This window comes from Hakea prostrata, chromosome 3 (genome assembly GCF_041222555.1).
Source record: "Hakea prostrata isolate BN-2017 chromosome 3, UWA_Hpros_2, whole genome shotgun sequence".
Classification (NCBI taxonomy): Eukaryota; Viridiplantae; Streptophyta; class Magnoliopsida; order Proteales; family Proteaceae; genus Hakea; species Hakea prostrata.
The window spans coordinates 32,650,394-32,719,922 of NC_142602.1; the positions used below are offsets into that span (position 1 = coordinate 32,650,394).

At 37.3% G+C, this 69,529-nt stretch overlaps 3 protein-coding genes across 3 annotated transcripts; all 3 read right to left on the reverse strand.

The window, feature by feature from the left end:
- Window positions 1-10,638: 10,638 nt before the first annotated feature.
- On the reverse strand, window positions 10,639-13,774 carry LOC149022117 (NAD(P)-binding Rossmann-fold superfamily protein). Its single transcript, XM_089147239.1, has 4 exons — window positions 13,633-13,774; window positions 13,276-13,537; window positions 11,228-11,410; window positions 10,639-11,140 (listed from the first exon to the last, which is right to left on the reverse strand). Exons 1-4 carry the CDS (start codon window positions 13,698-13,700, stop codon window positions 10,745-10,747), a joined length of 909 nt encoding a protein of 302 aa, XP_089003365.1. The 5' UTR covers window positions 13,701-13,774; the 3' UTR covers window positions 10,639-10,744.
- Window positions 13,775-30,948: 17,174 nt separating this feature from the next.
- Window positions 30,949-32,699, reverse strand: LOC149022118 (uncharacterized). The gene is made up of 2 exons (XM_089147549.1): window positions 32,589-32,699; window positions 30,949-32,016 (listed from the first exon to the last, which is right to left on the reverse strand). Exons 1-2 carry the CDS (start codon window positions 32,697-32,699, stop codon window positions 30,949-30,951), a joined length of 1,179 nt encoding a protein of 392 aa, XP_089003675.1.
- Window positions 32,700-35,599: 2,900 nt separating this feature from the next.
- On the reverse strand, window positions 35,600-63,023 carry LOC149022119 (cysteine synthase-like). Its single transcript, XM_089150292.1, has 10 exons — window positions 62,700-63,023; window positions 58,455-58,564; window positions 58,184-58,241; window positions 56,356-56,619; window positions 55,758-55,895; window positions 54,971-55,022; window positions 54,795-54,874; window positions 40,657-40,716; window positions 36,459-36,539; window positions 35,600-35,857 (listed from the first exon to the last, which is right to left on the reverse strand). The coding sequence occupies exons 1-10, from the start codon at window positions 62,907-62,909 to the stop codon at window positions 35,765-35,767; spliced, it is 1,146 nt and encodes a 381-aa protein (XP_089006418.1). The 5' UTR covers window positions 62,910-63,023; the 3' UTR covers window positions 35,600-35,764.
- Between the last annotated feature and the right edge of the window lie 6,506 nt (window positions 63,024-69,529).

Here is a 69,529-nt window from a genome sequence, read left to right on the forward strand (position 1 = left end):
CTTTCCTTCTAGGTTTCTTTCCTAATATGTATATATCTTGTTTAGGACCTTCTTGCCAAGTTTAGGAAGATTCTCCTTGATCCTTGGAGATTCTCTTCAGTTATATAGGTAAGGATGGTTACTTCTATAATGCATAGATTGTGTGATTTTAGTTTCTATATTAGAATCTTTCGGATTTGTTACCATAATTAGATTCTTTTATGAATATGTTATCTGTATTTACTTCAATTACGTAGCATTATTTAATTGCTTTCTTTAGTTTATGAAAGTCTTTATTTGTCAACTGTATATGAGATGAATCTTATTATGGTATATTTTCTATATCTGTAAATGTGTATGATATGATTGATTTGTGATTGTGATTGATTAAGTATGGTTCGGGAAGGAGAGGTGTCCTTTTGACACTTCGTCCTTGGACAACTACGGGAATATTATGGGATGTTTCGGAGATGCCCTCTGGACACCTTCTAACCGTTGGATGACATATTTAGGCTGTATAGTAGTGTTTGGCTAGGATGTCCCGTTATGTCGGACCCTAATCGGAGGGGTATTGAGACTGAACGACCCGTGGTAGCAATGGGGATTTGTGGGCGTTCAAGACCGGTAACCAACCCGTGAGGGGACGTGAGAGCTTCTCGTTTACCATATGTGGATAACCAGTAGGGTTGATGAGTCCGTAGTCAGGGACTATGAGGACTCTAGTGTGAAGGATACCGGAAAGGATCGCCGGGGGCGAGGAATGGACGTATCTGGATCCGACTTGATATAACTAAGTAGAAGACTTGCATTTGGCTAGGCTTTACCCTGACATGCGCCGGTACTTAGACCAATGGTGATGTGAGAGAGCGGTGACCTATACCCCCAGCCATGGAATGTCCCGAGGGATGCCGGACCCACTACCAAAAGGCGTTGTGTGATGAGACCTTCCCAAAGAAGTATGGTGCTATGACTTAAAGCATGTCTGCCAATAGAGACCAGCATACATAGAGTTAGATTCATACATTCATTGTTTGTCTCATACCATATTGCATTTATGTTTGCTTTGTAATCCTGCCATTTATGTTATTGTGGATTTAACCTGCCTTCTTGGGTTTCTTTCGAAACTCACTCCTTTTGTACCATATCTTTTGTTAGATTTCTCTACAGGTTTGAAATATGATAACGGTCCATATAAGGAAAGGCAAGGTGAAGAAGATGAAGACTGAAGATGAAGACTGAAGATGAAGAAGAGCAGAATGAAGATGTGGATTAGATTTCTCTTGTTTCTTCTAGACTTATCTTTTACTTTACTTGTATTAGCTTAGAGCTTTACTTAGATTTCAATCTACCTTCCGCATATGTTGTGGAGTATATTTCCGCTATACTCTATAGTTGTCTTTTGATTTGGTATCATGTTTTCGCACTCTGATATTCTTAGTGATTCTTTTGAGATCTTTTCTTGAATTTTATTATTAACTTATTAGAATACAATGATTTGTTCTTGCTTTTGATTTGTTATTGTGCTAAATGGATATGATCGTTCCTAAACTTGATCTTTTGGGCTGTGGATCACACTCTCGGGTATGCCAGTTAGGGTACCGGCTGGGAGGATGTGCCAGATGGATATCCCATACTATGCGCTAGATAACCAATGGGGGAAGTTTGTTCCTATCATGAACAAGGAGAAAAAGATTCATGCAGTCCACTTCAAAGATAGCTTCATGAAATGCTTCATCCAATGTGTGGAGGAGAGTTGTCCTGAGAGCTTGAGCTTTGACCATGAGAGGGGAAGAGGCTATACTAGGCACTCAAATTGCTAGTGTAGGGGCTCCTCAGTGGTTTCAAATTACAAAACACAAGCCACCATTCCCAGAGGCAAGATCAAAAGTAGTGTCCACACTCACCTTAGCCCAAAAGCTAGGGGGTGGGCTACTCTGATGCATTGCATCGAGAGCCTAACATGAGATGTTGAGTTTTTGTGAATTCTTTTGCCGCCTTCCAAGCATGCTAACCCACTTCTTCTGGAGTCCAACTCCTTTTCTTAAAAATATAATCACTCTGATCCTTCCAAAAAAACCAACACAAGTAAAAACAACATGCTTGATGGGCCTTCTTCTTCGTCTTTGAGCCCAAATCCTTATTGTAATATGTTCTAGCCAACCATCCAATTGTGTTTCTGAATTATTTTAAACCTTTGAAGCCCAATGGGCTACTGAACCAAGCACCTGAGCAATGTCACAATTGAAAAGTATATGGTTGATTGATTCAATGGTGACCTCACACCTTCTGTAAGTTGGGTCTGTAACAACCCTCGTATTTCTAACCCGAGATATGTAATGCAGGTCCGAGTACCCGAACGTCCATCAGGAATAAGTTGTGGAATATTTGAATCGAAGTCCATGATCCATACCTTGAGCCCATGGATTTGGATTCCACCGATGAAGAACTTGCCTTACTGGGAATCCGAAGAAGAAACCGTAGAAAGGAAAGTGGATCACCAGTCAGAGTCAAGATGTGATGAAGATGTTCGGAATCAAGGTAAGAACTCCCCCACATGTTATTTTGGGTTTGGTGAGAGTTGGGGATCAACTGCTTGAGCAAAGCACCCAAGTACTGAAAAGTACTAGGGGGCGGTTGCTTAAGGCAATTGGTTGACCAATCAACCGCCCCAAGCGACTAACAAGTCTGCTTGTGCGGTTTAAACCTTATTTTTACGAGTCTCCTATATATAGCGAATCTCGACTTTTTTACTCATTATTTTATTCATGATTGCTGTTGTGGACGATTAGGAGGCAGAGAACACGTGCTGGAAAATGAGAGAAGCGCGGTTTGCAAAGTAGATCCAATCCTTCTTCAGTTTTTTGAATCTAGTGGAGGTAAGTTGATCTCGCAACCTCTCTATTATTTCCTCAACTCTTTGAGTGATGTAGATCCATCCTCCTTAGATTGGTTGTGAGTTTTTATTTGATGGTTTTATTCCCCATTAATGATCTTGATTAGATCATGTCCGAAAATGGATTCTTACATATGAATGAAGGACATATCTAATTGAAGGAGATCATGAGAATATTGAATCATTAGAATTCTTGGGTCTAGGTTGGTGCTTATGTAGTAGGCTTCTTAAGGATGAAATTCCGATCTAGATCATCCAAAAATTGGATTAAAATTCGAATATCAAAAGTCGGAATTTCGGACTTGGAAGTAGTCTAGAATAGTGGAGGTTGCTTAAGGTGGTCGCTTGGCCAACCAACTGCCCCAAGCAACCGGCTAGTCCACAGTTGCTAGATCAGTCCAGTTGATGCCTTGTTTTGACCCCTGCATTTAATGTATTTTTACAACTCTATTCCGGGTAATCTTTGAGGCTCTCTAGACTTTCTAATTGTGAGGTTCGATTGTATTTATAGTAGTTTCTACGCTACAGGTAATAACACATTTTTATATACATTGCGATGATATGATCTATGATGAACTATTTAATTTTTACATGCATCATTGTTCTTATAACTTGTTGTAATGGTATGATTCAATGATTAGTAGTTGAATAAATATTGTGATTAATGTTTACACATATTTCCATTACTTTATGGTGTAGAGTGACTGGTTATGTAATAATGATTGATGATGTGATGTAACTATGGTGGAGGGTATCCATATTGGGTATCTGTTGCTTGGGATATTAGGGGCTGTGGTATGGGACACTGCTTACTGATGGCCCCAACACTATCATGGTTGTTGGATGACATATCTAGGAGTCTAGATTGCATGGCTAGGTACCCTCACATGCTACTACCCTTTCGGTAGGGGAATTGAAGCCGAATGACTAGTGATAATAGTGACCTGACTCTATTTTATCCTACAGCGGTAGCCAGTCTGTGCAGAGATTTAGTGGGCCACTATTGATCATGCATTGGTAGGGTTGCATATGTTAGGGTTTGGACTCATGGACATCCAAAGAGTGGCCGATAGTCATAAGGGTCATGAGAGCATTCGCCTCAACAATATGGGGATGGACATAGGGTTAGGGAATAGATTCCAACAACGGTAGCCAGTCCGTGAGGATTCTCATTTCTAGGTGGAGAAGGATACTGAACCGATTTGGTTGGTGACATAGGGGGAGTATCTAGACTACATGTAGTATGTTGTTGTATGACCTTGCATTGGAATTAGAAACCCTGACATTCGCCAGTAATCATGCCAATGGTCGTGGTGAGAGAGTGTGGACCTAAACCCCAGCCATGGTTGATTGACTAGACTGAACCCCTTGCTCGGGATCCCAACAGAGGTAACCAGTCCGTGAGAGATCAGAGTGATTAAACCTACCTAGAGGAGGGCTGGGTTATATCTTAAAGCATGTCCACCAGACTTGCATAGTTAGATTCATAGCTGCATCCATATATTTGCATATCATTCTTTATATATGTGCTTACCCTGGTAAACTCCAATATGTATATGAGATGTGTTTCCTTACTGAGTTCGTTAGAACTCATTCATTTTTGTGTGTTAATATTATACATATGAGTATACTAGATCAGGAGAAGTTCCGTATGATTGGAGCAACTATTGTGAAGAAGTCTTGGAGACGTTAGTGGGAGACCAAGATGTATGTCATGAAGCCACCTGCAGATGCTTGGAGTGCGCTTATAACACTGATAAATCTATGAAATAGAGTTAATTATAGTAATTTTATACTTGAGATAGCTTGATTCAAGAGTATTTTTATCTTTGTTTTAGTGTTAATTGCAATTAAATTTCGTTTTAACGAGTCTTAGTGTTTTAAATTTTGTAAAGGTCTTTTATGTCATTCATGCATGAATTTATCTTGAATTAATGGAAGGAATTGATCAGCCCTCTTTCTCTTGGTTTTTTTGGAAAAGAATAATAAGGATGAATATATGACATGAGACATAGAAGAGGAACAAAGAACATGTCTTCTCACTTTGCTGTAAAGATGCTACAGCATTACGGAGCAAAATATTCCCAGATTAAACTCACGTACTACCACTTATTGAAATGACTAAAAAGGGCTAACTAATTGGACTTTCTTCTTGTCAATACATGAAGGATTTCAGCCCTTGATATCAGAAGGGAATGTTCTAATCCTACAGCCCATTTTTCTACCCTATCACTTAAGGAAAATTAGGGGGAAATGAGAAGGGAGGCACATGAGCTAAAGAGGACAGCAAAGAAGAGAACCAGAGGATGGGAAGACTTAAGAAGTTGAGCTCGTGCAAGAAGCATACCTTTTGGAGATAGGAAGCTGGAGCAGTGTGGAAGCATCTCCTAGTTTTCTAATTTTAGTTTTATAATTCTTAAATCTTCATACTCTAGTTGAACTATGTTAAGGATTGTATATATTTCTTTGCTTTTGAACTTTGATATGAGCTAAGCTCTTATTGTGTTGGGATGATAAGAGTACCTGAACCTATGTTTTGAGCTATAATTATTTAGTTTTATTTAGCTTTACTATGGCACGATCTATTATCAATGAATTCAACATGTTAGTTTATGAGTAATTTCATTGACTGATCATCCATAAATGAATGCTATGATTTTAGTTAACTAGAAAGTTAATTAAGTTCTAGATAAATGCTGAATGTTGTGAGTTAGCTTAATCCTTATTTGAGTTTAGCTATTTAGTGGATAGGGTAGGAATACTCATCTTCCTCATGTAGCCATGGTTGGAACTTGGCATAATTTGCATTCTCAGTTCACTTCTCCATAGGAATATGAGGATTTTGAATTAGGATGTTAGTGCATATGTGGATTGGAAGATACCTATATGTAATTTTGTTCCAGGTTCTTTGATATACTTTGTGTTGCAGTGTTACTCTAGTATCCACAGTATAAATTCAGGGGAGGGGAAATTGATTCCCAACACTCATACCACTTACTATAGTTCCTTCTATTGCATATTTTTCATTTAATATCTTTTGTGTACTTCACCTTTCTGTCATTCATTTAGTTTATTAATCACAAAGTCATTTTGTCATTCTTGTTTAAATTAGTCTTCCTTTTACATTGATATTTGAAGATAAAATTCCCCGTGGGATCGATACTCTACTTACTAATTACTACTTGATTGCGACACGTGCACTTGCGTAGCATTTTTAGACACAAGCAACATGTTTTTGTGTTGGTAGAAGGAGATAGATAGCTTGGCATTTTGAGAAGTCTTTTGGAGCAAAGCTGGATAGCTCTTTACATTGCTATATTTGAAAAAAAGACGATAGCCCTCGAGAGATCTAAAAGAATTAAAATATACTAGTTTAGCTTTTGCTTCCGCTGAACTTGATACATTTTGGATATGATTACTTTATTTCTTCTTTGATTTATCCTTTGGAGTATTTGGACTCCTGTAATCCTTTTTATTTAATTAGTTGAATTTACTCTTACTCTTGATTATTATTACTTGCATTTATTATTATTGATGGAAAATCGTGGATCCTGTGACGGATAGCATCCATGGGTTGTCGGGCGGGACCGATACCGGCGGGTAGGTTGTGACAAGGTCGATATTGAATTCCTCCTTTGCATGGCTTCCCCCTTAGCTAGACCAGATGCAAGGGCCCTTCACATAAATAATTTAATTTTTGGGGCCACTAAACTCTTCCAAATGGACATCCAAGTAGTTGTAGCTATTGATTTCCAATAAGGGGAGTGTGAAAGATGAAGTTCGATGGGTGATGGCAATTTCCTGATCAACAATGAGTGCCATATAAACCTCTTTAATTGTGATTTTTCCATCCTTTGCACCGACCCAAGTGAGGGCATCATCCCATGGAAAGAGCCTTAGTTGGATTTGTTGGATCCTTCTGATGTCCTTTGGTTGAAAAAGAGCCTGAAGAATGTCCAATTTCTAGGTACTATTGGTATGATATAAGTTGAGAAACATATTAGGTAGTGCAACCATGAGGATGAGGGCTTCATACCTTAAAGTCATGGGCTGAGGGAATCAATTTATGCTCCCAAATTAGGATTGAATCTCCTCTTTCAACTCTCCGAACCAGCTACTTGCTCAACTTATGAAGCCCTAACTACCAAGATTTTCTAGGCCCACAAGTGTGATGCTTTACTTTTCACCTTGAACAAGAATTTCTTTGGGAAGTACACAACTCGAACAAAATTGCTCCATAAGGAATTTGGTTCATTCCAAAGTCTTGATGCCATTTTGGTTAATAGGGTTATGTTCTAAAACCTTGATTGTTTAAACACAAGACCCCTTTGCATTTAGGGCTGCATATCTGTTCCCAAGAGATCCATTGTGTTTTGCTCTTCTTCCTGACAATACCCCAAAAAAATTTGGCCGAAGCTTTCCTAATGTGCTCATGGAGTGATTGTGGTAATTTAAAGTGAGAACTTGCCTATTGAGGAAGTGCAAAAGCCATTGATCTTAGTAGAACATCCTTGCCTGCATAAGATAAGAGTTTGGATCTAATTCTCTAACCTTTGTGTCACCCTTTCATAGACTTCCTTGAATGTTTGTCTCTTCGAAGTCCAATCTTTGAAGGTATACCCAAGTATTTTGTAGGTCCTTTTGTGTATGATACTTTCAGTTCTCTTGAAACCCACCTTTGGGACTAAATAAAATGTTTGACTTCTTTAGGTTCACCACTTGTCCACTGACTTCACAATATAGATGGAGGCATCCTTTCAATTACACATTGTGTCCAACTTGAGGAAGACCACTGTGTTTACACCAAGAGATCCGATGGTAATTATGTCATTTTGACACTGTATGTAGATGACATACTCATGGCTAGCAATAGCAAGGAGCTATTAGAAACTATTAAGAAATAATTGTCCTCCATATTTGATATGAAGGACATGGGTGAAGCAAGCTATGTGCTTGGTGTCAAAATTGTCAGAAATAGACAAAAGATATTACTGGGTTTATCTCAAGAGACCTATATTGACAATGTCTTGAAGAGATACCAAATGCACAACTGCAAACCAATAGATAATCCAATGGAGAAAGGTTTGCATTTGAGCATTGACATGGGTCCTAAGACTCTAGAGGAGAAAACCAAGATGGAAAGAGTTCTATATTCCAGTGCTATGGGTAGCCTTATGTACGCTATGATATGTACTAAGCTGAATATTTGTTATGCAGTGGATATGGTTAGTTGGTACCAATCAAACCCAGACATAGAGCATTGGAAAACAGTCAAGAAGATATTGAGATATCTCAGAGGAACGAGTAACTACATGTTGTGTTACCACATATCAAATTTGCGATTAGTTGGCCATAGCGATGCCGAATAGGTTGGAGACATTGATGAGTGCAAATCAACCTCTAGATATGCTTTCCTGCTGAATGGCGGAGCCATTTCATGGTTTAGCAAGAAGAAGACTTGTATATCACTCTCAACCATGGAAGCAGAGTATGTGGCATGCTTAGCTGCCGTACAAGAGGCTGTTTGGTTGAGGAGGTTCCTAAGATATATTGGATTTGTGTTGACACCCAAAGAGCTTGCCGTTGTCTTGTATGATAGTACGACAACTCTTAGTTGTGTCAAGGACCCCAAGAATCATGGAAAAACCAAACATATACAAGTGAGATGTCATTTTGTTAGAGACACTATAGCAAGGATGAAAGTTGTACTTAAGCACATATCTACCAGTTAGATGGTAGCTAACCTTCTTACCAAACCTATAGTCAATGATGTTTTTATTTCTCATGTAAAATCCTTGGGCTTGCATAGATTGTGACTTATTTTTGTATTTAAAATTTCTTATTATTGACTAATATGAGTTCATTCCAACATTTGTTTTTCACTTTCTGTGTGGTTGTGTTCTTTTAGCATAAAACATGATATGTCAATAGGCATAAGAATGGCTCATTCACATGAGCATTCGCCTCTGGCATTTTGGAAGCGAGCAGAGATGAGACGGATTGTGAATGACCTTGTGCAGGTCGATTCATAATCATATTATCGCCTTGATTTTCTAATCAATATGAGTTTCTCTATTGTGAAGAGAATCGACATGAATGTTCCCACCATTCATGTTACCTATAGAAGCCACGTGCGAGTACTTTATGTGGTGTTGAGTAGTGACAATAAAGAAACCCGGGTTAGGCACAAGAGCTGCAACTAGGCTAATACATGTATGGTGTTGGGAGAGACATACGTTCTATTGTGTATAAAATGCTCCACCATAGCACATATATCATACTATGTGTGCTTAGCGATCATTGGAAATGAGAGGATGGATCCCTACTCCTTTCATTGTGTGAGTCTTGGACTTTATCGTCCATTAGTGTCCTTAGTAACTTTTGACGACGTCATGAAACGAGGGGTTGATGTGGCTACTTTGGCATGTAACTTATGATCATGATTGATTCGACCTAAAGGGGCATTATCGGGAAAGGAGTCAATGCCAAGTGTAGTGATGGTCTGGGGTGAAAGGAAAGGTTTGATTCAACTGTACCTTAAGAGTGTTTGCTGGCGCCAACTATAGTAGTTATAGTAGTACACATTCTAAGGACAAGAAGGTGATCTCTCAGAGGGATTGAAATACCTTTTGTCTGGTGAGTTTGAATAAACCTAAGACACTATAGTATACTAATGCTTATTTGATGTGTTTCTTTGAGTGATGCTTTTATTCTGGCCTTCTGGGAAGGTTTCTAGTTTGGGGCTCACGAGTGCAAGTATATCACCGGTCGCATGACCCATTTTCCAGTATGACTTGTGGATGTTGGTGTCTAGGACACAAGTGGTCTATGTATCTGTGATACATAGTCGAGAGATCAAAATGTATATATTTGGAATATACATGTATGTTTGGGACACATTGGGACAAAGAGATTGACACTTGCCCTTGTGCAAGTGGGAGATGTTGGCATTTATTAATATGCCCAAGGGCAAAAATGAAAGTTCACTTGTTGGGCAGTTACAAAATATAGGGATATATTTTGGTAACCGCCACAACACTACACGAACAATTGCATTATGGATTCAATTTTTGGAAATAGCTCGCTCTCTCTCTCTCTCTCTCTCTCTCCAAGAAACGTAGAACCCAGGTAGGCTTTCGGAAGTTCTTCTTCTCCTTGGTTTGATCTCAAATCTTCAATCATCCATCCACAACGGCATTTGGGTTGTGGAGTTTCTTCCCTTTTTGTGTGATTGTGGAGGATTTGGGGGTGACAATTTCGTGGAGGTATGAGGATGTGGATTCTCAATTTCTTCCACTGCGATCTTTCTATATTGAGAAAAGAGAATCTAGGTAAGGATATATCTCCCATCTATTTATAGAATAGAAAGATAACTGACAAATATATTCAGATGGCAACGGAAATTACTTGTTTTATGAGATCTATGAGGGAGGGTTTGGATCGATAATATTCTAACGGGTAAATCCGTTTACCTTATTAAAACCTTACAAATATGTACTTCATGTTCACTCATAGAGTCATTTCAGACTTGGGGACTTTCACATTAGGGTTTTGGGTAAAAGTTTTTCTAACACCGTTTTAGCGATAGGTTGAGAGATCTATGTTGTTTATTTATATTGCATAATGAAAATTCTTCTTCTTTGGTATGTGAACTATATTAAATCTCTATGATTTATTTTTATTTTTATTTGTGATTGCTTAGTGTTTGTTCTAACATAATAAAAGATATAATAGTATATCTTTCTTTAAAGGGAGAGAGAGAGAGAGAGAGAGAGAGAGAGAGAGAGCATGAGCATGTGAATGGATACATAGATTGTCCCCAATCAAAACAAACATACAGCTTTTAATTTCATCAAGATGTTTATTACTCTATTATAACTTGGAATCCAGAAAAGAGTCAACCTCACAAAAAAATTTCCCAGTTGGGAGCTGATGAGGAGGGAGGAGGAGTAATGCAGTTCCCCTATCAGCTGCAGTATCAGCTGTGTGGGTACCCTTATCACGAGTCATGGATGTCCTAGTGAAGCCTGGACAATAGCAGTTTATCATTAAGCCATGTTCCTTGCATCTCTTTGCCAGAAGCTTAGAATAAGCATTTAGTGCAAGCTTAGATATAGAGTAATCTGTCCAGACACTTGGCCACCCTTCTTCCTTCCATGTTCCCTTGCTTACACTCTCCAGAAACCTCCTCACTATGCCATCAATCCCTTCCTCTGAGAGCATCTCTTCATCTTCTAGTTCTTTTCTTATATTTCGATTCCTGACCCTCTACATGCATTCATGAATAAACAGTTTAATTAAGATTCTGATGACTGAAATTAAGCAGTAAGAGATTAATTTAATTAATTTACTTACACTGAGTTGGCCAAGTTGAGAGCTGATATTTAGAATCCGGCTTAGAGAAGAAGAATGGCGAAACAATGGTAGAAGGGCTTCCGTCAAGGATTTGGTTCCATAGTAGTTGGTCTTGATAACAGTCTCAGCATGTTCCACAGAGTTTTCACCAATCTCATTAAATGAAACTCCAGCATTGTTCACCTAATCAAGTTAATGAGATTACCAGCTTAATTGCTCATTGTAATGGTGGGGTTGTGGTACCTTAAGTATAATCCCACATATACACGAATTCAGCTTTTCAATAAGAAACCATTTCTCATTCTTCTGGATCATTACATCTTAGATTTTTCAGGAAAGATCAGAAAACGAAGGAAAAAAAAAGTTTCTAAGAGGTTGACTCAGTTGGCAAAAGATGAACGCCTCATGGTGTGAATTTAAGAATTCGAAACTCCGAAACCAAGGCAACAAAACTTACTCAGCGGAAAAACCCCCGGACACCTGCGGGATGGAGGATTAACCTGTCTCATCCTTTGGCTTCTTTAGCTATCTCACCCCAACAAATGAAAAACCTCTCTAACTCTCCTTAATTAAATTTTGAGAAAAGTATGGTTTGATCTGGAAGATAAATGTGTTATGTAATGTTGTACAAGCATAATGTGCTAAGAAATTAACACTCATCAGTTGCTTTTGTTATAAGAGAATGCTAGATATGCTCCTAAAGGTTATCTATATTATAATTATTATTTTACTCTAGTAGATCTAGAGAATTTTCCTTTATTGTAGATGGACTTTCCTTTTAATTCAATTAAAATTAATAAATGTAAATAAAATAAAATTGGGCAATTAACCAAATGTGGTTGGGAGAAGACATCCCATGTGGAATGTTTCCATTGGGAGAAGAGACTCTTGCATTAAATTCATTAAAAAATGCAATCAATGATATTGGCCAACCAACCTACATCATCCATCAAAGTTTTATTTATTTATTTATTTGAAATTGATGTTTATTCACGTCAGTTTATGCGCACCTCGATTATATCATCACGAGATAGTTCTATATCTATTTAAATTATGATAGAGCTTCATCCCTAACTCCAAGAAAATTCAACCTCTTAACTTCAAGCTATGAGGTGTTGATTTGTTCAACTAAACCAACAACACCTTGAAATTCAATTAGAACTTTATCAAAATGGATAGAACAAATTACTTGGAAAACTCAATAAGCATTAAATTTATTTCTAAAAAGTGTAAACGAAGTACCATTTGGTGGTATTTAGTATTTTATAAAAAGAAAAGGAAAATTGGTATAAGAATAAGATAGATAATCAAGGATTACTAAAATCAAGGACTATAAAGAATAGAATATAGATTTGGTGAATTGGCTGATTCTTCTTATTACTATCCATGAAATGTTTTTATTGTTTTATTAATAAATGTATTAAGATGAAGATTATGTATCATTTTTGTAACTCATAAAATAAGAATAAGATCTCATGAGTTGATACATACATAAATCTATCTATGGATATAGTACGATTTATATTTCTACTTTAAAAATATATATATGTAATATATATATATATATATATATATATATATAAAAGATCTCATGAATTGATTGCCTCTACCATCCACCCACACCCACACCACCCAAAAAAAAAAAAACGAAGAAGAAAGAAGGAGAAGAAAGAAGAAAAGAAAAGAAAAAGAAAGAAAGAAAGATAGAGAAGAAGAAGATTGACTCTATCGATTTCAGATTTTCTACCCATATCCATGTAGGTAGCTGATCCTGGATCCAACTTGAAATCTTCTTGTAATGTTTGTATTAGCTCATGATGTTAACTTCTTTTCTTTTTTGTTGGTAGTGCTTCAGATTTTCTACCCATATCCAATATAGGTAGCTGATTCTGGATCCAACTAGAAATTTTCTAGTAATGTTTGTATTAGCTCATGATGTAACTTCTTTTCTTGTTTTGTTGTTAGTGCTTGTCTTTGTTTCTTATCCAAAATAAAAGATCAAAAAAATTAAACCATATTTCAGATGAGATGAGACAGTGAGTAGTTACCAGGATATCCAGCCCACCAAACTCCTCTCTGAGCCATGAAACAAAAGCATTGATCAAAGAATTTTCTGTTACATCAAGGCGAAAGAAGTGAACATTGAAGAGTCCTTGAGATCTAAGTGTTTGAATAGCTTTCTGGCCCCTCAACTCATCTCTACAAGTTAGAATCACAGTTAGACCCAACTCTGCCAACCTGTTTACAAATGCATAACCAATTCCCTTGTTTGCTCCTGTCACCACTGCAACTGTGTCCTTTGTCCACCATCTGCAATATTTCCATTACTTAACCATCTGACTAACATTCACAGAGAGAGAGAGAGAGAGAGAGAGAGAGAGAGAGAGAGAGAGAGAGAGAATTACCTTGATGAGAAGGAAGATAGCGAGAGTGGAGAGGTAGAAGTAGGAACTTCAAGTTCCTTTGAACCCATTGATGGAAGATGATTCACGAGTTCAAAAGCTTTGAAGAGTTGGAGAAACTGGTACCCATTTATATATAGTTGCCAAAGACAGGTTTGAAGGTAGTCTAGTTGAATATTTATTAATAAAATTATGAACTGTGCACGATTGATGAGATCATACATTTAAAAACTTTAAGTGTGGCTGGGGACTCCAAAAGCATAAAGGGTGGAGAGTTTAATTTACTCAAAAGCCTATGAGACTTAGGGTTATAGGCCGTGCAAGGAATGAAAGGGAAACAAGAATTTTTTTGATAAGAACATGCAATAGTTTATGAGTTAGCAAGGTCGGTACCATAATGCATTCCTACTCAAGTGTGCTTTATGGAAAATTATATCTCAAAAGTGAAAAATTATATTCCAACTTGAATCAATCTTGTTCCAGAGGATCATTGGAGTGTACCTAATTCTTCATTCATCATTAATCAACACTACTGATACAAATTGGGTGATTTAGAGAGCACAGATGGTGTTCGATAAAATAACTGAAAGCAATGTAGTTGGTGCCTTGGTGGGCTTTAGTGCTTTGTGTTTTTGTTGGAACCAGAATATGGGCAGAAGGTATAAGACTATAAAATGAATGAAATAAAACTTATCTAATATCCTTGTCTTTGTGGAAGTTGAAGAAGAAATCGGTAACATCACTATGCATCCGTATGTCATCGAGAATACAATACAAGAACAACAAGAAGAACTCGAACACGGTGAGTTGAGGCGTACATATCAGTACTTTTCCTTAAAGTATTTGAACGCCCCCTATAGTGCAGAATGGGTTTGACCATGATATTTTCACCTCCAAGATGCAACAACTCCTTAGTTCCAATGGCATGCACTCCAATGGAATCTACTTGCAAAGAACGTCCGAAAGTAATACTCACAAACTCGTTAAAAAACACTCACATCTTGATAGAAAACCAAGAGACTAATATTGGTGTTAAAACTGTTAGAGTTACTAGGGATCAACTCCTCTCTTTATATAGAAAAAGAAGAGACACCTATAAAAGGTATCTCTAAAACGTACCTCCTAGAGCATGTCTTTTCCCTTAAGTCTTGTTTGTTAGCCATTCAAACAAGACTTTCCATAGATTATCCATTGGCTACTTAGGTATCTAACAGGGAATAACATTACCTCAAACCCTTCATTGTAGAACAAAAAAAATATTTTGAATCTTATAATTTAAACATAAATTTAAAATTCCAACATTTTTTGACAATTTTTATTCCATGGAGACCTCAAAAGTTATTTGATAAAAGAGTTTTTTTAGGGTGCCCACGTGGCGCTGCCCACTTTGCAGTTTTTGTAAAATTGAAAGTTACACACGGTTAAATTTTCTGTTAGTTTAAAATTAAAATGACCACTTTGCTCATAATGTATTGGTGAATATAATTTTTTTCTTTTATACTTAAGGATTTTAAGTTTCTAAATTAACTAAAAGAAACCTCTGACTCCTACTCAATTTCAAAGGTTAGAATTTCTCCCACTTGCCGTAGCCGGAAATTGTTGCCCTTCCCCTGTCTTTGTCGAAAATCGTTATGCCCATTGTTAGGGATAATGGATGCACAACCACGAACAGAGAATAACACAAGCAAAGCACACAAGAGGGATTTAACATGGTTCGGCAAAACCATGCCTACGTCCACCAGAGAGAAAAAAGAGTTTTACTATTTCCAGGAAACTACACATCACACTCACACCCACAAAGTGCTACCCTTTGCTTGCCCCCCATCCTTATCCTCAAGATGGGCTTTACAATCCCCTATAGGGATTGATGCCTATAGGTTATCCCACAGAGACCATTTATAGGGAAACCCTAAAACCCTAATCCCAATATAAATACAATTTTACCCCAGTACTAGTAATTGACCCAAACCCTGTTTCAATTACAAATACAACCAAAACCATAATTACATTGATCCACAGAATACAAGACACCCAAACCCAACACCCATAACATTTACAATGCTAGAGTGACCTATTTGCTCTTCTCATTAAATACCTCATAGAATTTCTCTATAACAAGCAAACCATAATTGAATAGATCCTTCCAAAAGCCGGTTTCTTAAGCAATTGGGAATGACATTGGCTATGTCATCATCAGTTACTTGTCTCTTCCTTTTAAAGCGGCCAGCGCCTTACCAGCTCTGTTTGTCACGATGTCTTCTTTTAGTCCATCGCCTGAGTCACACAAGGGGCTACATCTAGTAGATGTGTTCCTTTGTCGTAACACCTGAATCAGCCTCGAGCCATAAATTAGATAAAAAAGGAAACCCTCATGTTAACTAGGAGAGGCATTCGACCCTGATAAGTAAGGGAATTTGCTTGGGTCCTTCGCCATCAAGCTAAACACCATGGGCCGTCAAATCAGAATTTTGGTCAAAATTTCGAGATCGACCATTGAAATTCAACGGTCGAGATTCAATTTCGCCCTGAGATTTCAGATTTGACGGTTCGAAATCTTTGCTTGACAGTCATGCGCATTGACCAAGCAATTTCGGATAAGTAACCCATTTTACCATTACTTTGCAGTCTGAACAATGTAGACCTTGTCTCATTGTCGAAACTTGTGAGACTTGCACAAGTAGAGCATTGAAGCCGTCCGTGATTAAAAAAAAATTTTTTGGGTTGGGACAAGGCAGCACACGTAGTGAGATTCTATCAGAAGGTACAAAACTAGTTGAGAGACAACCCCAACCAAAGGGTGCTTTTCACAGCTCAGAGGCAGCAGGAGAAGGGGATGGTCAAAGGCAGGGGGAAAGGTGGTGGTGGCCGGCAGTGGTGGGATTTCCGGCTAAATATAGGAAGAAGATGGTTGAAGGGAGAATCCCTTCACCCACTTAGGGAGCAAAATGAGAGTAAACTTATTTGAGGGTATTTTGGTTTTTTTACACCTAGAAGGGTATATGAGTCATTTGAACCACAAATGTAACAGTTAAACCTTTGACCATTAAGGCTAGGCAACTTGCAATTTTTTAAAAATGCAAAGTGGGTGCCGTGCAATTCAACACTTTTTTAAGGGAAAATTTTAGGGACATCTTAAGATAACTGACGAAAAGTATAGACACAAAAAAAATATACCAAATTCGCAATCACCCCCTTTGATTAGAACCGTTGATTAGTTGAAAGAAATGACAAATATACCTTTATTGTGTTATTGTATATCGTATAGTATAAAATGATGAATGGAGGAAGAAGGGAACTCATCGAAGAAGAAAGAAGATATTTAGGATTCTATTTAATTAGTAGAGGCAACATCGTAAAGTCACAAGAGATTAAAGGCATTATAAGAATTATGAAACTATCAAACCAAGAAATGGAATTTACTTGAGTGTAGTATTGTGCAAATTTAAGAAACATTTTAAGAGATCATTGCCAATTTAGCATGATTTTAGGTGTTCATGTTTTTTTGCCAATTATCATAGGATGTCCCTACAATTTTTCCTAACTTTAATCAACAAATTTGAAAGGATAAAAATCTAAAGAAACCCTCATGTTTATCTTTGTTCTCCACTGTCACCACTCCATGTACACTGGAAAAGCTGAAGGAATCATACTTTATAAACTGAAAGAAGAAAAAAAAAACCCCACTTTACTTTCTTTGTTCTAAACAACTTTCAAAAAATTAGCAACAACCACATTCACATAACTCTAAGACTGACCAACCAACCCTCCACATTCACATTACCAGAAAGCCATCTCTTTCCATATCAGCCTTGACTGGTGGAGGGACCTCCATCCATGAAAAATGCCAAGGATCACATAGATAGTTGTGATGAAAGAAACATTAAAAACTGAATATTTTGACTTCATGCCTGCATGCGCAAAAATGAAACTCTAAAATTATTGGTGTCGAGCCCACATGCTTCAAGGATCAAGCATATAAAATGTTAGCTGTTTCTTGGTGATTGTGATCAACTCTAACCACTTCAATCCAGCCAAATTGCTTTTCTACTTGGAGTTCTGTGAAAGCATAAAGTACAACCAAAAGTTTGTAAATCAATTGAAGTTGTACATTAGACACATGGTAAGCAACAATATTAAATAAAGAATATACCAATGTTCTTTTTTCATTCTGAAACTCTTTTAGCCCTCCATTTTTCTCCCCCACCTAATTTTCTCAACCATGGGTGATCTGCCAACCTTCCATTTTTGTTTTTTTTAGGTAATCCCCTTAAATGAAGATATTTTCTCATTTAACAATCCTAACATAAGTTCAATCACAAAGCAGATGTGTACCAGAGAGAGAAAGAGTTGTATTGCCGACATGCCATACTCCCTACTCAAATTCTATAGGGAAAAATCATTTGTTGTGCTCATATTTCTATTGTACACAGCACTGCACTGCCACAAGATGACACGTAGATCTAAATAAAAAGTTGAGATCAAAAGAACAATTTTAGGTGCTTTAAAATCAATGATGGGATAGACGGAAGCTAATTTGGAAGTTGGCACCTTGATTTTCTACATAGATGGATCCCATCATCCTCTACCACATGTTAACCTGCAGATCAAATGGAGTTTTCCCTACGACAGAATCAAGCTTACAAAAAATTCTTGGGTACTCAAAGATGGAACGGAAGAGATTTGTTAAATTGATCTTAGCTATAATCTTTTCCCAAATCCTTGGGGTTGACTACATACATCCTTTCTAAACAACGTTTTTTTCCCTTTCTGGTCGCCATTTTCGTGGTTCCTCCCATGCAATTTGCTTCCATTGTTCTTTGGAAAACATACTCTGTTGTACACATCCCTTTGTTGTGCACAGTAGTGCATTTATATGCTAAACAAGTGGCTGAGAAAATAAGAAAATTAAAAACTATTGATGTTATAAAATAATGAAGATATATTGAATACAAAGAAGAAAGATAAGATGAATTCAACACTTCTATTGAGTTAGTCATTACATATTTATAATGGAACTAGCATCATCTCTGATATGGTAATATAGAGTCTACAAAGAAATACAATATATGATTCTCACACACAATAAGATAATATTAATATGGAAGGATGGATTGCCGCCCAAGATAGAAGATGCATAGAATGGAAGTATTGATTACCAATATTGTGTGTTAAGATAACTGTGATCTTCAGTTAAGATGGGAATGTGAATCATCAAGATTGCATCCTGAGGTAGTTGAGATATTTAATTGGAAGTACAATCTCTTTGGGGGTAATGGACATTCATAAATAAATATTATTTATAACACTCCCCTTTGGATGTCCATCAATAGATAATGTATTTCGTTAAAATCTTACTAAGAAAAAACTCTGTGAGAAAAAAATCTTAATGAAGGAAAAAGAATATACATATCTAAATAATGCATATTGGTAGCTGCTTCATTAAAAACCTTACCGGAAAAATCCAGTGGGACAAAACCTTGGTTAAGGGAAAAAGAGTGTAGCATGTATTTTACTTCCCCTGATAATAACATCATTGAATATCTTTGAGTACGTACATTCAAATATCATATACTGGCTTCTCAACATTTGAAGTAAACAATGCCTCAGTAAATAAATTTGCCAAAATATCACTTGAACGAATTCAATGAATATCGATTTCATCATTTTGTTGAAGATTATGAGTGAAGAATAATTTTGGTGAAATATGTTTCGTTCTTATCTCCTTTGATGTATCATCCATTCAATTGAGCTATGCATTGTTGAAACCCCTTCTTCTAGTAGAAGACTGCATGTTTTTTGAATATGTTGTATCACTGATTTTAACCAAATATATGTCTATTTACTTCATGAATCACTATTATCTCTACATGATTTGAAGAAGTGACATCTATAGTTTGTTTTGTTGAACATCATGAAATAACTAACTTTCACTTGTGAATAAATAGCATGTTTGAGATCTAATTATATGTAGATCAGATAAATATCTTGCATCTGCATAACAAGTAAGTTGATATCCACATTCATAAAATAACATAATGTCAATAATTCCTCGAACGTACTTGAAATATATGCTTAATAATATTTCAATGTCATTGTATTGGAGAAGAGCTAAATCTTGCTAATACACTTATAGAAAATGCTATATTTGATTGTATATTATTAGTAAGATACATTAATGCCCCTATTGCATTAAAATATAATACTTAAAAACCAATAAATTCTTCATTGTTTTCTTAGAGTCACAATGAATATTTATTTATGTCGAGCGATCTCACAACCATTGGAGGACTCAATGAATATATTTCATACATGTAAAATCGCTTCAAAATCTTCTCTATAGAGGTTGATTGATGAATGAATATTCTATCAAATGATTAATTTATAAGTAAAGACAAAACATTGTCTTTTCAAGATTTTCTTCAACTAATCTACTACTTTTGGAAACTCTTCAGGAAGTTTCGATAATATCAACATATACACTTATTAAAATTAGATCTATATCATTTAATAAAGGCACAATAATAAATTGGATCATTTATATACCCTTCATTTAGTAAATATCCACTAAGGAGATTGTACCATATATGTCCTGATCATCTCTGAAACCTTATTAAACAAACTTCCTAGGAATTTTTATGTGCTTTTTGAATCCTTTAGGAATTTTCATACAAATTTCACACTCGAGTGAGCCAAATAAATAGCCTATAATAATATTCATTAGGCGCATGTCAAAATTTTTATATATTGCTAGACTAATAAGATATCTGAAGGTGATTGCATCTACCACAAGAGAACATGTTTCCATATAATCAATTCTAGGCCTTTGCAAAAATTCTTGTGCCATAATTCATGCTTTATATATCAAAATTTCATTCTTTTTCTCATTTTATTTTTCGTTCGAAAACTCATTTGTACTCCACTAGCTTTATACCTTCAGATATTGGACTACATGTCCAAAAACTTTATTTTTTTCAAGCGAATTCACTTATGCTTGAATTGCATCTTTATATTTTGGCCAATCATTTCTTCATTTACATTCATCAACAAATTTATGTTCAAGATCATCGTCTTATCGCATTATTTCAACAATAATATAATATGCAAAAATGTTGTCGAAAATTTTATATTTTCGGTTCCATCTTTTTCCTGCAATGGCATAACTAATCGAGATCTCTTCATTATTTTCAGGTACCTGAACCTCTTCTGAGGTTTTATAGAAAGTTATGTCTTCAAGATTTTCATAATCAATCGTCTCTATATTATGATCATCTTTATTCATTTACTCATTTTTCTAGGATTTTATCCTTGAAACCGATTGATCTTCTACTTTTTAAACGTGGTTTAATTTCATTTGCATTGATAGATTGTCCTACTGAAACATCAATCCTACTTGGAGCATTTGCAGCTGGAATATGAGATTTAGTAACTCTTAGCAAGTAAGTAAATCTGGCAGTTGATTCATAATATTTTGAAAATGCATTATCTTTTGAACTTCAAGTTCACATTGCTCAGTACGAAGATCTAAATGAGATAATGATAATGCATTACAATCAATCTCTTTTTCCAACTATTTATTTTCTTCCTCTCATGTTGGAAAAACTAATTCATCAAAATAATAATCATCAAGTCTTGCTTTAAATAAATCTTCTTATCATTGGCAAAATATTAGATTATATAAGGAGATTCATATCTAACATATATTCCCAACTTTATTTGGGGACTCATCTTTGTGCATTGTGGTGGAGCAATTGGAACATAAACCACACATCTAAAAATTTTAAGATAAGAAATATTTGGCTTATTAACTTAAGCAAATTATAATTGGGAGAATTTATAACAATTTACTCGTTTGATGCGTATAAGTGATGTATTGTTCTCATAAACAATGATTTAGCTATTAATTTGAGACGTTTCATAAATGATTTTGCCAAACCATTTTGATATAAACATGAACAACATGCTATTCAAGTGTGATCTCAGTTGGTATACAAAAATCATAAAACCTGAGATATAATTTCACCAAAATTATCAAGACAAAGTGTCTTTATTTTATAATCCATACATTGTGCTCTTAATCTAATTATTTGAGCAACAATCTCACAAATACCAAATTGCGAATTCATAATGAACATACATGTGACTATTTTATAAATACATTTACTAAAATCATATTTTATCTGAATGGTCCACATGATGGGTGAATGAGCCCATATATTTCACCCTGTATACGTTTAAAAAACACAAAATGCTCATCTCAACTTTTGCTAGTAAATATTTAATAATAGATTTTCTTTAAGAATAAGTAGCACAAGAAAATTCAATTAATTGAATTGAAGAACCTTCTAGTTTTTCAATAAATGACAATTGAATTTTTAATAATTTTTCACATCATATTTGATCCGAGATGGTCCAACCGGTCATTCCAGACAATAAAACTATTGGAATCAATGTTCTTTTGATTTACCTAAGCATATGTTTCAACCATGCGAATATTTGTGTAACATAAACTGGGAGAAAATGTCTAACATTTTTTTAGTAATGCACAAATATTTACTTTTACCATCATTTTTAGTATCAATCGTTTTGACACATATCTACAAAACTTTATAAGTTTCTTTGAGACTTACTACAAAATAATGCATTATTTATAGCCAATTTCATCTCCCAGATAATAATAGATTAGCTCTTTCGGAGCTTTCAATCAATGTTGTACTATCAATTATTGTATGAACATTATAACATATAAAAGAATATGCGTCATAGCATATAACAGAATATTCACATTCTTAATCAAAATGAAACATTAAATCAAAATATATATAGAAAGTCAAATTAAAAAAAATTACAAGGGAAGAAGATTAAATTTAAAATAAACTAACATATGAGATGAGATTTGAAGAGAAAATAATTAAAAACTAATATAATATTAACCTTTTTTTTTTTTTTTTTTTGAACTCTACTAACATAATTAAATCTTCAACTATTATCTTCAAAGGAGTTTGTAGCATCTAGATGTGTAGTATCTATGAGGCTATCAAAATCATCCATTTTATAGGCAAAAATTGCTCAAGTATCATGATTTTGGAAAATCCAATTTATCTCTACAGTATTTCTATTTCTTTTTTTTTCCCGCTAAAAGAATCATTATATTAAGCGAAGAAGAAATATTAAAAATACATCAATTAATACCTTATAAGGAACCAACCTCTTTTACCGGCAACAATTGTTGCCCTCAATACACCCTTCCTCACTGGTTCCTACTCATAAAACGAAATCTAGGACGTCTAGAGGCATCCACATCAAGTTCATTAAGGATTGAAGCTGACTAAGGAATGTTAATATCAGAAGTTCATGTCCTAGCTGCTGAATTTTGCCAAAAAATCTGCCACTGTATTAGTTTCACGATAGCAATGTGAAATCTTCCAATCTATAGTCAACAAATATTCTTGTAACTCTCTCCACATATGAAAGACATACCAAGGTATTTTCTTCTGCTGTATTAAAGTCACCACAACTTTTGAATCACTTTCTACCCAAAACTTTGTAATTTGTAAATGCCTTGCCCAACGTAATCCGTGAATGAAAGTTTCCAATTCAGCCTCAAAGTTGATTTTAATATCTAAAAAAATACTGAAATTGAAAACCACCGCAACAACTTCATTTCGAAATACTTCTCCACCACCAGACCTTCCTGGATTGCCTAAAGAAGACCCATCAATATTTAGTTTAACCTAACCTGCTGCAGGGGGACACCAAAAAATTTCTTGTGGAGGAGCAGCACTAAAGACAGAGAAGTGAAGGCCCAGTCTTCTTGCATCCGAAAAAATGGTAGGAGTTACTTTTCTCCCATCCATTTTAAAGCCAAACTGTAATAAGTCTGAAAAAATTAAACTCACCACCTCATTAGTCCTAAAATTAAAATTTTCAAACTGGATTTGATTGCGGACCATCCAAAGAAAGTATAAAAGCAAGCAACATCCATTAATCCAAGCAGTCAGTAAAGGAGACTGTGAAGCCTAGTGTTTCCAAGCCTTGAACGACTCTACAATCGAATCTTTTTACTGTCCAGCTATAACCAAACTTTGCTGCAAAAGCTTCTCCACATCCACGTGAAAATGAGCAATGAAGAAAGAGATGTCCTATGCCCTCTGAAGCTTTACCACATAGATTACAACGAGAGGCCAACTTAATCCCTTTCCGAGTCAACAAAACATCAACAGGTAGCCTATCATGAAAAAGTCTTCAACATAAAACTTGTTGTCTAGGCTGCAAAGAAGTCTTCCAAATACTTTTAGCTCATTCTAGTTGTTCTCCTTTTCTACAATAGAGATCCCATGCCAATCGAAAACAAAACTCTCCCCCCACCGAACCTTGCCAATGACAAACATCAACAAAACCAGCACAAGGAACAGGGATATAACATAATAAGAGAGATTACCTCTTGAAATTTGGCATTGTCCACTGACGGAAATCTTCACTCCCTTTGCTATAAACAATCTGCAACAGTCAATTTCGAATGACCCTCTAGATCTAGAGGAATACCAACATAGTCTGTAATGGTAAAATTCCCCAACCATCTGTCAAACCAGAAATTTATATTCTGACCATCTCCAACTGACTACTGTTCATTAGCTTGAACAAAACCCCAAAACTTCCTCAATCCAAAAATCAAAGATGACTGCGGCTCATAAATCTTTAAATATCCCATGTTGTCCACCATCTTCCCCTTTAAAAAATGAGCAAAACCAGAGTATTTATGTTTAATTGTTCAAGCCAACTTGCATAAGGAAGCAAAATTGACATCTCTTAATCTCTGAATACCCAAATCACCCTCACATTTGGAGTACATAGTTTTGCCCAAGACACTGTAACCTTTTTCACAGCCTCTGTACTCCCTGTCCAAATGAAGTTATGCATCCAAGCCTCTGCTTGAGAAATAATAGAGCTAGGCCACCAGTACACTGAAAAATTATGAATCGGTATGCTAGAAATAACTGAACGTACCAACTCCACTCTACCGATTCTTAATCTTGTCTAAAACTGACAGCAATCTGACACGAGTAACTCGTCCTTTAAAAATATCTACCCCCATATATCAATTAGGAAAGAGAGCAATTGGAATATTTAATATGTCCACAATTTTCTGTTTCCGACTAGGAGGCACACGTCCAAGAAAAAGCTTACTCTTCTCCAAACTGATATGTTGACCTGAAAATTCTTGATACTTCAATAAGAAAATTTTCAAAGCTTTAACATAACATACAGAAGCATTTGAAAAAATAAAAATATCATTAGCATACATCAGTACGGAAGGAACTTCTACTCCCCTGGGACCTGGCAAAGCTCTCAATCTACCAAAAACTATCAAAGAATGAAGGCCCATGCATAGTACCTCTTCTGCAAGAAGAAAAGGAAGAGGAGATAAAGGGTCCCCTTGCCGAAGCCCTTTCTCAACTCCAAAGAATCCAACTGGTCCCCCATTCAATAAAACTGAGATTCTAGTAGACTGAAGCATATCATGAATCCAACCAACCCATCTATTTGAAAATCCAAAAGTCTTCAAGACCAAGAATAAAAACTCCCATGATAGAGTATCATAAGCCTTCATAATATCAATCTTAATTCTCATCCCTCCCCCTCTAATAGAATAATGAAAAATATTTGTAAGTTTGGAAGCTATAGCAATATTTTCAGAAATCATCTTACCTTTCTGGAAAGCTCATTGCTCCTCAGAAATAAGCTTAGGCAAAAGAGGACTCAGCCAAGAAGCCATTATCTTTGACAATGCTTTGCAAAAAAAATTCCCTATACATTGTCACATCCCGCCCAATATCCACCCAGGGGGTACCCTATCTGGGTTACTCGGGAGTGATCCCCCCAACGATCCGATTTAGGACATCATATCCAATCGCACAATAATATAATCAAAGCAGAACAAATTATGGTATTCAAGTAATCTAATAATAAAAGTTAAGAAATGATCATAGAGGATCACAAAGAACATCGAGTCGGATACAGTACCAAATCAAGACAACTATAGAGTATAGCGATATACTCTACAACGTGTGGGAGGTAGATCGATAGGTAAAGATTACAACGACTCCAAGGAGGATGGTAAGCAACTAGTTCGCTTTCTTCTAGCTTATACAATGTCTCCTCAATAACATAATCATAAGAAACTAAGCCACGCTGGATCTACTCCTGACAAATATGAGTCTTGAACTGATAGCCTTCACAGATGTAGTCACCGTAGCCAAAGTGGTATGAGTCATCAACTTAGTCCTCAAAGTGTTGACCGTCACAGTCAACAGTAGTAGTACCTGCAGAAAAGTCTAACAAAATATGTTGCAAAAATGAGTGAGTTCAAAAGAACTCAGCAAGGAAAGTTATTCCATAATAACATAAATCATATGATGCACAACATAGCATGATGCAATATGATATGAGACATATGATGCAAACATGAATCTAACTCTGAGTATGCTGGTCATCTAGGGTAGACATGCTTTAAATCATAGCACCATACTTCTTTAGGTAGTCTCAGTCACTCATCACCGGGGGGAATTGGGTCCTGCATCCCTCTAGGACAAATCCATGGTTGGGGGTTTCGGTCACCACTCTCTCACATCACCATATGGTCTAAGTATTGGCACATGTCAAAGTAAAGCCTAGCCCAATGCAAGTCATCTACTTAGTCATATCATGTCAGTTCCAGATACGTCCATTCCTCCCCTCTCGGGATCCTTTCCGGTATCCTTCACACTAGAGTCACGGATATTACCCACCGGACTCATCAACCCTATTGGTCATCCACAAATAGTAGACGGGAAGCTCTCACGTCCCCTCACGGATCATTTCACCGGTCTTGAGCGCCCGTGAGCCCAAGTCTAGCCATTTGCAACTCTACCAATAAATGGCCCCTTTCGGGTATCCGCAATGCGATTTATGTCCTCTCACGGGATGGTTACCGGTCTTGAGCACCCACAAATCCACACTACTACCACGGGTCGTTCGGTCTCAATGCCCTTCCGATTCGGGTCTGATACGACAGGGACATCCTATCCAATGATCCAGGAAAGCGTCGATGGGCATCTTCGGAGGACATCCCATACTATTCCCTCCGATGTCCAATGACAGAAGTACCAGTAGGGCACTCCCCAATCCCAAATCATACCTAAGCAATCACATGCTTATTTCCATCCATTACATATCAACAATACATTATCATATTGAAAACATGTCATAACATCTCATAATACAGTGTGTAAATAAATGACAAGAATAAGTAAACATGATAAACCAAGTAATTAAGCATGGTGCTACTGTCATAAGGTAACTACAGTAGTCATATGATGTCTAAAATCAACTAATAAGTTAAGTCTACTAAGTTACCAACAACAGTGTAAAAGTCATACAGTCTATGTTATAAGGCAATAACCGTCCTTACCTCAAATTGTGAAGAAGATGATCCGAAGTCACAAGAGAATGGTCCAATTATTGTCTTAAAGCCCTAAACAAACATACATGAAGGGTTAGAGAAGAAATCAAAACAATCGAAGATCGAATGGATCAAAACTGGGCAAAAGTTTCTGACAGCAACCTTGTTGGTCGATACATTGGGTCGATGGTATCGACCAACAGATATCGACCCAAAGAGTCTCGGACAGCAAGTTGGATTTTTGAGTTTTGGCTCAAAATTGGTCTTTCGGGTCTCGGATCGATACGAAACTTGGGGAACAGTTCAAACACAATATAGAGACACTAATTATCAAAGAATAATATAATCCAATGGTCAATTTAGAAATCCCCAAATTGGCATATCAAGTTCAAGAGTTGGAAATCATGGCATTGGTTATTACTTAATGCAAATTGGGGGGAAACATAGTGAATTAGGTAGGGAATAGATTAGGAGCATTATTGTAATCATAAGCAAGGTAGAAATTAGGCTAATCATAGGCTACCTTTCAGTTTTGGTTAATAAAGCAAGTTGGTGAGCAACAAATCATGGAAATGCATAGTTAATGATCAAAAGGTAAGTAAATCATAGCAAGATTGGGGAAAACATGAATGTATTAGGTAAAGAAGACTCATGGCAAGGTGTTTGCAAGGTTGTTGCACCTTGGCCATGGTCCCAACAGCAAGAATAAGGTGAGGTAGAAGTAGATTAAAGAGAGAGTGAGAGATTACATACCTTGTAGAGAGTTAGAGAAGAGAGCAAGGATTCTTAAGAAGATCAACACCCAGCCAAGAGGAGGCTTAGGAGCTTTCCCCTTCTCATGTTGATGGTGAAATAATGTTTGAGGTTCGGGTTTCACTTAAGGAGGAAGGAATATCCAAAGCACATTTTTATTCAATCGCTTTTGTCTCCTTGTTGATGGTATCCCATAGTATCTTCATCCACCCCCGGTACCCTATCCTGCATACCCGGATGTGATCCACACCCCAAGATCCATAGTTCAAAGACCACATCAGCCACATCCAATAACACAATCATGACAATCATTTAGCTACAATCAACAATAGAATTTAGGGATAAGATAACATGGATAATCGAGTGCGGAAATAAATATCAAATCAATAAATTAACCAATCCACTCCTTCACCAGCAGTGAGGTCAATTTAGTTAGTACAGTCTCGTTATAGGTAGGTTAAAGTTATTACATTCTTTTAGTTTAATCTCACAAAGAGTGGTAACTACTCATAAGTCTCCTCCACATGGATATGTCCTCCTCAAGGTGGGACCATGGAGATCCAACATACTGCTCCCATACAACTCCGGGCTAACCCCTCCCTATCTTCTTCTATTCCCGTCTTCTTAGCTGCCTCCTAGTAGTATGAGTATCCGGTCCGCCTCAGGGTGCCATCGTAATCCCCGTAGAATAGCCTAACAAAATATTGCCGGATGAGTTCAGAACTCAAGATTATTCCATCACGCATAAACCACAAGATAATCATAACTATATCGATGATATGAGCATATAATGCATATGTTTTATTCTAAGTATCTTCATCTTGGTAGACATGCTTTAAGTCTCACCATACTTCTTTGGTAGTCTCTCACTCATCCCGGATTGGTCCCATCCCTCTGACAATCCTGGTTGGGGTTTCGTCCCACTCTCTCACATCACCTTTGGTCTGTTTCGCTTGTCGGTATAGCCTGCCCATGCAGTCATCTACTTAATCATATCATGTCAGTTCCGATATGTCAATTCCTCCCCTCTCGGGATCTTTTCCGTATCCTTCCACTATCCATATTACTCACCGACTCATCACCCTATTGGTCATCCCATGTAACAGCTCTCTGTCCCTCTCACGGATCATTTCACTGGTCTTGAGTGCTCTGAGCCCAAGTCTACCCATTTGCAACCCTAACAATACATGGCCCCTTTCGGTCCTTGCAATTTATGTCCTCTCACGAGTGATCCTCTTGGCCCCACAAATCCACACTACTACCACGTTGTTCGTCTCTCCCTTCCAATCGGGTCTGATATGTGGGACATCCTGCCATCATCTAGACAGTCCTATGTATGTCATTCATAACCCGGCGTTGATGGACACCTTCGGAGAACATCCCTACTATTCCCTCCTGTCCGGCCCCTGGTCCCCTCATCCCAAGTTATACTTAGCAATCACATGCCCAAGTTCATCATATCTTCCGATACAACATCATAATAACATTTAACTCATGACATTGACATAAGTCATCATATATTATTATAAACATGATAGACATTGATACATGTGTAACACAGCTCCTTGAAGACATATTACAGTCTAAAATGATAAGATATGATAGAAACTATATTTACTAGTTAGGATACCAGTCAAAATTCCATATCTTAGGTAATTATATCGTAACTATCCTTACCTTGAATCGGATAAATGGTCCAGATCACACAGTGGCCCAAATAGCCTTAAGTCCTAACAAGCATATATGAAAGGTTAAATCGACTTGAATCACTCCTGCGTTGTTGCCTCTTTCTCATTTGTCTCTCCCAATAGTATCCCAATCTTCCCCGCTACTTTTTGGATTCTTGCCTTTTCTTCCTCTCATCCCACTTGAGATAGTCTAACCATTGGGGACACTAATTATCAAGAACTTTCATAATCCAATGGTCCATTTGGAATCCCCAAATCGCATATTAAGGTTAGAGTTGTAGGTCTGCTTGGCTCATCTCTGCATTAGGAACATGGGGGATTGTGAATCTTTAGAGTAACATGGAACACATATGCAGGTATAGATTAGTTACTCTGCTTCATCTCTTTTGGTTAGCGTTGGTGCATAAATCTAATTTAGTTAATATCATAGGTGATCATCATATCTATCTAACATCATTGTTGGGTTTGGTTCTCATGTTCGGTTCCCCTTGCCTGGTCCCCTAATAAAAAGATGAGTAGATTTAGAGAGAAGTCTCCTTTAAGTACGTAGAGGATTTCTTTGATGAAATCTTCCCCTCCATTCTTAGGCTCTCCCCTTCCCTGTTCCTGGCTCCTCTCGGATTTTTATTCCATCTTTATCTTTCCCTTTTTCTCTTTGTCTTTCCCTTTCCCCTTTCTTTCCTTTCCCTTTTCCTTCTTCTCTTTCTTTTTCTCCTCTTCCTCGTCTTTTTGTCCTTCTTTTGCCCTCCTTTTATCTCCTTCTCCTCTTCCTCTTCTCCTCCCTTGTCTCAGGCTCTCTTCCTCGTTCCGACATTACGTCATCAACCAGTAGGGCCCACAAGTCCCTCCTACCACCACTTCGGGTCTTCGGACCTACAAACACAACAATGACCGGGTCGGGTCAAGGTTAGGTAAAAGCTGGATTTTACGATTCGACCACGTAGTTTCAACAGAATTCTCAGGAATAGTTCAACAACTTCGGATGCGGATTCGGAGGGATATATGGGGTCAAATTGAGTGGGGTTTTCTCCTACAAGTCCATCAAGAAGTCTAGTTTCGGGAAATACTTTCGGATTGAGAACAGAAGTTCATTAGGTATTTCAACTAATTCACCCCTCTTCGGTGCGCAGATTCAAAACTAACACTGACAATGCTCTCAAGTGAGGGGCATCATCGTCAATGTCCATGGGCTTGGGTTTCGACACCAAATCATCACCCAAAAGGGTCCACAAGGACTTCTCCCACCACTTCGGGTCTTCGGACCTACAAACATAACAGATTCCGGGCCGGGTCAAGGTTAGGATAAGGCTGGACATGGCCTCCTAAGGCTTTCAAGGATAACAACATTGAAATCAAGGTCTGACTTCAAGGTCTAACATTAAACATGTCTTTCTTTATCCCAAAACAAATAGGGTGTCTTGGTTAGGTTTGGGCTGGATTTTACATACATAGAGGCTGAAATTTGTCCAGTGTATCTGTATTCTCCACCTTGAGAACTAAAGTAAGGAAACAATTATTTACCTCTTTTGGAAGTTTCCCTTTTCGAAAAAAGGATTGAACTCCAGCCCCAAAATCTGCTGAAACAATATCCCAGCATTTGCGGAAAAAACTTCCTGGAAAGCCATCTGGTCTTGGAGAACTGTCAGGATCTAGGTCCCATACCACTCCTTTGATCTCCTCATTAGAGGGCAAACCTTCAAGTAATAAACAATCATCATCCATCAGCACTTTTGGAATCACAGACAACAACTCTGGGTGCCCCAAGTAGGAACCAGTTTTATGATAATTTTCAAAGTAAGTCACCACATAATCCTGCAGTTCAACCAAACTTGATGTCCAAGTGTCATCCATTCTTCGCAAAGATTTAATAGAGTTTTTATTCCTTCTAAGTTTAGTAGAGAGATGGAAAATTTTTGAATTCCTATCTCCCTCCCTCAACCACCTGACCTTTGCTTTCTGCCGAAGAAGAGAGTCTAGACGATCCATTGCTTGTACAAGTTTTGACTTCAAGGAAGCCTTTTGATCAAAATATTCATCTGTCATATCAAGTTGATCAATATCAGTTTGAAAGGATGCTAGATCTTTCTCCGCTTGTTGTACTTCAATAAAAAGATTAGGAAAGGTTATTTTTGCCCATGCTTTAAGACGCTGCTTAACATTCTTCAATCTCTGTGCTAGTACAAAAATTGGATCACCAACAACATGTTCCATCCAAGCCAAACGAACCACCTCCAAAAAAGAATCGTCAGTCATCCAAAAATTATTGAACCTGAAAGGAGAGTTTACCGGTTTGACACCTTTGTCAACAAAGACACAAATCGGAGAGTGATCTGATGAGTGTGTTGGAAGAGTGATCTGTTTAGAATCACCAAACAACTCTAACCATCTGGCATTGAAGAAACTTCTATCAAGGATCGAACGAACATTACCAACTTTGTGTTGGTTTGACCATGTAAATTTCCTACCCGAAGATGGAACTTCAAAAAGCTCACAAGCATCAATGGTAGCCTAAAAATCAACTGTTGCACCCAGCTGGAATCTACTTGAACCCCTCCTTTCAGACATCCGTAACATTGCATTAAAGACCCCCATAACAAAAAATGGTAAGCTGGACAAAGGGAGAGCAATAAGATCCTCCCAAAGCCGTCTGCGATCAGATCTATCACAACAAGCATGAACCACTAATAGACCAAATTGCACACCTTGCCACTTGAATTGAAGAGAGAGTTGTTGGTTAGATGAAGAGAGAACAAAGGGCCGCTGCAACTCTCTCTTCCAAAAGACCCAAAGATTCAAAACTTTCTTTTTCCAAAAATTATACACAAAATTAGAAGAATATCCCAATCTATTAATAAAGAGAATTTGGCACTTACTGACATCCACTTTTGGTTCAGTGACACAAAAAATGTCTGGTTGATGAGTCATTAACAACATTTTAAGGGCCCTCCTACCAGACGCATTACCAATGCCGCGAATACTCCAAAAGAAAAGCTTCATATCAACAGTTACAAAGCAGCACTTTCCTCTCCCAATGAGAGGCTCTTATTTACTGTAGAGACTTTCCCTAACGTAGCATCTACCTTCTTGAATTCCTTTGCCAACAAACCCTTCTTACTTGTAGCCACTTTCTTCACTGCATGAGCCTTCTTAGGACGACCAGGCTTCCGACGAGAAGAGCCTTCATCCCTCATTGAGATAGAAGACAAAGGAGGAGGAACAACTTCCAATTGCAGCGTTTCATCATTTTCTATTTATTTAATTAAAGCTTGACAAAGCTTAACGAAATATTGTGGATTACGATAGATACATGCCTAATGGCTTTCACACCACATCGATAACAAATATTATCTTCACTCCTTGAAAAGTTATACTGAGAATCCTTATTATTCTTTTATTTATTTTTATCATAATGACGGCAATTATTCCGTCTTTTGCTTCATCCACATCCATAGTATGACCATGGACTATAATTTTGCTTTCTTTTAGGCTTATCATAAATAGCTACATTCACTTAAGGGAATGAAGCAGAAATAGGACAAGCTTCATAAATTTTTCGTTTATAGTTCATTATTTTACTCAGCTACAAAAAAAAAAATTATATCATTCCGAGTATTTCTTAACTCTCTTTTTCATGATATTTCTATTGTAATAGTACATTTGAAGTATGAAAAGTCATTTTCATCAATAATATTTTCTCCACAATTTCATTTGAGAACTAATTTTAAAATTGCAAAACTATACTTATTTACAATTTCATGTGCATCTGCAGAACTGTACTAATTTACAGTTTCAAATCTTGCAATTTTATGTGCATCTGCAGAACTGTATTCATTTACAGTTTTAAATCTTGCAATCCAGTTTTAAATCTTGCAACTTTAAGTGCATCTGCAGAACTGTACTAATTTACAATTTCAAATCTTGAAAAAAATTTCATGTGCATCTACAGAACTGTATTCATTTACAGTTTCAAATCTTGAAATTTCATGTGCATCTGCATAACTGTATTCATTTATAGTTTCAAATCTTGCAACTTTATGTGCATTAATTTAATAATGTTTGTGGTGCAAAACTAACAACCACTATATACAATAAATAAAACCATTATGTTATAAAGGGAAAGTCATCTTTGCTTCGGTTGGTGCCTTCCCGAGAAAATAGCATCCTCTTGATGGAGTTATCGGCTATTCGACTAGGCTTGCAGCGTGCTATCCAAATGGGTATTCAGTGTGTCCAAGTCAGATCTGATTCCAGAGAAGCCATCTTGATGATTTGTAGAACTCATCGTTTCCCTTGGTTCGCTGCAGAGCTCATTCATGAGATCGCTTCCTTCAGCGATAGTTCACGAGTGTGTGTTCATGCATCATGTCCGAGAGTTAAACTATGGTGTGGATTTTTTGGCTAGCCTCCTTCTTGAGGCGTCGTTGATCCATTTTGATCCGGGGGGAATACATTCTGCCCTCACGGATATTGTTCGTGATGATGCAAAGGAAAATATTTATTATCGAATGTAATTTTTGTACATTATTTTTCTAATATTATCAGCTACCTATTCAAAAAAAAATCATTATGTTTAGATTGGTTAATGACAAACCACAATCATTAAGACAACCTAATATCTTATTATTTGTTTGATTATTAGATTCAATAAAACATATACATTTTTATTATGAATGCACTTACCTTCCAAGATGGACAAGGCAAATTCATCCATTGTTTACAGAAACGCGTAGGGAGGTCGATCATTCTTTTCACTTTGGAATAGAAAGCATAATGATATATAGCTTCTCGTCTTTCTTCACAAAACACAATACTTTTTGGCGGAGTCATGCACAATTATTTCGAATGGAGTCGTGCTGATAATGTTTTATAAAATAAAAAAGATATATTGAATGCAAAGAAAAAAACAAGATAAGTTCAACTCTTTTATTGAGTTAGTCATTACATATTTATAATGGAACTAACATCTTCTCTGATATGGTAATATCATTACAAAGAAATATAATATATGATTCTCACACACAATAAGATAATCTTGATATGGAAGGATAGATTGCCGCCCAAGATAGAAGATGCATATAATGAAAATATTGACTACCAATATTGTGTGTTGAGATAACTATGATCTTCAATTAAGATGGAAATGTGAATCATCAAGATTGCATCCTAAGGTAATTGAAATATTTAATTGGAAGTACAATCTCTTTGGGGGTAATAGACATCTATAAATAAATATTATTTATAACAATTGAGAATCTTTTTCAATTTAAAATCAAATCTTTAATCATAGCCTTCTATTTGGCATATAAGTGCATTGCTATGCACAACAGAAGATTTTTTTTTTTCCCATTGTTCTTGTGACTCACTCAAATAGCATAATTTTTTTATTTTTTTTTTTTATATGAAATCTAAGGTTCATTTAGACCAATTTAAGCCCATCTTGACTTTATCTTCAGAGGAGCTTTGATAATTAATATAGGCAAGGCTTTGCCTCTGGCCTTAAAGGGATTCGAACTTTGACCTCCTACATGGAAGCGTTGGTCTTTTGTCAACTGAGCCACCCTTCGAGGTTCAAATGACAATTATTGTCATTCAAACCATCACCTATCGGGATTTCAAGATGGGGAAAGTAAGCTAGGGTTGCGATTTGGTAAAATTCATTCATTTTATTTCAACCAAATTGAGCCCTCTCTTGAGAATTTGTTTTAATCAGGAGCTTCATAATGTAAATTATATTAAATGTAAATGGGTGGGTTTTCAGAAACGTGCAGGTGTACGTTTAATGGACCTCACTACTAGGTTTAAATTATCTAAATCTGTTCTAATCTCAACCTTTTTGTTTGGCATAATCCACATGTCTTTTGTGGTAGTGCACTACTGTGCATAGCAAACGATTTTTTCCCAAGTTCACTCAACTCAAGTAGATATATGCGAATCTAGATAGAATCACCAAAAGTGGATCCCACATCATAGATTCCATCTAATTAAATGCTTCACATCCATTCACGTGGACTCACATACATAAAGATTCTGTAATTCAACATGGCTGGAAAAAAATGTCATAAAGCAGAAATTTTCTTGGCTCATCCAGAAATCAGCATCAAAGTTGTTCTCATTTTGGAACTTAGCAACACTTGCTTTTACATTTTAGTTTCTATAACCACCAACCTCAACTTGAGGATGACCAAGTGATGGGAAACAAAAGTAAAGCATGAATGATTGATTTTAGTTGGTACAGTAAGACTCATTGAAATAACCCTCAAGGCTCAGGTTGTAATTTTTCACACTCCTCTCTGATTGATTGGAAAAGAACAGTAGAAAGATATCGCTCACCGAAACTTGGGAACACAACCTGCAAGTAGCAATGAAAAAAAATCCTATTAACAAACAGTGTTGGATAAATGAAGCCTCTTAACGAACACAAGACATTGAGGAAGTTCCAGAACTTTATTATGACAAGTTCCCATACTGAATGCAATTTAACACCACCACCAAATCTTAAAAAAAAAATTCTATATATCTCACATATCTGATCAACTCCAGATGAACAGTTTTCCCTGGAAAATCTACTTTAACTAGTTTAGTTTCATTTCTCTAATTGGGTAGGAAAATTATCTTGAGATTTGGGTAGAGGGAAAAAGAGTCTCGATGAAGGAAAGTAATTATGTGGAACAAGGATTATTCATGTGGATTGTTTGGATATAGGCAAACGACTACAAACAATATAGAGAATCATGTGGAACAAAGAGCTAGCAATTATGAGGATTGCATGTTTCTGTCAGCTGCGGGTTTGAACAACAAGTTTCCATTGAATGGATCAAATCAGCTGAGATAATCAAAAAGTATATATTTAAACTCATAGAATAATTTTTTCCTTCGCTCCTCTACCCAGAAGAGAAAAAATATTGTAAATCACAGTTACAAAGAAAACCAACAATTAACAATATGCATACCGTAATTAGCTTTCCAGCATTCTCAGGTCTCTTTCCAACTTTTATAGCACCAGCAGCAGCTGCTCCAGAAGAAATGCCCACCTACATAAACAACAAAAAGAAGATATGGAAGTTATGGAAATTTTCAATATATGAACTTAAAATTAAAAAGAAAAACTGAAGAGAAATCCCTACACCCCACCAAATAGATAATCAGGTCAGCAGTTTGAGTAACTTACTGGTATATTTATTGTGATACAGGTGTAAACAGCATACACCTGGATCAGATAAGGTCTATGTTGTCCTCTTACCAGCAAAAAAAAAAAAAAAGGATTTATGTTGTCCGCTAACCTAGTTTATTAATTTGCAAAGAGTTAATGGAGAGAAAAACTGATCATCCAGAGGAAAATTTTCCTAGTTGGGAGTAACTTGACTGCTGGAACAGTAAACCACCCTTAAGTTTGAGCATGTTCAGGTCAATATGCAAAGTATGGTAGTAGCATGCGGAGTGTCAGAATCTACACTAACAGATTCCATCCACGTTGACTGTCCACAGGCCCAAAGTAACACAACAAAGTGATCTACTATTTTCAAGAACCATTTCTTTGAAGTCTCACACAGTATGCTCTGTTTTAGTTAAAGGTATTACTTTGGGTTATATTAGGCATGCCATTGACTGCAATGATCTATATTGACAAATGTTTATGTCATTTATATGATCAGGTAATGCCAACTATGCTGTCACAAGGAATCAGATGTAGACCAATCATGATTGAATGATCATTTGCTTTAACATTATAATACTGAAAATATTGCTAATTTCCATGAGATTCACATGACAAAAATTTCCATGAGGCTCACATTCCCAAACCCTAGTTCCCCTTCTTCCTCTTCCTATTCTTCTAATTCCTTGCCCATGAAAGCCCAGCATAGCAGGCCTATCCTGGGCCTGCATCATCTAGTATCAGAGCCAAAAAGATCCCCACCCCAAAAGCCTTTTTGTCTTCTGTACGCTCTCTTCCTTCACTGAATTGCCCATTCTCCTCTGTTCCCTAATAAAGAAACCCAGCCCCAATGAGATAACCCACTACATAGAGATTGATCTAGACGATTTATCCCATTTGATTAGTGAGAGATTCTTAAAATGCAAGAAGAGCTTTCAATCTTGACAACAGGTCTTTGGGAGCTTGCCAATATTAACAACAATTTCTATGATACAAGATGAGTCAGAAATGGAAGAAATTGAGATCCATAAAAGAGACAATCAAATTGATGTGCATGGTTTAATCGAAGTTATTGATGAATTGTTTGATGGTCCAAATTCAATTGTGAAACCCCACGAGCATATTACCTTGAAGAGATGTTATTCGATAACAACAATTAGTCGTTTGACCTTGAGACACGTTGGAACATCACCCCATCAACTTGTGGATGTCGATCACATGGTGCTGATTCTCTCATTTTACAAAACTCGTGGGTGAGTTTTTCTCAACACCAGGAGAGTAGATGCAGTTAGGAATTTTCAAAAGGAATTGAGCTTTCAAATGCTTAATTTTGGTCCATGGATGGATTGTATAGACATTAGGCTCTTTGTATTGGGTTTATTGACGTAATGGGCCTAATTTATAAGCCCATAAATTGGGAGTAATGCTGGTACATGGAATTAATAGGTAATTTTAATATTTAAGTCAGTGTTTGAGTTAAGGATACTAAATAATTATAGATTTACGTTTTGATTTTATTTAAATATTTTAGCCTTTTAGAGTGAGTTTGAGTTAAGGATACTAAATAATTATAGATTTACGTTTTGATTTTATTTAAATATTTTAGCCTTTTAGAGTGATTAGGAGTCCTTTTTAAGTCTAATCAGGAGGTTTAGAGGATCCATATACATGTGATGCATCCCCTCCCCCATCCCCACCCCCCCCCCCCAAAAAAAAAAAAAAAAAGCCATTATATATATGATTTGATTAATGAATGACTTTTATAAGAGTTTCGGTGCTGTTTGTCCATGCAGACGGGATAGCTATCCCTTTCTTTGATTTCTTCTCTTCTCTTCTTCTATTTTCTTTCTTAAGAGTATTTCTACCATTCAAGTTGCTGTTCAAGAACATCTTGAATGATAGTAAGTTGAATTATCCCCAACCCAAATTATTCTTTGAATCTTCTAATTCCCAAACCCTATTTCTCCTTCTTCTGCTTCCTATTATGAAAGCCCACCATAGCAAGCCTACCCCAGGACTACAACATCAGGCTACTCCTGGCCTATTCCCTAACCTTTCTAGACAAGAAATCAATTTTGACAAAGTGGCTTACAACTCTTCCCTCATCAAGCGGATATCTTGTGTCTTCCTACCAAAGTGGGTTGGTTAGGTTTCTAGAAAGCCAATTTCCATAATGAAGCCCTCCTTTTGAAGCAGGCATTGAGACTTCTTTTCTAAGCTTGACTCAATTTCGGCCAAGATTTTAAAAGGCTAAGTATTTTAATAACACCTCACCTTTTTACCCTAAAACCATGTCTAAGCATGGCTCTTGCACATGGAATAGCATCAGTCTGTCCTGCCAATTCTTAAGTCCTGTAGCTTTTGAAGTTTGCAATAGGGGTGATAAAAAAACCTTCTGGTTTTGAAATTGTATTCCTTCTGTCAAATCACATTCTTTGCCTCCTTCCTTCTCTAGACTGAATAGTTGCATGTTGGTCTCTGAGGCTACTACTAACTCCCTTTGGAGCCGAGAGCTTCTTTATAATTTTGTTCCTACTCACTTTGGGCTGGAGGTTCTAAAAGTTTGTGCGGCTCATAGACCTGATTTTTGGCGTTGCTTGCCTCCAATAGTGGAGAGTTCTCCACTCAGAAAGTATGGGTGTTTTTGCAAAATGTTGAGATAAGGAGTGAGAAGAACTATGGGCAGACCAAAGACAGCCTTTGAAGAAGTGGCGAGAAAGGATATGCATAGCTTAGGCCTTGTATCTAGTATGGCCTCAAATAGGCTGATTGGAAGCCAATGATCCATGTAACCGATCCCATTTAGTTGGGACAAGGCTTGTTGTTGTTAGAAGTGTAGTTTCTAAGCAGTGGATAGTGTTTGGAAACTTTAACATCAATCCATAGTTGGAACTTTTCTTATGGAGACTTATTCAAGCAGGTTTACCCCTAAAATCAATTATGTCTAAATGGTCTAATGTTGGTCCTACTTGTGCATTTTGTAAGAAATCCCCAGTATGTATCCCATCTTTTCCTTTCATGCTAGTGGACCAAACATATTTGGCAGCAAGACACCTGGGGTAAAGAACCGAATCATCCCTCATGAGTTCCACTTTCTTGGATCTTTGTCTAGGAATATATTCTATGAATCTATGGATAAAAATTGGTTAACCTGAATTTTATCAATCTTTACTGGTACTTGCCACCACAAATAGCAATGGGGAAATAAGGCAATATTCTCAAATGCTAAACCAGACACAATTAATGGGGTCTAGCAAACTCACTAGAAGTCTGAACTTCTGCTTAGTCCAACTAGGAAGACGTCACTTCTGCAGCTTGTCTCTCTTTTGTTAAATCTATATAATAAGATTGTTTCCACCAGTTTTTGTAAATATGGCTATCCAAATTGCAAAATGTACGTCAAGAACCTAGAGATTGGCCATACAACAGGAAAATTCTCTGTTGTACTCCAAGATGATTTTGTTAGCTTAACTATGTTATCTTTAATAGAATTTCTTTTACCATCAAAAAAGGAAATCATACATTCACTAGAGTGCACCAGTGCACGAGGCTTGCTTTCGCACGGTCTAGGTGGGGAAAATGTACACAACCTTAGCCCCTGCTTCACAGGAAAGGCTAAATCTAGTTATGGAATTTTGCTTCACTTTCAATTGCATGTCTTGGATTCAAATAGGAAAAAATAATTCCACTGTAAGATTTTAATAACCATCTCTTGTCTAGATCTTTAATTACACAACCATGAATAATTCAAAAAAAAATTCATTTTCTTCTACCTTAAATTTCTTTCATTCCCATTTGGGTGAAGAAAGAAAAAAAAAAGGTAAACAAATATCATGGTAAAACCAAATGTGCTGCCACAAACACAGAAACCAAAAGAAATTTTTGAATTTACTGCACAAAAAATGTCACTTTTGTTTCAGTTAAAATATTTAGGGAACCCAAATCAGAGGTTTTAGAGCACATTTTCCTTCGTATAATTTTAAACAAACACTTACCAACAAGCCTTCCTGGAGTGCTAACTGTTTTGCAGTTTCCACAGCTTCATCACTTGATATCTGTAAGATACAGGGAACACATTAGAAACAATATTCCACTACGCAGCACACCAAGCTAAAATGAAGGCAGCAAAGATTAACAGTAGCAAGAACAGTCCAATATCAGTAACAGCTAGGGCAATGATGAAAATAACACTAGATAGTGAGGAAAAAAGTCTCTGTGGCTGCGAACAAGGAAAGATTCATCCTGATGACTATTTTCCACCCTAAGGAATATGATTTGGTTGTTCTGACAGGTTGTTAGGTGGGAACCGGATTCCAAATCCTAATAGAACTTGGAATAGGATTTCCACTTAGACCAGGATATAAACCATATGCATACATACAGATGCAATAGGATATCAGAATTTAGGTATGAACCTTCATTCAAAAAGCAGCGGGGGAAAAAAGGTCTCCGTATTCTAAACAAGCCAAATCAGACAGAACTTTAGTGGAAAGCAGCTAACAGTTTCAACTTAATGGACAGCAGCATTTGTAAGACTTATAAACCTCACAATTGTCCAGAGGAGGTCCACGTAGAAGTCCAAACAGCAGTGGTAGCATGTAAAACCCAAAAGTTTGCTCAGAAAAAGTTCAAGAAAGGGTCTTTTAATAGAAAATTCAATATCTTAAATGCTTCTAATAAGATTGATCTGGAACCATAACTGGAATCAGTCAATCAGAAAGTGTCACGTAACCAAGGCTAAAATCTCAGCTATTTAGCAGCACGTAATTTGTGTTGATAAGGTTTTGGTTAGATACCAATAATTTGTAGAGCATATTAAAACAGATTACTGGAATTCTAAAGATGATGGGAACCCAAAGCACAAAAAATCAACTTGCAGATCCTCCATATTAAAATTCTTAAAAGAAAACTCCAACCCTATAACAACTCTCAATAGACAAACCAAAGTCTTAACCAAAAAGAAAAACTAAATCTAACAGCCATGGAATTCAATGGCTTAAGCCAAAATGTTTTTTCTTTCCCTTCTATGCCTCCCGCATGCCAATGTGAAGGGGCCTACTGCAGCAACTTGATTGATAGGTTATCCCCTAGATAGCCCACATTACAAGTTTAGAGCTCATCTAGAACACAGTCCAAAAACTCAGTGAGATCTAAAAGATCACATGTAAAAAGAAAATTCACAAAATATCAATCTTGCATTGAATCAAGTTTTCCATTATCTTGACTAGGGTGTATATGGCATACATTATTGTTCAGTGTTTGTGAAATAAAAAAATAACCGCAAGCACACGTTATCGTGTAGCTAACGGGTTGATCTCAAGGAGATATGCCACTAAGAATTTAATCTCTTAATAGTAATGCGAAAGTGCAACGATTCAAAGATTTTAACTAATTAATTAAATTAAACGAGCAGTTTGTGAAAAAATAACCGCAAGCGCACGGTATCGTGTAGCTAACGGGTCAATCTTAAAGAGATATGCCACTTAGAATTTAATCTCTTAATAGTAATACGAAAGTGCAACGATTCAAAGATTTTAACTAATTAATTAAATTAAATGAGCAGTCCTAATCCATACATTAATGCAATCGAATTGAGACAAAAAATAAAGCAAACATAACCAACGCATAATTAATAAAAGATAGGAAGAAAAAAATGCGAACAATAAATAAATAAAAATAAAAGGGAAGTGATCCGAGTATCAGCTCTGGATCTAGGGAATGAGAGTATAATTATAATGACTTTGATCGTGGACCCTTTTCCGTAGCTTACAGTTCACCGATCGGGGGAACGGATATTAGAGAAAAAAATTGCAAAAAGGAAATAATCAAAGCAATAAAAGGAAAAGGGAAACCTTAACCAAAGAGAGGCACGACTGTAGGTATCTTTGATCAAGGACCCAGGGGAAGGGAGAACAATAAACAAATGCTGAAAGTAAATCCTAAATTAAGAATATGGAGGGGTAAATAGAAGTGGGAATGGAGGGGAGAGAGAAGATTATTGAAGAAGGTTACTTACTTGCATCTTTGAACTTCAAATAATAAAAAAATAATTGAACGAACGATTCGAATCTCAACCAACCCTAACAACCAAATCTAGATTATTCTAGATTTGTAATTGCTAGACCTAGAGAAAAACGAATCCTCAAACTTGAAACTTAAAACTTGAACTTGAAATTGCATTACATAGAAAAATTAAACCTAAACATTCAATCTAAAAATTAGAATCTCACAAAAGCAATAAAAGAAAACTAGAGAAAGCCTAAATAAACTAAAGAGAAAAGAAAGAGTGCTTCTCCAAAGCTCTAAAACACGTTCTCCCTTGATGGAGTATGCTCTCCTTTTATAGAGTTTACATGGGATATGAATCTTGACAGAGTTTGAATCAAACTCAGAATTCCTATCTGACTCAACCAATTAGGGTTTTGGCATACTAATCGGACTGACTTAGAGAGATCAAATGCACAATTCCACAGTTGGATTTGAGGATCAAGAAGTCGTGAAGCTCTCCTCCAAAAATCAGCTCGATCGGACACCGGATGACAATTTGATGAAGGGCTTGATAAATTGGACAGAGACATTCAAAAACGGGATTTTTCCCTCTTCCTTCTCTGAATATAAATCTTTTTCCTCTTTTTTTTTCTTTGATCAAATCCCAAATAGGAAAATAAGATATTGAAGTATGCAAGGACTCTTTTCTCCATTAGGACCCTCTCAATAATACCTCTGTAGATTTGATTGATAATTTCTAATCTCTGCTGTAGATCAAAATTTACTCCTTTATTTCTAAAATATCTTGGAGTTGGCCCATAATCACATCTCTAGCCCATTATGCTCTAGATCAGGCCCATTTTCACACTTGAGAAGTTGAACGGACTTCTTGACTTGTAAAATTGCATGTTTCATACCCAAAACTCAAAATATTTGTTTAAATCTTGAAAAGTCCTAAAATCTGCAAAAAAAAACATAAAACCCAAGGTAGCTCCACTCTAAGTGTGTAAAATGCATGCTTTATGCCCTAAGATTTCACACATAAATGTGCTCATCATTCAGCATTCTTCAGTTAATGTCTACCAATATGTATTATTCACTACTTCACTTACCTGTGTAGTTTCTACATGTCTTAACTACAATACTACATCTTGAGTAATTATTCAATATAATGTTTCTACGTCCATTATTACATAAATACTTGTTTTATCCATTATTAGATAAGGGTTCGATGCTTATTACTAACCAAGGGCCAAAACTCAAAACACATGGTACAAGTGTGTATTTTTTTTTTCTTCCACAATTTGAAAATTTTTGTTAAGCCTAAAACTAGTTCCCTAAAGTTTTGGAGCAACTATGGCCATTTTGCCAACCAAAACACAAAATCAGAAATTCAATAGAAAAATATGCATTGTCTCACTAAGATTTTGGCAAAACCTCATATTTTTATTGTCTTGACTCTTTACCATATTTTTCATGGCAACATGGCAAGGCAAGGCGATAGAGAGCAATGGAAATCAATGTGACACCAAGCAAGGCAACAAGGAGTCGCCTAAGTGACAAGGCGACACCAAACCCAAAAAAGGGCCAGGACACAAAGGCAACACTTAGGTGATGCTTAGGCAACACCATAGAAAAAAATTTGAGGGAAACTCATGTTTCAACTAGGTGGGAAACTAGGAAATCTCAAGGAAACTTAGGACTTTTTTGTGCAAGTTTCGACAGGTTTTAGAGAGTGTTTTAGGGTGGGATTTTACATTTAAGCTAATTAGAGTATAAAGAACACATTGGTTGTATTTTGCTAAAAAAATTAACGTAGATATGTCATTCAATGTACATAACATCAATGTAGAGTTGTCCGAGAAGTACACTATAAACTTAACTACTTAAGTACTTAACATTCAATATATAATTTATAACTTCTAAACATCAAACCAAGTAACTCACAATAAAAGAAAAGTTCAACTCAGTGCTTAGAGGAGTGCATCGATGGATCCATTTTGTGAACTGAGTAGTACTATGCCTGTAACATCCTCTCCTCCAACCGATGAACATAGGCATCCCATAACATTTTATGCCTATGGTTGTCAAGGTAATCGACAACTATAACTTTATAAGTCTAGTCATCAACATGCCTAAGATAATCAGTCCGAGGGAATAAGCAATTTGAATAGGAAATCCTGACGGAGGGGGTATTTGGGGAAATATGAAAGAAACAAAAAAATTGAAAATTTAGGAAAGCTACAAAACTTGCATGAAAAAGTCCTAGGTTTCCATGAAATTTCCCATGTTTCCCACGAAATTTGGGAATTCTTTTTCCCATGAACCACCCTGGTCCAGCTAGGTTGAACCAAGTTTCGAGGTTTCAACGAAATTTTGACAATTTTGATCAAAACTTGAGATTTTTTCCGATCCCTAGTTTTTCATTTTGAGGTTCCCAAAATGGGAAATTTCAGTCAAATCGCAAGTTTCGACATAATTTTGTCCTATGGGCAACACCTTGACAACTATGCTCTTGACTTTTGATCACCAAGACAAGACAAACTTTCGAGCTATGATTTAGAACCACCATAGACTTAAGTCATTGGTGAGTTGGCCGGTTCAATTTTTTTTCAGACAAAGTAACTCATAAACCCAATTTTCGACCTTTATTTTGACACGTGGAGAAGTCCAAATGGGCTTAATCTTGGAAGTAAAATGAGTAGCAATCTCTCAAAAGATTGAGTGCCAGCAACACTACCACATGACAGATAGTACTTGAGCAAGGAATGGTTTCTTTCTCTATCATTATGTTAAATGATGATGATGATAATGACAACAAGGATAATAGCAAAAAATAGACTGCATGTAGGTTTTTTATTTTTTGGGGGCCTGGGGGGGGTGAATAAAATTCTCTACCAAAGAGGAAATGCAAGAAGCCAGGCAGAAGGAAGGAGAAAAATCTTACTATACATAGGGCCAGTCAACCTACCCCAAGAAGCAACAATCAGCTTGTTCCTTGGGGGTTAAACAAAGGAGGAAAGGGGAAAAAAAGCTAACATCCATGGAGAAGGAATTCGAAATCTGCCTCTAACGAATTGGTTCCAACATTTAGCAATTAGTTTCAAAGCCCATTTTGGTTGGCCATTTCAGTCGGTCCAAAAATTGAGCCAAAACAGTGCATTTTTTGCCAGACTTTTTTTTTTTTTTTTTTTTTGGGGGGGGGGTGATCCTCCTTTTTACGTCCCCATGTCCCTCCCGTGTGGCTATATGTCAAATGTCCAGAATTAGGGCAAAACAGTGTTGATTCTGGATTTCATCTCCTGTTTCATTCAGAACACATTGAAATCAATGACTTTCATTCCAATCTTTGAATTATGCACTAAGCAGATCAAAAACCTTTTTCCAGATCACGTTTTCTATACTTTAAGCTACAGGTGATGATTTTCAGCATGACCTGCGACTAGACATTAACATGACATGGAATTAGAGGGTTAGGGTTGAGGGATATTCATCACAACAAAAATCTGGTATTTGTTGGCATATTGTATTTTTTTTTTTGGACACTTCCCATCTGTTATGGTGATGATCCAAATATGTTCATGATGGTATCGGGAATACTTCATTGGTTCAATGTGCTTTAATTGATTCCAACAATCTCATACTAGATGATAAGAAGTAACATCAAGCATCAAACAGAGTGCAAAGGATATCAAACAAGTCATCCAAAAAGCAAACCAAGGCTGAGCCATGTTGAAGCTCTGACAAACTTAAGAAGCTTCAAAAATCATGGCAAGTGAAAATGTTGAAGAATCTCTATACTTGGAAGCAAGCTAAGACCCAAAGATCGAAGACAATAAAAAAATCAAGCCTATACATAGGAATTAGCTTGCTATTTGTAACATGTTGTATCAGATCCTCTAAGTGATTCCACTAGCTTAGAAATCTTATACAATGAGCATCTAGTCATCCAACCAATTGCAATTGGGATACATTGACAATTTCTACTGACTAAAAGCATAGGGCGAACAACCAGTGATCAAAAGCAATCAACCGGCGACATGGATGGTACCAGTCTAAAGCAGTGTCTAGCAAACCAGTCAACTGGAGACTTGGTCAAGAAAATAAATTGCTACACAGTCGGTCAGACCTCAGAACTGGTCATCAAACGATTGATGGAGAGCCAAGTATTGCAGAACTTGTCAGAAAATCAACTGGCTACAAGAAGCAGTTGACATAACATAGAAACATTTGGTTCTAACGACCAGTCAGGTTAACCTACCAGGTGGTCGACCAGCAGAGTTCTAGTAACTGTTAGGATTTATCCTACAAATGGATCTCTCGACCTTCCCTAGGAAAGAACAATAAGATCATATATTTGAGTATTTACTGTTGGGTTTATAGGCTGTCAGATGACATCAGGCTTCACAGTTTTATAATCAACCTACCCAGGAGTGTTATCATTGTGCCTTATAAAATCTGAGAAATTACAAACTTATCCTATTGAGAAATCAAGTTAACTCTTAAAAGTTTGGTTGTAGGACAAAGGATCACATAATGAGTAGGTTATGATCCCCAGTAGAAAGGAGTTGATTTGCTACTACCAACGGAGGGATTGGAACAGGTTTGACTCCCGCCTTAAAGAGGATCTTTTTAACAGTTTTGACTCTTCAATGGGAAGACAATCTTGAGGGAATTCAATAGTGAGGGGCTCGTAGTAGTTGGGTAGTGATGTGGAGACAGGTTAGACTAAACCATAATAGATCAGTGCGTATTACCATCCTTTTCCTTCTTATCTTATAATTTAGCATGAACCTTCAGGGACTAAAAACAGCAGCTAATAACCAGCCTTGAGAAGCAGTCGTCAAGAAATATGAATGAAACCAGCAGAAGGCAATGTTTCAAAAAGGATGTCGAACGTCTATTTGATGTTTCATTGGTGAGACCCCATGCTTTCCCATGACTTTCTGGAGGCGTCGCCGTGACTCACGGTCACAAAGTGATATGAGTATGCTTGAATGGCAGAGAGCATGGGGAGTATGAACATTGTCATTAGTGGAACTAGTAGTTACCATCAGCATGGTAGTCCTCAAACTATGCATACACTGATCGAACCACCAATTTCAATTATAGTGCCTCTTCTCAGTATGGAGGGCATCATATCCATCAATACCACAACTATTTTGGCTTTCAGTCCTGTAGCATTGAAGGTTAACTTGGGTTGTTGCTCCTTCAGTATATAGATGATGATACATATGTGATTAAATGCACAAGAGAGGTTATATAGCAACTCATTAACTTGGGAAGCCTTCTCGATACACGCTTAAATAGGATTTGGGAGAAAATTGAGTGATACTCACCAATCACCACTTCTCCACATTTTAGCATAAGGTTTGAACTTTGAACACAAACACACCTTGTCACTAGTTTGATTAAAATATTACAACCTTACAAGTATCTTAATTGTTTTTCTTCAACATTGAATTTGATGGTTTCTAATTCCAATAATAGGTTTCTAAACAATGGCGTATGAGGATATTGTTGTGCAACACAAAGTCCCCATAGATGAAAGAAAGCAAAGGACAACATGTAACTATTGCAGTAAAGTCCCCCATCGAAGGTCAAGGTTCAAGAGACACTTGTTTGGATAATATGCTGATACACCCAAGTGTCCTGTGGCCCCTCCTAAGGTGAGGGATGTTATTCTTAACAACTTGATGGAGTTGGCTGACTAGTGTAGCTGGTGGAGATGGAGCAGGAGTTGGAGGAGTTGCTTAGTGACTTAGTCACTATTTTTTATTTCACTCTTGTACTCTCATGGTTAACTAATAAGTACACGGATGTTGTAGTCATAATGTGGAGTTGTGAACAATTGAACGTGTTTGATGTATCATTTGACTTTAAACCTTTATGTTTCATTTACATCAAATAATGGTTGTGATGCTACTATGCTAGAGCATTTCCTAAGGCCCAACAAAGTATCCCACTAGGCCCACAAGCCTAAAAAAATCTACAAACAGTAAGTGGTTGCACAATCACCAATTTTGGGTCAACTTCAAGTTAGAACTTGTGTGAATCTAAAAGGAATTAACACGAGATTCTTAGATGGATGGAAAGCTGAGGAAGTCTATTCTCCAACGCAACAAACGGTGAGTCATTTGCTATTTCCAAAAGAGAGTTATGGCCATTTTGGTGAAGGAGGTCTAGTTTGCCTCTCTATATGGGATTCCTAGCCCTACTCTATTCTCAAAGGCCACTTCTCCACTTCCAACCACATTAGAACTAGTCTACCTTGGGGAGCACACAACCAACTACCTCTTCATACTTTCAAGGTCTTGTAAATGCCATTCTATAGTTTCAAGGAGTCCTTGAATGGGGAAGTTATTTAGTCACACTAGGTGGTCATTTTCAAGGGTTTTTGGAAATTGCCTAAGCATCGAGGGATGTTCCAATGCACTTCTATTTAGGTCTCTATTGTGAAAGGAAATAACAAGTTATTGGAATGATATTTGAGTTTGCTTTTGGCTTTAGAAGAAGGAATTCTTCTAGTTTTTCTCTTATCCCTCGGGTGAATTTCCTTTGGGTGGTGAGTGTCCTATCTTGAGTGTTCACTTGTGTTAGCTCCTACTTCTCTAATCTTTCAGGTGTCACGTTTGGTATCAGGCTCAAGTTTCAATGGCTGGTCATCGTCAATGTAAACCAAATGTTGATTCCCCTACAGCTTGAGAAAGACACCTACAAGACATGGAGGTAGATGATTTAAGGAGACAGGCGCAACAACTCTAGAAGCATCTGCAAAGCTTCAAACTTTTGGAACATGATGATTTGTGTCATGATTCAGAAGGTAACTTGGATGAAGAGGCTACTAACCCGTTTGCCGATATCCAAAGTCATAGACTCATAGTTTAAGTGATGAAAGTCGTCCCCTATGTCGATATCAAAGACACAACAGTAATTTGACAAAATTCCTATATGAAAGTTGATATTCCAGAATTTGAAGGAAATATGCAACCTGAAAATTCTATGGATTGGCTACTCACTGTTGAAAGAATCTTTGATTACAAAGACATACCCAATGATCAAAAGGTGAAGCTTGTTGCCATCAAACTTAAAAAGAATGCTCCGATTTGGTGGAAGCACTTGAAGAAGCAAAGAGCTCATGAAGGAAGAAGCCAAATCACAACTTGGGAGAAAATGAAGAAAGAATTGAAGAGAAAGTTCTTACCGGAGAACTACCATCAAGATGCCATCCTAAGGTTTTACAATCTCAAACTAAAGGAGCTTTTAGTAGAAGAATATTCAGCAAAATTTGATCATTGATGAGTTGTGATAGTGCCAAACCGGAGGAGCAAATAGTTGCTTGCTTTCTCGGTGGACTTTGACTTGAAATTAATAATGTTGTTCAACTCCAACCTTATTGGACTTATAATGATATTTTTCAGCTTGCCCTTAAGGTGGAAAAGCAACTCAAAGAGGCCCGTAGTGGCATCGCTTAACCTTGGGACAAGAGGGACAAGAGAGTATACCAATGGAAGGAGTGCTTCTTCTTCTAAGAGTAAGGTTGCCCCTTTAAAATCACTTCCTAAGAATGATGGAGCTTTAAATTCCAACCCTCCTACTTCTTCAAAATTAGTAAAGTGTTTCAAATGCCAAAGGTTTGGGCATATTGCCTCCGAATGTCCAAATCATAAGATTGTCTCTCTAGTAGAAGAAGATCTTGAAGAAGAGAAGAGTGAAGACCAAACTAGATCTAATGAAGACTGGGAACAAAGTGATGAAGTTGACTATGGAGATCGAGGGGAGTCTCTTATCCTCCGCCAAATTTTGAATACCACTTCTATTGAAGAATACACATGGTTCCACAACAACATCTCATTGCAAGATGTGTGATTTTCATCATTGATGGAGGAAGTTTTGAAAACATGTGGTGACAACAATGGTGGACAAATTACAACTCAAGATGGAGACACCCTCAACCTTACAAGCTCTCTTGGCTTCGTAGAGGTAATGAGGTAAGGTTGGATAAAATATGTCTTGTTCAATTTTCAATTGGGATTTGGGGAAAATATAAGGATGAAGTGTGGTGGGATGTTGTACCCATGGATGCTTGCTATTTGCTCCATGGGAGGCCCTGGCAATATGATAGAAGGACCAACCATGATGAGTTCAAGAATATCTATACTTTGGTGAAAGATGGAATTAAGATCACTTTGGGTTCCTCCAAAATGAAGAAAATTCCTAAACCTTCAAATGGGGACAGAAACAATTTACTCACTAAATCTAAAGCTGAAAAAGTCTTAGAAGAACCCATGGAGGCTTATGCTCTTGTAGTGCTAGAAGAAAATGGAGAGAATTTTAGCATCCCAACCCAAGTAGAACATCTTCTCAAAGAATTCAAAGATGTTTTCCCAGAAAAAAAATTCTCCCAGACTTCCACCAATAAGAGATATTCAACATTGGATTGATTTTGTCTCGGGAGCTGTCATTCCTAACAAAGCAGCCTATAGAATGAGTCCTAAGGAGTATGAGGAGCTTCAAGGGCAAGTACATGAACTCATGGCCAAAGGAATGGTCAGGGAAAGTATGAATCCATGTGCTATCCCCACCCTTCTTGTGCCAAAGAAGGATGGATCGGGGCAAATGTGCATTGATATTAGAGTGGTGAACAAAATCACCATCAAATACCGCTTGCCTATTCCTCAACTTGATGATCTTCTTGATCAACGTTGTGGTGCTATAATCTTTTCCAAGATTGATCTTTGAAGTGGATAACATCAAATTTGCATGAGGGTGGGAGACAAATGGAAACTACATTCAAAACAAGGGATGGCCTTCATTAATGGATGGTATTGCCATTTGGCCTTTTTAATGCTCCAAGTACCTTTATGCGCCTTATGAATCATGTCTTCAAATCATTCATTGGTTGGTTTGTTGTTGTTTATTTTGATGATATTCTTGTCTATAGCACTAAAGTAACATTTGGAGCATCTTCATCACGTTTTCCAGGTTCTAAGGGAACAAAAATTGTATGCCAACTTAAAGAAGTGTCATTTCTTCACCAATAGACTTATCTTCTTAGGCTATGCTGATTCGAAAGAAGGTATCGAGATGGATCCTAGCAAACTGGACGCAACCATGAGCTGGCCTATTTCTACATCTATTAATAACAGTCACAGTTTCCATGGCTTGGTTTCATTTCATTGATGGTTTATCAAGAACTTCAACACCAATATTTCTCCCGTCACCAAATGCTTGAAAGGAGGAATTTTCAAGTGGACCAAGGAGTCGCACAAAGCCTTGAATTCCTTAAAAAGAAGGTGACAGAAGCTCCTATTCTTCACTACCTGATTTCAATAAAAATTTTGAAGCTGAATGTGATGCTTCTAATGTGGAAATTGGTGTGGTTCTTAGCCAAGAAGGAAAGCATATTGCATTCTTTAGGGAGAAGTTGAATAGTTCTTGAAAGAAGCACTATGACAAGAAGTTCAATTCTATTGTGAGAGCACTGGATCGTTGGCAGCATTTCTCTTATTAAAAGAATTCATTTTCTTTTCAGATCATGAAGCATTGAAGTACATAAATACCCAACATAAGCTCAACAGTAGACATGCCAAGTGGGTAGAGTTTCTTCAAGCTGTCCCTTTTCTTAAAAACATAAAGCAGGAACTCTTAATCAAGTAGCGTATGCATTAAGCCGTAGGCATTCCGCCTATCTACAATGCAAATGAAGGTCTTAAGCTTTGATATGATGAAGAAGCTCTATAAAGATGACTCAGATTTTGGAGTAATTTGGAAAGAGTTTTCTCAAGGGCCACTTCAACAATTCTTGCTACAAGATGGTTTTCTTTTCAAGAACAATCATTCGTGCATTCCTAGAAGTTCTCTAAGGGAAGCCATCATAAAAGAAGCTCATGGAAAAGAACTAGCAAGACATTTCGGAAGAGACAAGACACACTTATTTGTTAAAGAAAATACCGGATTGTACACCCCACTGCCTGAACCTACTACACTTTGGGAAGATTGAGCTTGGACTTTATTCTTGGCTTACCACAGACACTAAGAGGTAAAGATTCTATCATGGCGGTTGTTGATCAATTCTCTAAAATGGCACATTTTATACCATGAAACAAGGCCATGGATGCTACTTATGTTACAAATCTTTACTTCCAAGAGATTGTTAAACTTCATGGTGTTCCAAAGACAATAACTTCTGATCGTGATTCCAAGTTTATAAGTCACTTTTAGCGGACGCTTTGGAAGAAATTTGGTTCAACACTTCAATGTAGCTCTTTTCATCATCCTCCAACCGATGGACAAACTGAAGTTGAAGATAGAAGTTTGGGAAACCTTTTGAGGAGCTTGATTGAAATTAATTTACGTCAACGGATCTTACTTTGGCTCAAGCTTAATCAGTCCTTTGGACTTAGCACACTTCTGGCCACTCAACATTTCAGTGCAGACGCCAAAAAGCATACCGACTATCTAAAGAAGCTTCATCAACAAATTCAGGGCAAAATTACTAAGCACAATGAGAAGTACCAAAGAAGAAGGAGATTTGTTCTGGATTCATCCTAAAAAAGAAAGATTTCCTCATGGGTGTCATGGCAAACTCAATCCTAGAGATGATGGACCTTTCAAGATGAAGATGAAGGAAACTCAGGGACGAGTTTGCACACAACGGAAGTGTTTGATGCCGGATCATTTCCTAAGGCCCAACAAAGTAGCCCACTAGGCCTATAAGTCGAAACAAAACATCTAGAATAGTGTGTGGCTGCACACTCACCAATTTTGGGTCAACTTTGAGTTAAAACCTGTGTGAAAATATAGAGGAATTAGCATGAGATTTTTAGATGGATGGAAAGCTCAGGAAATCTATTTTCCAATGCAACAAATGGTGAGTCATTTGCTATTTCCTAGAGGTAGTTATGTCTATTTTGGTAAAGGAGGCCTAGTCAGCCAGTCTGTACGGGATTCCTAGCTCTACCCTATTCTCAAGGCCATTCATCCACTTCTAACCACATTAGAAATTTGGAACTAGTCTACCTTGGAGAGCACACAACCAACTACCTCTTTGTACTTTTAAGGCCTTGTAAATGCCATTCTACAGTTTCAAGGAGTCTTCATTTAATGGGGAGGTTAGTTAGTCAAACTAGGTGGTCATTTTCAAGGGTTCTTGGAAATTGCCTAAGCATGGAGGGATGTTCCAGTGCACTTCTGTTTAAGCTCTCTATTGTGAATGAAAATAACAAGCTATTGGAATGATGATTGAGTTTGGCCTTTGGCTTTAGAAGGAGTTGTTCTAGTTTTTCTCTTATCCTTGAGTGGATTTCCTTTGGGTGGCGAGTGACCTATCTTGAGTCTTGTGTTACCTCCTACTTCTCTAATCTTTTCGATGTCAAGTTGTGTATTTCATGCTTATAAGTCTTCATGTTCATTACTTCAGCATTTTGGTTTCAAAGTTAGGGTCGAGTTGAAACTTATATATACACTTGTTTCCTCCCAAATCTAAGGTCACTATTATGTCTAGAAGACCTAAAATAGGCTAAATACCAATTTCAGCCACCCTAAGCCCTAAAACCCACCGAGATAAGCCTCAAGTTCACTTGTGTTCATCAGGATTTTTTTTTACCAGATCTCAGTTTTTTGGTTGGCTAAGATCTGAGATCTCAATCCATGCTATGACTTTCTTCTTCTCTTGTTTGAGTTCTGTTGAACCTACTCTAGTGCTGCTTCTGTTGATGGCCTGCAAACTGAGTTTACTTCACTCACTTGCTCCCAAGCAACATACTTGCCACTGCTGCTCCAAGAAAACCAGCCAGATCTTACAATTCATCCATGGGACTTGAATCAAACTTGCAGCAGTACTCATCCCACTTGTTGGCTATACACTGACACTGCCCCATTGAATTTCTACAGTCCGTTTTGGCAATACATGATAGATTTCTTATTCTGTCTTGGAACTGATTTTTATGATTCACAGGTTAGACGATGCTATGCAACTCCTAGCTTTAGCTTTAGATTACTAAACATTCCCCATGAAAAACTGGAAGAAACATTATAATCCAGAGTAAAATTACTGGGTTATTTAGTAGATCATAACGCAATGTCATTTGGAGGCAAAGTAATATATATATATATACACCAGGATGAGGAGATAAGCATCTACCTGTATAACTTCATCAAGTATTTCTAGGTCCAAATTTCTGGGCACAAAACCTGCTCCAATTCCTTGGATCTTGTGGGGGCCTGCATGTTTGAATCATTGACCAAAGAGATTTCATAAACCACAGAAGAAAATTTTATTTCGACAACAGACCAGCCAAAGGATTTTAGATTCTTTACCTGGCTTTCCCCCCGAAAGAATGTTACTCTCTGTAGGTTCCAAACCAATAACCTGATATGCCATGAAAATTCACTTAACCAAAGGAAAAGAAAGTTTACACCTCCCTTAAACTTATAATAAATTAATTGACCAGAAAGAGAAGTACACAACGGAAAAAGGGAAGAGGGGGGACGAAAGTAACTGCACAAGAGTTTTGAGTGCTTCCGTGTCTTTTTATAAGGAACTCAACATCGAAACTAAGAGTTTGATTTGAGGTTAATGTTCATAAAGAAACTTGAATATTTTCTTTGCTTCTTTCATGAAACCTTAGATCTATATATTCTTTAATCAAAAAGGACAGGAACTCAATAGGTCTCTAGATTACTAGCCAACCCACTGCATGTGTAAAAGTAACAGAAATGAAGAAGACAAATGATTTTTCTTATTTTCTAAACCCTGAACTCCTTTCTGAATCTTCATTTTCCATCATATGCCACAATCAGCATGAAATTAATAGACAGCTCAAAAGAAGAATCTGCTTTTTATCAAGGGAGATACGGCAGTGCTAACTACATTCCTGGTGATTTTTATGACCTAAAGGCACACTCTGGTCAGAACTTCTAAGAAGACTGTTTAAACATTTGCCTTTTTACTTCTAAACTGAAATTCTAACACTGTGCAGGAAACCAGCTATCAGATTGGCATAGTAATCCGTCAAATTGATCTAGACAACCCATATCAATCCCAGGGCAACCTAGAAGGAATGTCAAACATGCTTTGCTCATTTTACAGGAAAATAGTATATACCTTTACAGTTGACTTTTTCTCCTTCAGGAACCGACCAACACCAGAAATAGTTCCACCAGTCCCAATCCCCCCAATAAAGATATCCACCTTGCCACTTGTATCCTCCCAGATTTCTGGACCAGTAGTCTCATAGTGTATCTGCAGAAAACAACAACAAAATTTACATACAAATGGATATTCTACTTATAACAAGAAAGCTACTCTCCTAGGTTCATAAGGGAGCCAAACTACAGGATCCAGATTGGTTTAGCATTCTATGATCCCATCTAGAGGATCTTGAACAGAAGTCATCATCATTTGTTGGTCCAAATTATACTATCCACAGCACCCTTTTCCACTTCTGTCAGAAGTTCTCTATCTTTTTAAGAGCAATGATGGATCAGAGAGCCAGACCATTTCATCAGATTGGTATTTGGTTTATTTATCTTAAAGGTCTCAAAACACAGAACCTGAGCCTCTTCTCTCTCTCTCTCTAGAACCACGACCAATAAATTTGTAATAAAGAACAGCCTTTGATGGAGTAACAAAGCTGAAATGGAATAAAGCCTCTGAGAATATTTATAAGATAAGGCAGGCTAAGTTATTCCCAACTGCATACCTTTGGATTTGCAGGATTATCAAATTGTTGAAGTATGTAAGCATTTGGGGTGCTCTTACAAATCTCTTCAGCTTTTTGAAGTGCTCCCTTCATGCCCTTGGCTGGATCAGTAATTACAAGATCTGCTCCAAATGCCTTAAAGAGAACTCTTCTTTCCATGCTCATTGACGCAGGCATTGTTAAGATGAGTTTGTATCCCTTTGTAGCAGCAATGAATGCGAGACCAATGCCAGTGTTTCCACTTGTAGGTTCCACCAAAACACTCTAGCAAAAAAAAAGGGAAAAAATATCTATATATATTTTTTCTAAGAAAAGTCTAGGATGAGTCTGATTCAGAAACGACCATAATTTGAATTTTTCCTTTTTTGAAAATAATGTTTTAACATACTGGAATATCTGGCAGGGACCGCAATTACATTCATTTGAATCAGTCTTCAATCTAGATGGATCCTGAAATGGATAACTGGGGAAATAAGGAAGAAAGAGCGTCACATGACCATAATAGAGCAGGATTGGGACTTGGGAGTAGGTCCAATTCATCACAAACTTAGGAAGTCATTTGAGGTGGTAAGGTCATGTTTCAAAGGGGCCTCCAGACGATACAGTTAGATTTGTAACCTGATCTTGATTGAGGGAACCAAAAGAAACAAAGGCTGGCCTAAGATGTACCATTGAGAAATGGTGAAGGAGGATGTACTCATCTGAGACCTTGTTCCTGGTATGACCTCAAGCAGAGTTGATAAAGATAAGGCTATGATGTTGTTGTTATTGAATTAAGCTTCAATCAGGTGCAGTCCACATGCAAGCACTCTCCACTGGATCCTTTGCCTTTCAATAGAAACAGAGATGACTCAGTTCACAATAAATCTAACTAAGCCGTACATAAAAGGTGCTGATTGAATAGGTCAAAAGATAAACTGACATATGAGATTATTTATCCTCAATTGGTATGACTTGAGTAACTCAAAGAGAGACAGGCATGTCACTGAGACTAGTGAAAATGACACTCGTGATTTGCGAGGGAATTTGAAAGGAAAGAAATTGAATAATCATTTAGGAAGTTTGATGTCCTTCCTTTGGTGAGGGAATATTCATCCGACTTATGAGAGTTATTGAGGGACAGAACATGTGAAATGGAGATAGGAGTAAATGCAAAAAACAAGTGGGACTCCCCAGATCAAAAACCTCAACTGAAAATGCCAGCTCCAAAACTGATGCAGCATACATACAATAGAATGAAATAAAATAAAATCTGGAACTAGGCCCAAAATGAAGAGACAACCCTTCTAGCAAACCCCCTCCCCAACTTCTTGCCTTCCTCATGCATTTTTGTTTTCTCATGGAGCCTTACTCTACTAAAGCATTTTGGTCTAACAGACAGGGTCGGCCAGCATATCATCTCTGGGTTAAAATCATCAGTCGGAGATTCTCAATTGAATAGTATACATTGATTAAACCAGAGAAAACCATAAATATTTAAGTGCATGATGCAGAAGTCTGTCAAAGACCATAAAGTTTATAGGATACAACAAAGAGCATTGTAGCCATAGAGAGGGATAGCCAGTATATGATGTCTGTGCCATAACCACCAGTGGGATAACTTGTCAATTGAACAGTCTAGAATGACTATAACCCAGAGAAAACCTTGAATATTGAAGTACATGATGAAGAAGCCTCTCCATGACAATAGAGAACTCTAGAATACAACAGCATGGTAACCATATGAAATGTCAATGGAACTGGAGAAAGCCTCATTTTCTTAACCCCAGAGAGGGTGGAGGACTACAAAGGTTGAATATCCATAGGAGCCTATCTATCCTCATACTACCTTTCCTGGTGTTATTACTCCCCTCTGCTCTGCGTCAGATATCATACTGTGACCTATCCTGAAAAAATGTTGTGAGAATGAACTAAATCAGGAACTCCAAAAACAAAAAGATACACTTGCAGAGATAACTATTGAAATAGTAAAGGGACCTTGCATAAGTCCCACTGGTCAACAATGGATCCCAACACATTCATTTTCAAGTTCAGCCTAAACAGCCAAGAAATTTTATGGTCTCAAATAGAATCTTTTACTCATAAATGTATAAACTCACCTATCTTTGACACTGCAACATGGCTCCATACTCTCAAGCTTTGCAGCAACAGTTGCAACACAACCCTTCACAATATTATTCAGGTAAACCATTGGTGTCTTCCCAATCAGCTGTTACATAGCACAGGGATAGAGCAAGGTCAGGAACATAACATTCTTTTAGGTCTTCCAGCATGATCAAGTTACGTTATAAAAACATTAATAACATATGTGACCACACTGTCCAACCACAAGTCATAATTGGTCTATCTTTCAAACCCCATCTCCAACTTTCCAGGGTTTCTGACGTCTACATACCATGTTCTATGTTCAGACATGATGGCAAGCTGCCTGGCCATTGTTTCTCCCAGTCTAGCAAAATCTTATTTGGGGTTTGCATCCTGTTCATGTGGCTCAATACTCGAATGATATAAGACTTCCTTCAATTGAGGTTTGTCAAGGAAGGATTTTTTGTTTTCTTGAGTCATATATCTTTTCAAGAAACTGAATTCCTTTTGAGAACACAGATGGAGGTGTAAAAGCAGACATCTTAGAAATAATTTTTCAGGTTCTTATTTGGAATGTAAGATAGAAGAGTTCTTGGAAAAATTGGGATATTCACTACAATTAATGCAAAGTGGTTCCGAAGTGACTTGAGTGTTGGGTCTGAGGCTCTTGAGTAAGAGAGATCAAGAACTTTGAATTCTTCAAACTCTTCTCACAGGGAACAAATTCATATGTATGAAAACATACAGAGTGAAACTATGTGAAATCCTTGTGTCTTCTTCCGGCCCCTCATTGTTCAAAGAGTGGTTAGGGAATGGAGTTAGTAGGCAGAACTTGAGGCGGTAAAATTTAGAGTACCATAAGGAACTAAATGTAAATCATTCCGCAGAAAAAGTTTGCTAGTACTTAGGTGCAGTAGAAGTGTGTCTCATAAAGTAATCTACATCCATTTTGCACTAATGTTACAAATTAAGAAGCTTGATCAAGTAGAGGAGATTGTTTTTGTTAATCTATCAGTTGTAACACACCAAACTCCTTGAATAAGATACTACGTGTGGAGTCAACTAACAACTTTTTCTCTTTTTTCATTCCTAATAACAGAAAATAGTAAGAAAGAAAACCGAGAAGTATCAATCTTGATATCAACTATCAAAGCCAAATAGCTTTAATCATGGAAATGGAGTGGAGCAACAATGCAAGAGAGAAACTATCAAATTGTTTCAAGATAGCTGCAATTTCATCAGCTTGGACACCAGGTCCGTGTTCCAGAGTGCTGAACGCTAACACCATCAGATGCACTGTGATATCCCCCATTCTAGCCTACCAGAAGGGTACTGACTAACCCAGGAACTGGTGGGGAATGGTAAATCAGAAGGAGTCACCTATTGTAAATGCCTATACTAGGAATAGCATCAGGCTTAGGGATCCGGTATAGGAAGGAAGGAAAACATAGGAAATGGGTGAAGGAGTGCTAAAGTTGATCAGAAATAGGTGTGGAGCCCATAAGAGGCCTGGGGGGAAACACTTGCAAGCAGTTAGACCTGGCGGTCAATGACCTAGGCGATCAATGGTAAATGGAAAGTTCAAAATGTAAACTGAAGGGCCATTGTTTTATTGACAACCCTAATAGGGGAAGTAGCCTCCATTTTGTCAAAAACTCTGAAGAACAATTGAGGAGGGGGAAAGAGTGGGGGAAGCTCAAGGCAAGGTGTTGCCTGGCCACATTGGGGGAATAAGAGCTGTATTTTTGCAAAATAACTCCAGCATCAAGTACACCATCCTCCCCTCTATCTCCCTAGGTAATTCTCATTTAATTTGGCCAAGGATGGGTTCATTGATGGAGCCACCAATTCAAGAATTTGAGAGGGGGGGGGGAACAAAGGGGTTTTCTCCATTGATGATTCATGCATGTTTCAAGGCCCTAGAATAGGCTACTGAAGGAAATGAAGTAATAGTTCAGCAAGGTTAGAGGAGAATTAGATTGGAAACCCAAAACTTGGTTGAAATGGAAACCGAGTTAAGGTATGGACTAAGGGTTAATTGACCAAGTAACTATGGCAAAAGAAGGTGTCAAAGAATGAGAAACTCTGGATGGAAAGCCTACTGAAAATGTGGGAGAAAAAGCCCCAGATTTTGGAGTGGCTTTCTGCCTGTAGACACACCGATCTCTACTGTAACAAACTGCCGAAGATGACGTGTCAACCAAGGATTCAACTGGGTTCATTGGGGCCAAATAGAGGGAAATTTTGGGAAATGGACCTTCTTACATGGCCAATAATATGTGTTATGACATAATTAGGGAAATTGGACAGAATCAGAGTTGAACAACCTGCCTTCGGAACTGCAATCCAGTCAAATGGAAAACCTAAACAAGGTGAAGGGAATTGTATGCTAGACCTAGGATTCAACTATATATTTTGCTTATGCTATTGATGATGTCTATGCTGCAATGTAAATGTGGAAATGTATATGACATGTTACATGCATTCATGGTGCAACTATGTGGGTATTACACTCAGCACACACACTATCTACATGCCCAATATTTTATCTATTTTATCTATTTAATATCTTCAATACTTCATGTGAACATAATTATAACTGCAAGACTTAAGGGATTGCATTTATATAATATGCCACAAGTGGTGGCTACAGCCATTGCCTCCGAATATTCATGCACCTTACATGATCATGCATGCCTCCATATATACCCACATTCATATAGTTGCATTGGGCTATGATCAACCCTAGAGTGCAACCACCCTAACAACAGGGGTATTGAAGTTGGCAACCTGTGGAATGGAGTAGTGGTACCAGTGGGCGCCCAGCAAATGGAATAAAAGCCATGAGGGGACACTAGGTACCCTAGTGTACCATTTATGTTGTACCAAAGATGGAGGGACCTAAGGTAATATCGAGGTGTACCTCCAAGATAGTGGGTACTTGAGGATCTATGCCTCTAGAGTGGCAAAGGGCACCAGGCCAAGATAGCAGGTGCTCGAGGGTGGTATCATTTGGCCATGAAGTGCACAATGAGTAGAGACCTTGCATTGCGTCAGGAAATTCCCTGACATGCGTCAATCCACACCAACGGTCGTGCATTTTCTTTTCCAGAGTGATGAAGAGTGGATGGTGAGGACAATGAGTGATGGTGAGATAAGAGCAGATCGAATTTCCATTAACACTAATTGTGATCTAGAGAGTGGCCCTTACCCCATACCCCTAGTCATGCACTTTCTTTAATGAATTGAGAGACCATCCCAGCAAGCTGGTATTACATAAGGCATGGTACAATAGTTAGAGACCTATATTATAACATATGTTGGGTGGCATATAGTGTTGCAGCATACATGTTGAATGTGACTGTTTCCCCTCACATGTCCAGTAGAACTCATCCCTCTGGTTATTTCCTTCAGATGGTATTATAGGACTTGAGATAGTACGGGTGGCAGAGGAAGCCTCTATGCTGATGCATTGCGTGATGTGTTGTTGTGATATTTACTCTTATGACTCCATTACTCTATAAGGCTGGGCACATGCATTAAAGTAGATGAATTATGACAATGTCACTGGAACTTCAACTGAAACTTCATTTAAAAGTTTACTCATGGATAACTGTAAGTGTAATGTAAACCGAATGAGCTAATCCGAGAGTAATTACCTCTAAACCTTTTATTGTTTTATTCCCTTTTATTAATTAATGGTGTGGATATTTTAAATGGTGTTTGATTATGGTACTATATCGGACTGGTCCAGATGAGAGCCTATGCGGAAACTCCGGGCTGATCCGGATAGCCCCTAGGTGCAGGATATAACATGCACGCACAAAACCTTAAGTTTGATAGATATCACAGAATAAGGCTTTTGACTAGGAAGAAACATTTTGGTGGGCATTTGATCAACACTAACGCTGCGTTTGATGTAACTATATGCAAATAGGAAGAATAAAATGCAAAAGAATACTCAATCAGAATTGACAAGACAATGAAGAACATTCATAGCATAATTCAAAATAAACAATTCCGAAAAGAAAACTTTCAAAATAAATAAATAAAATCTCGTAACCCAGCCACAATCCTTTACACCACAGCAATCAAATAAACAGCACAACTATTAAGACTTGAAAGACAGAATGAAAATTTTAATATGGAGAATGAGACAACTTCATTAATTAATTTTGAAATCAATTCACTCCCGGACCTTAATTCTACCCAAATCGAGATTTCCAGAAAGTATTCAAGATAATATCTTTATTTCTTACCTGAGTGACATCTTCGGCAATGTTGAGACCTTCGATCTCCGTTTCAGGTTTCACGGTGACTGCTTTACAAACAATAGACGTAGAGATCTTCTTACTGAATACAGGTTTCTTATTGAGATTTAGAGCTGTAAAACCTCGAGATTGTAGGACTCCTGAAAACCCCAATCTCGTTTGAGGAATTGAAGTCGAAAGGTTTGATAGGGAAGCCATACTTGGGTTTGTTCTGCGTCCACTCTCACCAGCTTCACTCTGCTTGAAGAAGTTGGATAATATTCTTCACAGAAGTAAGAAACTTCCAAGCATCTCAGACTCTCATGGCCTAATTCGACCTTGGAAATTATAGAAAAAGTAAGGGTAGGGTGATGTGACACGTGGCAACATGGACCTGCGAAATTTACGTGCCATGAACAAATCAGCGTTAGTAGTTAGTACTAAAAAAGTAACAATACTCTAGAAAAAACAAATCAGCGTTCGTTATCAAAAGGAAATTTTAAAAAATGGAAAAAAGGAAAAAAGGAAAGAATCCAACCCTCTCTCATTTTAAGATAAATGTCTAGTTTCAATGAATCTCATTCTAAATGGTGCATGATTAGTTCAAGCGAGTGACTACGAAGGGTTTTTTTTTTCTTTTGTGTTTTCACCCTCACACTTCCAAGTCAACTCATTTAACTACATAGTCACTCATTTTTTTGGAAATGAGGTTCCTTCGGGGCAGCTTGAGCGCACACCACGACTACATTCTCAATGTGCTTTTTATATAATTAATTTAGGCGGAGCTTCGCCTCTGGCCCCGAGGGGATTCGAACTCTGACCTCCTACGTGGAAGCGTTGGGCTTTGCCAACTGAGCCACCCCTCGGGGCTTCATAGTCACTCATTGTGCACACTCCCTGTCATGTGCCAATCAATGAGTAGAGATTTAGTAGAGATTTCTAGAAAATCATGAGTAACAATCAAATCAATGATACATTGCTAGGCACTTATGTCTTATTTGAAAATTAAGAGAATGAACATCAATATAATTTAAACATTAATCATAATATGAAAAGCTTATGGATCTTTGCTGTAATAAGACTTTAAATTCTGATTATAAACTTGTGGTTTTAAAATTGTTAGAAGATTCAAAATAAAAGCAAACCATATTTTGAAAAAATCTAAAATTTTAATTCATTGCAAGCTCATACAACAGTTACCAATATCGAAATAAGATGAGAAACTTTTTCAAACGACCCAATTAAGTCCAATTGGTAGCCAATTAAGCTCAATTGGAAGTCCAGTTAAGAGTGAGCTAAATTAGCCCAATTACAACCTAGGACCAACATGGCCCAAGACCGAACTGGACCGATTATTACATAGATCATAGAAGGTCTAATTTTTTAAAAACAATATAATTAATTAGGCACAATTTAAACCGGCACGGCCTGACCAATTGACACCCCAACTAAGTACCAGCAAACGAGGTATGTAAAGGGATTTGGGATGAAGTTGGATGAATGTTACAACAAAATGTGGTTTATGGATCGAGTATGAAAATTCAAACAATTTATTTTCTAAAGACACCTAAGCCAGGTGGCAACAACAGCCTTGGGTTTGGCTTGAGCACCGGGGTGCCTACTCTTCTATAAAAGTGGAGGTTTGTTTATTACGCAACCGTTTGGAGGTTTCCTTGGCTTGGTGAGGCTTTTGGCCCTTGTCCATCATTCGGGTGCCCGTCTGTGGGGGTTGTTTGGGGGCTTCCCTGCCTTTTCGGGCGTCCTTGGTGTTGTCCCCTTTCCTCCTCTTTCGTTTATCGTGGTGTCGCTTTTTGGGGTCGTCTGCCTTTGTCGTGTTTTTTTCGTTGTCTTTCCCGGTTTTTTCCCGTTTTGATTGGGAACCATCTCATTGCTCGAGGTGTCCAACTTTTGCGCATGCCAACCATAATTGCCTCAAGAGGCAAGAGGCAAGATGCAAGATTACCATTCATCAACATGCAAGAGACAAAGAGAAGGAGCATGTTGCAGAGGTTAGCACGAGAGTGGCAGAGGAGTCTAAGGTACTAATGTACGATAACACTAGAATCTAGGAACGCAATCATGACTATTGGATTTTCATCGATCTCCAATGGAGATCCTATGGTGGGAGTTGAAGTTGGTGAGAATAATTCAAATAAGAAGGATTGGGTAAATAAAATGGCTAAAGGCCCTCCACAGGGAAGTCTTGAATTCGCACCCATTCCATTCCCATCCTAGCATACTGGTACATGAGAAGTTCTTAATAAAATTAAAAAAAAAAAAAAAAAAAAAAGAGGATTGAGAATCCATGCAGTTTTGGTGGTTCAGGAATTGACAGGGAGATTCGTCAACCCAATGGAAACCGCTCCTTAGTGTGCGAGCAATCAACAAGTGACAATTGTACGTGGTGGGCCCAAACGCGGAACTCATGGACGAAAATGTTGATGTTGACGTTCAACATGATAATATGGTTTACTATACAGGTTTGACAACTGGCTCTACTATTTATTTATTGTGGATGGGAAAAGGAATTTGACAATTACATGTTGGGCTCAGGCCTATTTTGATGGAAACGACTTGGACTGTTGTGGTGAGGATACGCAGTGGTGTTAGACGACAATAGGAGTGTCAATTTGTAATCCGAATCGTTAAAATGAACCGCATCAATCCGTTACAGCCTGAACCGAACCATAATGGACCGTAATTGGACTGAAGGTTGCAGAGCTCGCACCAACCAAAACCCAAACCGCAACCTGTTATAACCCGTTTTACAATCCGTTTATAGTTTAACATTAAATATTGTTTGAATCATCATATTACTACTAGTTAGTTGGTATAGACTATCAGAAAAATTGAACATGAATTCAAAGATCAAATAGTCATTCTACTACTTGTAACTTCTAAGGGACAATTAGAAAAGTCTAAGTATGAATGTTCAATTGAATGTACCAAGTTTGTTTAAATCAAGTAAATATTTATCCAATCCAAAAGTATTTCTTTTGCATATCAAATTAAATACCAATAAAAAAAAATATGGATTTCATAAAAAGGAAAAAAATTTAACATTCTCACAAAAAAAAATCCAATTTCAAGACAATCAATCATAGGCCATAGCACAAGTTGGAATTTAAAAAGGTTTTTGGTTTGAAGATTTGTTTTATGAAGACTATCCGGAGCCTGAAGAATGAGCTTGCAATTTCTATCTTATTACTTGCTTAATTTCTATAAAGTGGGTGGGATTTCTACAACATTGAATGACTTTTCATTTTTCTAATGAAAATTGATCAATAACAATTTTGTTTTTCATAGAATTTTGGCTCTTGTCTCAAGATGTTCAACTATTTTGTTTTCCTTGCATATCATAAATTGTTAGTCCAAATCGTTAGTCAACCTGAGTATACACCGTTAGCCCAAACCGTTAGTTAGTCCGAACCCAAACAACACAAAAAAAAAAAAAAAACCCCAAACAACACCAAACCAAAACCAGCCCGAAACAGTTATTTTGCTAACGGGGCCGTGTTTAGGCTGAGTGCTTTTGAGTCCAAAATGGTTAAGCCCAACCCGAAACCGTCCCAAACCGCACCGTTGACATCCCTAGATGACAACATAGGAAATAAGACCCCAACGAAGAGTCAAAGACCTCTATAGATGAGAAGTTCTCTCGTGCTAATGATGTTTCTAAGTTCTAACTGCTTTCAATTGCTAGTAGAAATAGATGCCAACATAGAACTGTTCTAGTGGTTTAAAACCAACACCTCTTAGTGAAGAGGTCGTGGGTTTGATTCTTGCTGAGGCATATTAAATCCCATCCCTCGGTTCTTAATAAAGCCCATTTGAGCAAAAATAAATAAATAAATGGACACGTGGCAAATGTAAGACAATCTTTTTTTTTTTTTTGCCAAGAGAATCTTCTACTCGAGCGGCCCTAAGGGTGTCAATTTGGTTAAAAAACCGTTAAACCATACCATTTAAACCGTACTGTTTCGAAATTCGGTACGGTTTGTACCGTAACTGAATTTGGTAATTCGGTACGATACGGTAACGGTATATGGTGTCATACCGTCAGTAAATACCAATACCGTACCGTTAAACCGATTACCCTTTTTCATACCAAATTCAGTACCTTATACCGTAAAATTCTTTACACTTTAAACGGATTAATCCAAAGTATCCATGAGGTGTGACTCTTCCCAATTGGATGCCAATCCAACAGGTTTCTGCAGGTGAGGATTCTAATGAAGTGAATGTAGATTTGGCTTTACTCAAGGACAACTGTCATTTATCATGGCTTATCATATTGACCTGTATTATTCGTGTATGATTTTGTTTAAAATTCCTCCCCTCTGATTTGATCTCTTGGTTGATGGCATGATGCCCATTGGTGTGATATAGTAAGGAGTATGAAGATCTCTCAATAAAAAGCTAAGTCTAAGTTCAGCACATTCCTCCGCGGCCTATCACAACCAATGTCACTGGGTGAGAATCTCACCGTGAGATGGCAAAAACATGGGGTGTTTGTGCTTGTAAAGTTGTCGACGAATATACACAACAGAGTGGAGGAGGAAGCATCAGCTCTACATATGGTACTTGGGAGAATTGCGTGAGTGCTGCTTGACGTTCTATATCTGTGTTTTGATCCAATGACTTGCTGCAAAGGGGAAGTGTGGTTTGCGGCAAAGAGACGAAAGATCCTCTGTACACTAGCTATGATACTGCTGCTGATTGAACCATTTGAGGATAAAATGGTGGACTGACTATCATAATTTAATCAGAAGCACTGCAAGTCCAAGGAGAGTGATGTAGCTTGATGCCTAATTCAACACTAGTTGAATGGTGGTAGTTCATCTTTTGTGCTCTCTTAATTGTAGTGATGATGCAAGGTGGTCTCTTGTCTCTAAACTGGTTACACCCATCTTTTTTCAGTTTGTGATTGATTCTATATATAGCAAGGGTGAAGTATCCTGGGTGGGTTTGCTTGTAATGTTGCTACAGTTGTGGGGATATTTATTACCCACACATCTTAAGGATAAAGGATGAACCCTATAGTTTTTGAAGTATTTTGTTGTAACTGTGTATACCTGTAACTATTGATTTCCCCATTTATCGCTTTATACCGATTTTTGTACCAAACCGTGCCATTTTTCCATACCGATTTTATACCGGTTTCATACCGTACAGTTTTTTAAAATACCGTTTTCATACCGTACCGTATAAATATGGTACGGTACGGTTATGGTTTGAGGTTTTCAAATTCAATACCGTACTGTACCGAATTACCATTACCGTACCGAATCGACACCCTTAAGCGGCCCATTTTGAAATGGATTAGTCCCTTGGTATGTCAGTCACCTTGTATTGAGCATCCATGACCTTTAAGCGCAGTTTGCAAATTATTCATTTGAACACCATATGTTGGGGTGAAAATGTGTAACAACCCCCATTTTTCTAACCCATAATCCGTATTGCAGGTCCGAGAACCCGAAGGTCTAGTTGGATTAATTTTGTGAGTGTCCAGATAGAAGTCCATGATCCATATCTAGAACCCATGGATCTGGATTCTCTTGTTGAAGAATCTGCCTTATTGGGAAGTTGGATCTTTGGTAGAAGGCAAGTGGTGTTTGGAGATGTCTGGAATGAAGGTAAGACCTCCCCCATGTGTTGTTTAGGGCTAGGTTGTGTTTGGGTTTCAACCCCCTGAGCAAAGCACCCTTGTATAGCAATATACTTGGGGGCGGTTGCTAGTGGCGGTTGATTAAACCAAGCGACCGCCCGGTTTTGCTTGCGGGAAAAATGCCCTATTTTGCCCCCTGTTCGTTATAAATAGCATCCCTCGCTCTATTAACGCATTATTATGTTCGGGATTGCTATTTTGGGCAATTAGGAGGCAGTGGAAACGTGCTCGAAAGTGGACGAAGTGCTGTTAGTGATCTGGAACCTTTTCCCTTCTATTCTTGGTGATTCTGGATAAGGTAATGAATCTCCATCTACTATTCTCTTCTTTTTAACCTCTAATTGATATGAACCCATCCCCATTTTTGTTAGTTGTTACCCAATTGATCAGTTGTAGCTCTCTTTCCAATGTTCTTGATGGAATCCTGTCTAGAAACGAATCCCTGCATTTGTTAATGGATGGATCTAATCAAGGGGAATGATTTGGGTATTAGATCTTTGTTAATTTTAGGGTTTTGTTTCACCCCTTTATTATAGACCTATTAAGATTGAAATTCGGATTAAGATCATCCCAAAATGGATTGAAATCGGATGATCAAAAGTCTAATTTTTGGAGTTGGAAACTGTTTGAAACAAGGGCGGTCGCTTGTGGAGGTCGCTTAACCTAAGCGATCGGCACAAGCAACCGGCTAGTTTCCAGTGACTGTGTAGGTTTGATTTTGGATTTGTTTTGACTCTTGACTTTAATACATTCTTGTGACCTTGTATATAGGTGTCCTCTGTTTCTACTTAAAGTTTTATAATTGTGTTTGGATTGCAATTTAAAGGACTTCTACTAAATTACAGGTAATGACATGCATTCTTATTTATATGCAATTACATATACATGATGATTCAGCTGTTCTATTTACTATTCTTTGATCATGTAACTTGCCGTAATTGTATAAAGTATGAGAATCTTATTGAATACTTGTTGTTTGTGGTGTTCCTTGATGTACTTCATCTTTTATGATATTGCACAACTGTTCATGGTATGATAAAGAGTGATGTAGTGTAGTTGTGATGGAAGGGGTATTCCATTGAGATATCTTGGTTGGAGATATCAGAGGGCTGTGGTATGGGACACATGCTCACTAATGCTTCTAGCACTATCATGATTACTGGATGACATA

What these genes read in the sequence shown, in the direction of transcription:
- LOC149022118 (XM_089147549.1), bottom strand. Translation starts at nt 32,699, where the DNA reads ATGAGGGATGAAGGCTCTTCTCGTCGGAAGCCTGGTCGTCCTAAGAAG. An exon ending in TGGCAAAGGAATTCAAGAAG is followed by an intron (nt 32,017 to 32,588) that starts GTAGATGCTACG and finishes GTTGATTTTTAG; the next exon opens with GCTACCATTGATGCTTGTGA.
- LOC149022117 (XM_089147239.1), bottom strand. Translation starts at nt 13,700, where the DNA reads ATGGGTTCAAAGGAACTTGAAGTTCCTACTTCTACCTCTCCACTCTCG. An exon ending in TTGGTGGGCTGGATATCCTG is followed by an intron (nt 11,411 to 13,275) that starts GTAACTACTCAC and finishes TAACTTGATTAG; the next exon opens with GTGAACAATGCTGGAGTTTC. An exon ending in CTCAACTTGGCCAACTCAGT is followed by an intron (nt 11,141 to 11,227) that starts GTAAGTAAATTA and finishes GAATGCATGTAG; the next exon opens with AGGGTCAGGAATCGAAATAT.
- LOC149022119 (XM_089150292.1), bottom strand. Translation starts at nt 62,909, where the DNA reads ATGGCTTCCCTATCAAACCTTTCGACTTCAATTCCTCAAACGAGATTG. An exon ending in AGAAAAAGTCAACTGTAAAG is followed by an intron (nt 55,023 to 55,757) that starts GTATATACTATT and finishes ATGGCATATCAG; the next exon opens with GTTATTGGTTTGGAACCTAC. An exon ending in TCTTTCGGGGGGAAAGCCAG is followed by an intron (nt 54,875 to 54,970) that starts GTAAAGAATCTA and finishes TCAAACATGCAG; the next exon opens with GCCCCCACAAGATCCAAGGA.